We start from the raw sequence: 71036 nt of genomic DNA on the forward strand, positions 1-71036 counted from the left end.
TTCAACTTGGAGGGTCGCAGAGAGGTTTTTCACCAAGTTCTTCGATTTCCTCTTCAATAACACGTCTTGGTGTTATCTTGTGTTTACATCTTTCTTCCCTTACTCTTGTACTTTACTTTTATTGTTTGTTGTTCATGTTTATGCACTAGAGTTGTTATTGGTTCTTTACGCACATTTACTCTTGTTCCGCACTTTGATTAAGTAAGAGTAAAAGCAATTTAGCCGTAATTTAAAATTTTGGGTCTAAATAAGCTCTTGTGTATTTACACAAATCCAAACTTTCATTTTTAATATTTATATAGTAAGTAAATTTTATTTATTCAACTTTTTACTATATTAGTATCAATACAACAAAATTTAGGAAGTAAATTAACATACAATTTGTGAAGACCAATAGCAGTACACGTACATATGAAGAAATTCGCGGAACTTACCAACAACAGAATGTGTAAGAAGAAGCCAATTTTGCTTCAAAACACACTATGAAAGCTTCTAAGTTAGCCTTAATTTTTCTTCTTAACTTATAATACCTATAAGACTAAAGGGTCTTATTTTTTTTAAAAGAGACCATATTCCTTACTAATTCATTAAATTTTGATTATTTCATTGTGTCAAAATTGAAAAATAGTATCTAACATATAAGATAACAAACATAGAATGAAAAAGAGAAGCAAGTCTATAATTTTTTTTTTTTTTTTAAATGTGAGAAGCAAGTAGACATGGCATTTACTCTAGCTTACTTCTCTCTTTCCCTCTCCCTCTCTCCTTAATAAATTTTATGGCCAAAGGTGATAAATTATAGTGAATTTTTAATATTTAAATATTATTTATTCAATCTTTTGCTTTTATTTTTTTTCAAAGATTGTTCAATGGTTTTTTGAGATGTAAAATTGCAAATATAGTTTCCTTCCATATTTATCTTTTTGATTATGTCAATAAAGAAAAATATTCTTCAACACAAAAGAGAAAAAGAAAAAAGAGAAGCAAGGAATAAAGACATTTATGCTTGCTTACTTACTACATTTTTAATATCTTATTATTAAGTAAATATTTTTTTTTTAATTTTTACTACATTTAATATCAATATGACAAATTTTACTCAAGCAAGGCAATCTACGACTTATGAATTATAATAGAAAAACACATAATTATGAACAAATTTACAAAACTAACCATCAATACTAAAAGTAAGAAGAATCCAATGTTTATTTGAAAACACACCAAAGAAAGCTTCTAAGTTAGCTTTGGTTTGAATTTTGTTAAAGCTAAGTTCATATGGAACTCGTCTATAACATCTACTATCTAAATAGCTAAATGATCTTACATTTTAGGTTAAAACATATTCCTTGCTAGCTCATCAAATTATGATTATTACGTTGTGTCAATAAAGAAAAAAAATTTGTTCACAAAAGAGAAAAAAAAAAAACAAAGAAAAAAAGAAGAATGTCTATAAACAAATAAATAAAAAGAAACAAGTAAACAATGTACTTATTCTTGCTTACTTTCCTTCTCTCTCTCTCTCTCTCAAATTACAATGGATTTTTAATATTTAAATATTATTCATTCAACCTTTTTTTTTTTTTTTAAATTCGAAGACCGTTCTATGGTTTTTTGAGATGTAAATTTGTTAATATAGTTTTTGTATTTTTTTTTTTGATTATGTCAATAAAGAAAATATTCTCCAACATAAAAGAGAACAAAACAAAGAAAGAAAAAGAGAAGTAAGTAGTCAAGGCATTTATGCTTTGTGTGTGTGTGCATGCGCGCGCGCGCGCGTGCTGACTTAAAATATTTGAGGCCTATGACAATAATTTTTTGTAGATTTTTAATATTTAAATATTAATTAAGTATTATTTATTGAACTTCTTACTATATTAATATAAATATGACATGGTTTGGGCAAGAAAAGCAACCTATTATTTATGAATAACAATAGAAAATAACATACATATGAAAAAATTTGCATAACTAAACATCAATACTTATAGTAAGAGGAATCTAATTTTGGCTTCAAAACATACCTAGGAAAGCTTCTAAGTTAGCCTTGGTTTCAATTTTGTTAAAGATATGTCCATTTGGAACTTATCTATAATTTCTATTATCTGAGACTAAAGGGTCTTACTTTTTTCGGATAAAACATATACCTTACTATTCTTCAAATTATGATTATTCCGTTGTATCTTTAAAAAAAAATTATTATTCAACACAAAAGGGAAAAAAAAAAAGAAAAAAAAAGAAAGAGAGAAGCTAGTCTATCAAAAAAAAAAAAAAGTGAGAAGCAAGTAGACAAGATATTTATTTTTTCTTACTTTTCTTTCTCTTTCCTCTAATTTAGCTCTCTCTCTTGGGCTACTTAATACAATTATTGGTCTACTGTGATAAATTATTGTGTATTTTTAATATTTAAATATCAGTTAAATATTATTTATTGAACATTTTATTTATTATTTATTTTAAAGATTTTTTTTTTTGGTTTTTTGTGATGGAAAATTGCTAATATAGCTTTTATATTTAGAGTTATGATTATGTCATTGTGTCAACAAAGAAAAATATTCTATGACACATACAGAACAAAACAAATAAAGAAGAAGAGAAGCAAGTAAACAATTCATTTATACTTTCTTACTTTTCTTTCTCTTTCATCTAGTCTCTCTTTCAACCGACTTAAAACATTTTGAGCCCTTGACAAATCATTTTTGCTTGCTTAATTTTAGTAGATTTTTAATATTAAATATTAATTAAATATTTTTTTATTGAACTTTTTACTTCTTTAATGTCAGTATGACAAGGTTTCTGCAAGCAAAACAACCTTCTGCTTATGAATAACAATAGAAAAACACATATATATGAACAAATTTGTAGAAATAACCACCAGTATTTACAATAGGAAGAATCCAATCCTGGCTTCAAAACACACCCAAGAAAACTTATAAGTTAGTCTTGGTTTCAATTTTGTTATAGACAAGTTTATGTGGAACTCATTCATAACTTCTTCTATATATAAGACCAAGGGCTTTTGTTTTTTTAGGGTAAAACATATTCGTCACTATTTTATGATTATTCCAACGTGTTAATAAAGAAAAATATTCTTCAACACAAAAGAGAACAAATCAAATAAAGAAAAAGAGAAGCAAATTTATATAATAATAATAATAATAAAGTGAGAAACAAGTAGACAAAACATTTATTTTTGCTTACTTTTCTTTATATTTTCTCTAATCTCTCTCTTGGGTGACTTAAGTGTGACCTATGGTGATAAATTATAGTGGATTTTTCATATTTATATATCTGTTAAATATTATTTATTCAATTTTTTTTAAAGAACGTTCTTTGATTTTTTTTTTTTTTTTTTAAGATGGAAATTGAATGGGCAGCAAGCTGGAGAAAAAAATGAAGAAAATCAAGAGGTTCTGGTCTAAGTATTGATCAAAGCTTGGCTATGTGACCATCTATTCTTCTTCCAAAGACCTTTCAGATTCTTTCATTTTCGATTTCTCTCTTTCTAGTTTCAATTGTTATATGATTTTCTCTGAATTTCAACTATTTTTTTTTTTTTGAATTTATTAGTCCTTATTAGGCTCTATAAATCAATTCTGAAATTATCAAATTAATTAAAGAAATTATTTTACCAACTGATTTTTACCAATTTTGTTGGGAATCAATTAATGCTTTTATCTCCAAATTGAATAAGGTGCACGCAATCTTCACATAAATCATACCCTTAACCAATAACTTTATGGATAATTTAAATTGACTAAAATAGACCAATTATAATTAAGAGTTCATAATCACTTGTGATTAAGACTCAACTCATGCAAGTGCACATTATCGTTGAAACTCTTTTTTGTTATCTTTCAATTTGGTGATTCGATTAAGACTTGTGAATCATATTTTTGATCGTTATAACTTCAAAATTTGTATCATGCATGAAAATTAAATGATCAAAATTACAGTTTACTCCTGTAATGTGATGTGATGGTGATATGTAATGGGATGGTAATGAGATGCAAATGTAAAGCAAGTGAAGCTAAATGAGAGTTGCAAAATAAAGTGTTTGTAGCATGTTGGATGCTATGATCAAACCGCCCTATTCAAAAGATCAAGCCACGTCAAGATTTAACAAGTAATGTGTATTCTTGCAATATAAGATTTAAACCATGGGCTTATGATCAATTGATTTTGATTGGTCATTAAATGCATTAATCAAAATCAATTGTAAGTCAAAATCTCATTAGTTTATGTAAGGTTGAATTTATTCAATCATTTTGTTGGTTTTATTCCGTGCAATTTGCTTGTAATTCAACATTTAGAAACCCTGTATTTAGGTGGAAATCATGTAAGGGTAGTGTGTGAGAGAGTGTGAAGAAAAGCTCAAGAGTGTGCATTCAAGAAGAGCCTCACAACTGGCTCGCGACTAGCGAGTCGCCCAAGTTGGCACACGTGTGAAGCATGCAAAGGGAGCTGAAGGGTCACGCCGGCTATTGCACTACAGGACAAAACCTCCAGTTGGCCAGCCAGTTAGCTCACGACTCAAACTTGCGACTCGTTCCAGTCACAAGTTCGAGTCACCAGAATGCCTTATTTGGCTGTAACTGACTTTTCGCATTCCATACACACCCTACTATAAATACCCTTATATCTACGAAATGTTGAGAGCTTCCAGAGAGAATTTTGAGAGAGAAACCCTAGAGAAAAATAAGATTGACTCATCCACAATCTTCATCCTTTGATTCTCCAAATTCCTCTACTCTCACCATCTTCATTGTTACATCCTTGAGAGGGACATTAGCCAAATCCTTATCTCATCATACCCATATCTATGAGGAGGCAGTTTGGTACTTAGGAAGTAGTTCTGAAGGGACCAATTCATTTTGGTTGATGCAATGGGCTTATTGCGGGATCTAGTAAGCTAGAGAAGACAAGGTTCGGCGTAACCCTATTGGAGCAAGAAGCTTGGAGGACCTAGGTGCACTGGGTAGATTAGGTTTAGAGGGTCTTCTGTTATTCATGTATTCCAACTTTATTCTTTAATGGATTATTGACTACTTGGAGGGCGGTGGAGAGGTTTTTCGCCAAGCACTTTGGTTTCCTCTTCGATAACACATTGTTGTCTATAACACATTGTTGTGTTGTCTTTGTGTTTGCATCTCTCTTCCCTTAATCTTTACCTTTGAATTATAATTGTGGTTGTGATTAATTTCGGTTTAAATTGTTTTACTTGTTCTGTTTTAGCTTATTTTCATATTCCGTACATATATTGTTTGATAATAAGCCTGTGTTTGTAATTTGTATTTTAGGGGTCTAAACGTTCATATGTGTTTTACACACTATTTGAACATTCAGTTTAAATTTTAAGATAAGAAAGTAATCAAAGCATTAGGTAAATCCAAGAGGATAATTATGATTTTTGAATTTTATTAATCAACTTATAGGATAAATGAGTAATTTAAATTTAAAATCCACAAAATATACGGTGTACTTTGGTCAATTAACAGTTTAAAAAGTGACTTAAAACATGTAATTATAGTAAAAATAATTAGAAAATAGATTAAAAATCATTCAAAATTTGAAATTGGAACTCAACTTTAGATTTCACGAAAAACATATTTTGCAAGATAATTTCACAACATTACTATTTTAGAAAATAAATTTTAGAAATTTATTACCGTATTTAACATAAATGATCAGGCTAGAAGATATGATTATTACAGTATATCTTATGTGATTATTAATATATATAAATATATATATATATATATATATATATATAATTTGTTTTTTTTTAATACAAGGTATAAATTATATTTTAGCCCACTTTAATTATATATATGTGGTTATTAACATTATTTGTGAAGTTTGGGAATGACACAAAACGACCACGTTTTCTCATTACCCTGTGGGTCACCATGAGCATGCATGCATGAGTGGATGATGATGCATGATGATGTGTCCACCGCCTTCATCTGTTCTTCACCCTCGCATCCCAACAAATCTCTCTCTCTCTCTTTCACCTTCTAGGGTTTCTCTACCTTCACTCTCCAAAATCCAAAGATTGAATATCTTTCACCAAAAACCCCACAAAAACCCTTCAACTTCTACCACAGTCCCATCCATTTCCACCACATTCTTTGCGAACTAACTTTCACTTCCACAACTCCAAACCAACCCATCCCCCAACACACACAGTTTCCATTTTTAGCTAGCTAAAAGATAAGCCCTCAAACCCCGCCCATTCATGGCCAAGACCAAACCTGGCAAAAAGGACCTCGATTCTTACACTATCAAAGGCACCAACAAAAGCGTCAGACGTACTCTCTCTCTCTCTCTCTCTCTCTCTCTCTGGAAAAATAAAAATAAAAAATAAAAAACCCATTATTTATTTTCAAATTTTATTAAGCTAAAAATAAAATAAAAACCCTCCAAATTTTTGTTTCGGAACCCCCAAAACTCAATCCTAAGCTCAACTCGAGCTTCTGCTGTTATGTTTGTTGCTGTTTCTGAAAACCCAGAATTTGTTTTTTCATTTTAGACTCTAAAAACCCAAAATTAACCCTTCTTATAAGTTTAGATTTTTTGAAAACTCAAAATCTTATTGTTTTTAAGCTATGGTTTTGGAAACCCAATAAATTAATTAATTTTTGAGGGATTGCATTAAATTTGGGTAAATTTGTGGGTATTGCAGTTGGTGATTGTGTGTTGATGCGACCATCGGACTCCGATAAGCCTCCATATGTGGCGCGTGTGGAGAAGATCGAAGCAGATCACCGCAACAACGTGAAGGTTAAAGTCCGATGGTATTATCGGCCGGAGGAGTCGATCGGAGGGCGGAGACAGTTCCATGGGGCGAAGGAGCTGTTTCTATCAGACCACTATGATGTTCAGAGTGCACACACTATTGAGGGCAAGTGTATAGTACACTCCTTCAAGAACTACACTAAGCTTGAGAATGTTGGAGCTGAAGATTACTTTTGTAGGTTTGAGTACAAGGCTGCTACTGGAGGGTTCACCCCAGACCGTGTGGCTGTGTGAGTTTTCTGGGTTTTGTGTGGTTTTTATTAAATGACTTTCTTTGGGGATTGGCATTTCAAGTAATGCTTCTTGGGTTTTGTTTTTGTAGGTATTGCAAGTGTGAGATGCCATATAACCCGGACGACCTAATGGTGCAGTGTGAGGGATGCAAGGACTGGTAAATTAAATTAGTTGCATGTTATTCCTTTGTTTTGTACTGAATAATGGCTTCTAGTCCCTTGTCTAAATAAATTTGATTCACTTTTGTTCCTGAGTTTATCTCTATTGAAGGTACTTTTGTACAATAATAACTGAAGTGGTTGCATGTGATTGGTTGCATTTCTGTGGCTTTATCAATGCTTAAAACTGTGATGAGTATATATTTACCTTTGCTTGAAATGCTTCATCTTGTATTATTCTAGGATCCTGTGATGAGCGTATAACCTACACTATTTCTACTAATTTTCCGATTGACTGAGTAATCTTTTTTAATATGCTGGAAATGCTTATCGCTTCTATTTTTTAAGGCATTCTTGTTTAGGTGGATATATGAATATTGCAATTGAAGACTAAATTTCTAGTGCCATGTTTACCAGTTTGTGGAGAGGTGATGTTTTTTAAAATTTTCTTTTGCTCTTCATCTATTGCAGACAACATATTGGAAATTTGCCCAAAATCTGCATTTGTTTGATAGCGAACACTTTGAGCTCCACATTTATCTGGTAGGGTCAATAAAGCATGTGGAATGTTTCATAATGCAGTTTGAGGTTTATTTGATCGATTGCAAAGTGGTGCTTTTTCTTCTTGCTTTTGCTCTTAACGATGTACTCATGTTATCAGAGCAATTTGTTCAGTCTTCAGTGAAAGTCTAGGTGGATCTCAATTGCACATGCTTTTTACATAGAACTTTACTTCTATAGAAATTAAAAGGTATATAATTTAAAGCTGACCCGCAGATTCTATTAGCCATGTTTAGTCTTCAGAACATATGTGCTGACTCAACTTCAGAGTGCCAAAATTCTTCATCTTTCCCACCCCCCTCCCTACTTATTATTATCATTTTTTAAATTACCTTCCGATTGGTCTGTCTATATGTGGTGAGCTGTTATATGACTGGGATCTATCTGATTTTTCTTATTTAGTTTTTCTCCTTTACGTAGGTTTATACCGATTTCAATGTCTTAGGACTCCATGCAATCAATTCCTCTGGCACCTCCCCCCTCCCAGTTTACCTGTAACTAATGCCTGAATGGGTTCTTGTGGTTAATATAATATGCATCCTTCGCATAACTTAGATGTTGTCCTTAGAAGTTGGAAATATATTGCACAGTTTACCTTTCACTTCACTTGGTGAGGAATCTTTTTTGGCTAAGAAATTTGTGTTATAACTACCTTCGTTTTATCCTTTCTTCATGGTTTGACACTCAGATAATGAGCAACATTTGGGAAATATGCTAGGTTTGTTTTTGGGGGTACATTTAGTTTGTTGTTGATTACTTTAGACCTTCGTAATTTGATATGAGTGGTGAATCATAGGCAAGAGTCAATGGTTTGGTTATAGGAAACTGTTTAATCGAGAAGATACGTTGATTTGAAAGGTGAAGAGAAAGGCCAATCTGTACTAACACTTGAGTGTGTGAGGTATAAGTATTGTGGATTATTTTTCCTTTAATGAAAATAAGTGACATTACAAGGTTTGAGTGGAAATTAGAAATAAATTCATATAATATTGCAATAAGGATGAAAGCCTTGCAGTATTAATTTTACATTGTAACTTGTCACTCATAACATCTTTTGAGAAAATGACTTGTTTTCTTGTGTTCGTTTGCGATTTTGAAAATGATCCCAAGTGCATTTTTCCATGTTTGGCATGGACAGAATCAGTCAGATCATAAAAAGAAAATGAAAACCATAAAAAAGAATCTATAATCATAATAATAATAAAAGCAATCCAATCAAGAACTGCATATCCAGAAAATATTCATCATCCTATCACTGTCTCACTTTCAAAGCCTAATATATTTAAAAAGATTAAAAAAAAAAGGGAAAAAAGAAGAAGAGAGGAACTCCAGGGAATAAAAAAACTAATAGTAAAATCAAACCCTAACGAATCTAGGAGTGTGGGGGTGAGGGAGAGAGGGAGAGAGAAAGAGAGGCTTTGATGGGATCTACAACAACAAAGTTGTTGCCTAGATGAACGAGGCTATAGATCTGATGGTGGTGACTCTGTTCAGGGTTATGCCCTTGCCAGAACATTGGCTGCAGACCTGAAGGGCAACATGCAGATTGAGGTTGGAGAGAATGGGAACATTTGCACAAGGGAACAATGTGATAGGAGCTGGAGGCGAGCTGGTCAGAGCCATGGCGTGTAGAGAGAGAGGGAGAGAAGCTTATTGTTATTATTTGTTTTTTGTTTTTTGTTTTTTGGTGGAGAAGGGAAGCCACAAAAAATTATTCAAGCTTCTTACAAGCATAAAACATTTTAAGCCTCTTTTGGATTATTTTATGTTACTGCAAAAAAGGCTGCCATTGACCAAAATTTTCAGCTGCACCAAGCAATGGAAAATGTTTTATGCTGAAATAAACAGAATGGGTGTTATCTTTCAAACAACACTTTGGATGTTAACTTGAAATGCTAATAATAATGATATCTCATGTACTGTTATATTGCAGGTTTCATCCTTCTTGTATGGGTATGACCATCGAAGAAGCAAAAAAATTGGATCATTTTCTGTGTTCTGACTGTTCATCTGATGATGATGCCAAAAGATCCTTAAATGTGTTCCCTGTATCACCATCTGTTGAGGCTAAGGTGAGAACACTTGCACTTTATTTGTATTTGTGTGTTAATACGTGTGTATGCATGGTCATTTATTGTCATCCTGGTTATTAATCTTGACATTTAGATTCCGAGTTTTACCCCACTTAATGTTAATTCTGTTATATATTTAAGGAGGTTGGTGTTGTAAATGCATATGACTTAAGTAAATGCTTGGTTGTTGCATAATAATATTGTCAAGCTTGCTGGTTAGTAAATGCATATACCTAAGTAAATTCTGGACAGAGTTGAAAGATTTGGTTTGTCCACTTTATTGGGAAGTAATCTCAAGAAACTTCCATGATAGTTATTCATTGTTCCTAATTCTCAATGGAGCTCAATGTGAAGTTGAATTACGTTTTAGAAATTGCTACCTTTGAGGATGTTGAGGACATCATATGCCTAAGCATTAATGAAGTTTTGAAATCAAGCACTGCCACAAGGCATTGTTGAGGTTGTGAGGCTTTGGAGGTGTGCATTGTAATGATGGAAATTTGGAAAAAGTTTCAAGCCGAAAATTGAATATAATTCACCTGTAGATCTAAAGATAGACAGTGGGTTGAAAGTATATTGATATATGTAATATCTGTTCCTTCCATGTCATTGTCCATTTTAGCAGATATAGGGTGGCATGGAAAAGGATTTAATCAGAAATTCTCAATGTCCATTAGGTTTTAAGTTTTCTTAAGTTATGTTTTGACTGTTTTAAGTACTATGAAGCATTGAAGCACGGGTGCATTTTTAGATTTGGGTGCGGGTGCTGGACTTGGCAATTTCTGAAAAAGTAGGATGCAGCGGGGTGCGGTGATTAAAAAATTATTAAAAATATTTTTATTTATATTTTTAATATATTGCTAAGCATCTTTTTCACATTATATAAACATATACCAAATTTAAGAGCAATAGTAAATAATAAGTAAAACATGATGTTTATAAATTAAATACAATCCACTTAATACCCTTTTATAAGACAAAATTAAACTAAATTAAATTAAATCCTTAATACCCCCCACTTAATAAAGCCACCTTCGCTTGGGTTCTACCAAACTATAGACAAAAAAAAAAATCTCCAAAATTGTGTCACTTTATGCCTTATCCACAAACCTCTGGCCCTTCACGTGGGTTTGAAAATCGTTTTTTTTTTCCCTTTTTGCCCTCAGTTATTTTTGTTTTGATAAACTTTTTGCCTTCAGTTAGCACACAGAGAGACACACAGAGAGACTTTCTTTTCTTCTCCAAGTCTCCGACATTCTTTTCTTCTCCAAGTTTCTTTCTTCCTCTCCTAATAATTCTATCCTCTTTCCTCTCCATCTTCGCTGGCTCAAAAGACAGTCAGTCACGAGTTTTTATCTATTTTTTGTTCAGTTTTCATTTTCTTGTTCGGCGCCAGCATGGTGTTTTTCGGCGATTTCGGCCAATACAGACCGATTCGGCCCAAATCGGCGCGAGTCGGGCCGAGTCTGCTCCACGTCGGTGCGAGTCATGAAAAAAAAAAAAAAAAGAGCTGGACGCGGCATCGACGCTCAGGCCGCGGTGTCCCTCATGCGTCGCCGCGTGGGGCTGTGTCTGACGGGGGTGCAGCGGGCATTTTGCCGCTTCTGTGCATCCCAGTTTAAGTATCTGTGGTAATCAATGTAACTTCGAGTTGAAAATTAAGAAAGTAGGTTTTTAGATGCTCTTTGAAACACAACGAAATTGCTCTTTTCCTTGAGGCATTGTTGAGAACATCGGTAGAGAGAGCCAAGAGCCTTGTAGCTCAACTCATTGGCACCTAATGTTTCTAAAACATTTAGGGTTCAAATTCTCCCTTTCTCGTTGTAATTATCAAAAAAAGAAAATTGGTGGAGAGATGGGTGCCCCCCGCCCTTCCTTTGGCATTTAAAAATTTCCCTCCCTCTTATAATTTTGTTATTTATATATAATTTTACTAATGGTCCCTATGAGAAATTTTTTTGGCATCGCCATTGTTTGAGAACATTCATAACAAGATATTAATATAGTAGAGCTCATACCCTTTGGTAGCTCTATTAATTCAATGAAGGACCATTTCTTTTTAAATTATAATGAACCTTTTGTCAATGTTTATGCTAGGTGGAGCCAAAGCGCAGGAAGAGATGACTGACTGTGACACATAATGGGGAGGTACTCATTTCTTGCTCGACTCCAGTATTGTTGTTGTTGTTGTTGTTATTGTGTGATGTGGAATTGTACAGTGCAGAGAAGATACTGTGCTTGCACAAACCAAAGGCTTTTCTTGTTTTACCATGTTCAAATGTTTGTATGTGTGCTAGACTTAGGAGATGACTTTGTGATCTGTATTTTCCTTGAAGTGCACAATGTGCAAAAAGTGCACAAATCTTAATTAAGCGCAGAACACACGAGAACAAAAAAACCTTAAATTTAGGCAAAACTGTGGGCTCTGTTGTGATGTCCTTGTTGCTTGTGTTATTACTGTACGTGCCACCCCAATTTTACTAGCCTTTTTCTATTGTCCCTTTATATCCTTTTTTGAGGGGAAAGGTAGATAGAAGATGAATGGTGTTCAATGTGTTTACCCCAAGATCAATCAAATGTTGAATCTATTGATGGGAACTATATCAGTGGCTCAAGATAAGTGGACTTAGGTTATTCTTGAGTTAGAAGGTTATTGTTGATTCTCATTTGAGCCCACTACTGACATCACTTCATCATCTACCATTAGCAACTTGCCACCTCAACGATTGTGAAATATTTTGAGGTTTTTGGTGTCTCTAGAGTTTTTGATAATGAAGTGGGTTTGCTCTAGCTATCATCCACATCATGATGCCATTGGGTTGACCCGACTTACTGGTGGCACTCTTTCTTTACTCTGGTTGATTTTCAAAACTCCAAAGCCCTACTTCCAATGGTTTGAGTTATGAAGAATTGAAGATTCACTTAATTGCACCTACCTCCTTTTTCAGCTGGAAGATCATTCCAAGAAAACTAGACTATGATGAATTTTGTTCACTTCCATACAAGCAAACTTGTAGCATGCAATTGGCATTTTATATGATGTTATTTGTGTTGTATATTATGGACTTATCAAGGAGGCGGGGGATATCCTGGCATATCAGAACTGCTACTTATTTGTTTTGATAATTAGATAGATGGGGTTAGGGGTATTTGAACTTTGGAGAATGTTTTCATTAAAATCACCAAGATGTGTCAACAAATTAAGTTACAAGGTTCTTGGCATCCGAACTGCTTAAAGTTACTGATATAAAGTATGCGAATTTATGTAGTCAATCATCCTACAACGTGCCATGCTCGCCACGAGTCAACATGTCTATCTCCATTTTGTGGCTATTGTAAGGGCCTTAATTGCAATATTAAATATCGTTTAGGAAATGGCAAATGCCTTGCTATTAGGGGGTGTTTGGTTTGTATTTTTAAACAATTATTTTCAGTTTTTAAACAAACTAACGTATTTTCACAAATGTTTTCAAATAACAATTTTCAGTTTTTAAATATATGTACCAAACTGGCCTTTAACTCATTTTGCTTTTTCTCAAAAAAAAAAAAAAACTCATTTTGGCTCGCAAAACACAAACATCAGAGTTTGATAAATCCCTCCTCATAATATTATAGATGTCAAATATTCACCTGAATTTAAAGTCAAAGGCGGAAGGTCGAAATTTACGAGGTTGTGATTGATAGTAATTTTTATTTGGCCTTTTAAGTGACGTGAAAATTGTATTACAGACAACTGTATGCTTGAATTTTAAGATCAGTGTATAAAAAGGGTGGCAATGGTAAAAAAGGAAGGCTGAAGACAAAAAAATTCATTGAAAAGATTAAGAGCCAGCAAAATAGAAGTCCACATATATTTAGATATGTGTATGTATATACCTGTATACAGCATTTGTCAGCAAAATCGTTGAAATGATTAAGAGCCAGAAAAAGAAAAAGAAAAAGAAAAAGAAAAACAGTTGTAATATTAATGTGCCACTATCAATGGGATCATATTTGGCACGTGATTTACTGTCCGTACCATCATAAATCTTTCATTCTAGATTTCAAAATTTCAAGCTGTCATGAGAGTATTCTGGATCCCTTGACTTTATTTGGGCGCATGAACGTGCGCAGCTTACGGCCCTATGTCACTTCTAAAATTTATACAAATCAAGGCATGTGGATGGAAAAGTGAGGGATAGAAAAGGGAAAGGAAATGAAAATTTAAAGATTTAGAGTCTGATTGGTTGAAGGGTGGAGTAGATGGAAAAGTGGTTAATATAAGAGATTTTAGTTCTATTAAATTGTGTGAAATCCTATCAGAAAAAACTTATGTGCGTATTAGCACTTCATTTTAAAAAACAAAAGAGCGTTAAAGAACCCAAATTTTTTCTTTAAAAAAAAAAAAAAAAAGCCTAATGATAATATCAGTAAAAGAAAAAGGCAAAGAATAAAAAGACAGATGTTTGAAAAAAAATTATGAACATTGCGTTGGGGCTATTGGAAAATTTCATCCAAAACGTAGCTCCTTATTTTCACTCAGGTTTTCTCATCGATTTGGGGAGATTGAGTTTTGGTGAGTTTAGGGAGAAAACTATTAGGATCAATCATTTTCTTCTCATTTCCACTCCCAATCAAGATATCTTTCTACATTTTTCCTTCTTTGGCTTTTTATTGTTTTCAGCCTAACTAAATAGCCTTTTAGTTTTTTCTCATGTGTGTGGTTGGGATGATGTAAAAATTGAGGGATGAAAAACTCTTTTATTTGGTTAAGGACAATGAGATGATAGAAATTTAAGAAATAATTTCTTTGTAATCATTAAACAAAAAAAATACTATTATCAATTAAAATTAATAGAATAATATCTTATAAAAATTAAAACAACATTCATATATATATATATATATATATATATATATATATTTTTTTTTTTTGTCAAATGATTTTTTTAATCAAATGGTGGGGTTTTTTTTGTTTTTTTGTTTTAGTTTTCCTTGAATCAACAATGGCTTAATGGTGGGTTCTAATTAGCTTAATTGATAAAGTCTATAATGGTTGAATAAGAGATCAAAGGTTCAAACCCTACCTATACCAAAAATTGATTGGTGTTTTGGTCTAATGATAAAGAGCTATCATCAGGAGCGGATGTCATGGGTTAAAATTTTATATTAAAAAAAAGATGGAGGCTTAATGGTTAACCCAAACCCATTTGAGTGTATACTCCATCAATAATTTGTTATTATGTACTAATTTAATGTTCTTACCTTTATTGCATAAGTAAAATAATTTCTTTCTATTCTCGCTCACACGTTGATATTCTGATTATTCTCACTCTTTTTAGAGCTCCAACCATGAACTTGGATAAGATATAGGTTCTAATTTGGGAATCTTTCATTGTTTTATAGAGTCCTACAACTATTTTAAACAATTTATTATTTTCTCAGCTCAACAAAAATGGTAAGTTTCATTCACAACAAGTATCTTTAAAAAAATAACAATGAGTTAGGTTCAAGTTATACTCTTTGTAACTCTATAAAATGTTACACCATTTCATAGTTGCAAAATATCAAGATTAATAACTATCTCATCATTCAATATTTATATTTCAAGATTTTTTTATTTTATATTTTTTTAAAACTTTAAAATTGTACACAAAATATGAATTTGTGGATCATAATAAATAACATCCAATTAACACAAGAATTGGCATGCATATTAAGAACAACAAAAATATGTTATCCAATGATGAGATTTTAATATGTAATAGAGTGGTGTATCATTGCAAAAAGTTACACCAAACATAACTTGTTCCTAACCGTTTATATGTTATACATTAATTAGCCTTATTTCTATACATCCCATGCTAATTTGCCAACAAAGATAGATTGAACTCATTGACTCTTCTAAAACCTAAACACCCTTCAACTTTTGGATTACAAAGTGTCTTCCATGAGGTGAGGATCAGCAAGGCATGGCCAAATAAATTTTTTATATAAACAAATAGAAATAAAAACACCAAAACGAATCGTCTAGGTGGCATCAAGCATCTGGAGAACATCCAAACTTTTGTACTTTAGGTGACAAATGGTAAACAAGCAAAGCTAAACAGCATAATAACACATTGAGGTGAGTGATGTTAGACATATTACAAATTTTATAACATAAATCTTAACACTTGACGTGACTCCAATCGTAAGAAAATAATTTGTACTGTAATTTATTATGTTGTTGAAATTCACTAATTATATTCATTTCCATATCAGCTTTAAACCGTAGTTAAATCTGTAGAAACTTTAGCATTTTATTAGTTAAATGGAGCTTAAGTGAATTTTATATTTAAATCAAATTTCACAAATAGGGATGGAATACCATTAACATTCTATTTGTTTTGATGAAAAACATTTTCTAGAAAACAATTTTTTTTGGTAGGATAGAAATTGCAACTCAACAAAAAAGTTTATGCGGCCATTAGAAAATTAGCCCAATAGAGTAAAAAATACCTTTCATTTTTCTAATAATGGAAAACATTTTTTTTGGAACGTCACATACTTCACAAATCATTGTATATAAGTTCCACATAAAAATAAGTTGTTCCACTAATCATATTTATTTCCATATCAGTTTATAAATTGTAGTTAAATCTGTAGAAACTTTAGCATTTTATTTGTTAAATGGAGCTTAAGGGAATTTTATATTTAAATCAAATTTCACAAATAGGGATGGAATGCCATTAACGTTCTATTTGTTTTGATGAAAAACATTTTCTAGAAAACATTTTTTGTTTTGTTTTTTTTTTTTGGTAGGATAGAAATTGCAACTCAACAATAATGTTTATGCAGCCATTAGAAAATTAGCCCAATAGAGTAAAAAACGCTTTCCATTTTTCTAATACTGAAAAACATTTTTTGGAATGTCACATACTTCACAAATCATTGTATATAAGTTCCACATTACAATAAGTTGTTCCACTAATCATATTCATTTCCGTATCAATTTGTAAATTGTAGTTAAATCTGTAGAAACTTTAGCATTTTATTTGTTAAATGGAGCTCAAGGGAATTTTATATTTAAATCAGATTTCACAAACATGGATGGAATACCATTAACGTTCAATTTGTTTTGATGAAAATATTTTCTAGAAAACATTATATATATATTGGTAGGATAGAAAATGCAACCCCAACAAAATGTTTAAGCGGCCATTAGAAAATTAGCCCAATGAACTAAAATAAACTTTTTCCATTTTTTTAATGATGAAAAACATTTTTTGGAATGTCACGTACTTCACAAATCATTGTAAATAAGTTCCACATTACAATAAGTTGTTCCATTAATAACCAATGTTTTGAAACCTAGATAGAACTGGGCGTTCTAATTAGGTAAACTGAGAACCAATTTAGTTAACATTGGTCTATGTTCATTCGAGAATAGAAGCTTTGTGTCGATTAAATATGGAAAATTATTATATATAAAAACAATTAATGAATTATATTTATTAAAAAAATAAATGACACTTCACAATTTGATTGCAACTGACTCTTAGTTTGACCTTAAAAATCTTGAACTTTCCCATTTTTTTGGTTCTTTAAACCATCGGAGTTTCAAAATCATGCTAATAACCTGTGTTCCAAGTCAAGTAGTCAACCAAAACTAAATCCCAGTCCTTACTCCAAAGTCACTAGGAAATGGGACCCAAACCCACCTTCATAGTTGGGTCCAATTTTGCATCCATATAATATTGCCATCACTAGTATCACACATAGACATTTCAAAATTGGGGGCATAGAAGGAATTTTTGAGCTTAGGTCAATGGCCGGTGGACCTTTACTAAACATTTGAACCTCCACTCCAATTTCTGTGTTTACTTTTTATTTTTGAAATCGTGAAAGTGCAAAATAAGTGAGTGCGAAGGTAAGTTATACAGTCGATTCTAATTAGTTTAATTGATAAATTTTTTTGTTTCAAAAAAAGAGATGTGAAACTCGAATTTTGTCTATATAAAAACTAATTGGCATTTTAAATTCAATTATCTTAATATATTAAGAGGATTCAGAAAATTAGTTATGGTTTTAAAAAATGTTGAAAATACTCTTAATTTAATTATATAATTCTTATTCTTAAAAAAATAAAAGGGGTTAAAATTGCAATTCAACAAATTAAAAGAAAAAAACTACTAAAGAAATTTTTTTTCCTAAGAATTAGCATATTCTCTATCTAAATATATCTCCTGCACGTTTGATACATTTTTTTCCTAAAAATTAGCACACACTAAACCCAGTTGTATGGGATCAAAACAGATGATCCGACCCTTAATACAAGAGTGGGCTTGGATGGAAGCCTGTTACAATTAATTTGTAGAGGTGAATAGCTACAATCAACCTTTAACGCCTTTGCTAGTTTCGGGTTAGTAATTTGAAGTAAAGAAAGTTGACAGGAACAACAACATAGTTTTAATGTTAAGATAAAGAGAAAGGTGGGTTTCTTTTCTTTAAGTTTCTTCCTCAGTCAAGCCAAGGAGTATAATTCTATTGATTTATGCTTCTTGGTTCTACAGTGATTGCTTTTTCTTTTTCTTTTTTTTTTCTCTCTCTCTCTCTACTTTTTCCGATCCACGAGTTTGGATGAGCTTCCTTCCTTTATATCGTTGCTGGGATTGCATTTTAGCCTTCCACTTGAATTGCTATAGATCCTTGTTGGGATACTTGTCCCATCATTGTCTTGCTGGTCGTGGTAGAATAGGTTGCAAGTTGTAAGTACACTGTTCAGAGGTCATTCTGTCATTAAATGCGGCAGTCTGAGTTGGTGTTGTGCATTTAATATAGAGGTAATGGGTGCTTTATCAGGAAACTTCCTCCTTCCCCCACTTGCACGTCTCTACTTTCTTTCTTGGCCCTTCATCTTGTTGGTTCTAGGATGGGACGCTAGTCTCTCGAGGGAAGCTTGCTCCTCGAACCCCTAGGACTAAATACTTCCTAGGTTTTCGGTATTTAGTTGTTTGGTCTGGGTTGGACCCAATTCGATGGACAGTGTGACCTAATTGCCGCCTTAGGATGTTCTCATGCCACGTGCCCTTGCTTCTCGGGCTCCTCCCCCCCCACACCAGTAGTTTATTCCATTTTAAATTTTAAATTTTAAATTTTAGTTTCTTAAAAATTCATACATATATAATCTCATTAACAATAGATAAATTTAAATTGAAAAATTACATTAAATTCAAAATAAAAAAGCCTCTCCGCACGTGTGATGACTGATGAGGCTAGTAAAGAATAATTATCATAGAACGAACGTTATAAATTGAAATTCTATTGTAACTACAAAAAAATGTTAAGTTACATGTGCCACCCCACTAGCTGGGCGAGTTGGTATCCCTTAAATACTAGAGTTAGGATGGGTGTGTAAAACTTTATTATTTAAGTTTCCAAAAATTTAAAATAATATTCCTAACTAAAATTTTATTACAATCTTTTTAAATTTAAAATAAAGATTAATATTTATTTTTAATTGTTTTAGTCATTTACAATAATATTACCATAATTATAGTTTTCACTTCGAATAACTCACGGATAATTATGATAATTTAGTAATATTTAGAAAATATTATTTATATATACATGTATCCACAAGGTAGTGTGTTCAGTGTAAAAAAACACTAGACACAATCACACAAGCCTTACTGTCCATTAATTTGTACAACAAAACATACTACTAATAAAAAATTAGATTTCATTTTTTTTTCCTGAATAAAATTGTATTTAATTATTATTATTATTATTTATTTATAGAAAAAAAAAAAGATTTTACATTTTAGTCAAAAACGTTTGCCGCTCCTATAATTGTAAATCAAACTTAAAAAGTATTATCTATTTTATTTATTTATTTTTCTATTATTGATATTTACCTTTCTCTCTCTCTCATTCTCTCTCCCTCTCTCTCAATCCAACTGGCCAAAGCTACACAAAAGAGCTTGAATTAGGGTTTATGAACTGGAAAGATCGTACTTTTCAGTTCAAAATTTCTCGTGGTTTCTCTCGTTTTCTCAGATCCCTTCAACCATGTCATCAATGTAAGTAATTCCCTTTTTCTTCTCTCGCTCATCAATTCCTTCACAACCCTCTTTCTATTCCTCAATCCCTAATACCCTAACTTTGAATCTACTTTGCAAATTTAAATTCTGAGCCTTAAAATGCAAAGACCCATTTAGGTATTAGGGTTTTGCTTCTTATTTACTTTTTTGGGTGCCCATCTTCTAATCCCTATGTTATATATTCATGACTTTTGAGAATGCCTCTGTTTTGAGCTAATTCTAGGTGGACAGTTTGGTTAGGCAAATTAGAGTTAGGTTTAGGTTTTTGTAGATATGATCAAACAGATATTCGGAAAACTACCTCGAAAACCCTCAAAATCATCGCATTCGCATAATGAGTTGTACAATGATGGAGGGGTCAATGCCAATTCATCATTGAATTCGTTTAGTGGACCCAATTCCATTAATGGCTCAAAACCCACTTCAGCTTCTTCGAAATCCATGAATCATTCGGGCCGCACGAGCAATGGGACTCTTGCCTCTCACTCCTCGGGCACGAATAAATTGAATCAAGGGAAAAAATCTGTTAGTGTTGTGGCCCAAGTCAGCCCTGCCTTGTCATCAGCCGTATATGAGGCTTTGCCGAGTTTTCGGGATGTTTCAAGTTCGGAAAAGCAGTCCCTCTTCATTAGGAAACTGAATATGTGTTGTGTTGTGTTTGATTTCAATGATTCTGCAAAGAATCTTAAAGAGAAGGATGTTAAGCGGCAAACTTTGCTTGATCTTGTTGATTATATTACGTCAGTAACTTCGAAGTTCAATGAGGTGGCAATGCAGGCGATCACCAAGATGGTGGCGACTAATTTGTTTCGAACACTCCCATCTACAAATCATGATTGTAAGGTTCCAGAGATGTATGACCCAGAAGAGGAGGAACTGGCCATGGAACCTGCTTGGCCTCATCTTCAGATTGTGTATGAATTTCTATTGAGATTTGTGGCTTCGCCAGAGACAGATGCCAAGCTTGCTAAAAGATACATTGACCATTCTTTTGTGTTGAAATTGCTTGACTTGTTTGATTCTGAGGACCAGAGAGAGAGAGAATACTTAAAAACGATTCTCCACCGCATTTATGGGAAATTCATGGTGCATCGACCATTCATTAGGAAAGCTATCAACAATATCTTCTATCGTTTCATTTTTGAGACGGAGAAGCACAACGGGATTGCAGAATTACTTGAGATATTGGGCAGTATTATTAATGGGTTCGCTTTGCCTTTGAAGGAAGAGCACAAGCTGTTCCTTGTCCGAGCTTTGATTCCCCTTCATAAGCCAAAGTGTGTATCTATGTACCACCAGCAACTCTCATATTGCATTACACAGTTTGTGGAGAAAGATGCCAAGCTGGCTGATACTGTAATTCGAGGTCTTTTAAAGTATTGGCCCGTAACTAATAGTTCAAAAGAGGTTATGTTCCTTGGTGAATTGGAGGAAGTTCTAGAAGCCACCCAAGGGGCAGAGTTTCAGCGCTGCATGGTCCCTCTATTCCGTCAAATTGGGCGCTGCCTCAACAGTTCACATTTTCAGGTACTTGTTTTAAAATGTTCTTTTTATATTTCTTTGCCATTCTTTTCCTAATATGTACTATCACACGCACTTCCTTGGCATTTTTCTTCCTTCTCATTCATGCTTTCTGTCCTTTATTTTCTTTTACAATTTAAATTTCTCATATAACATTATTGGATCCTTATTTTCATGGAACTTTAATTGCTGTCATAACACTGAGATTCTAAATTGGGGTTTTGGCTTTTCACTCTTTCAATTGACACCCAATTCGTTGTCCCTTGAATGTGTTAAAGAGTGAGGTTTTGATGCTTCCTAACTTTTTTTAGTCTGAATCTTTGGATATTCAATGTCTTAGATGTGTGATAAATTTTTTGTGTACATTATTTTGAGATGATCATTGGCATTGTAATGATCTGATTGACATGCTAAAGCACTGAAATTGGGTTTAGAAGATGGATAATGAGATTCTTCTGGTGTATGGAGTATGTTTGAAACCACTGTGGATAAGAATGCTTCTGTCTAATCATTATTGGAGAGACATGAGGAGTGGTGTAGGAGTTGGTGTGTGGAATTTATGAGAAATTGATTGGGAGGTTGCTGCGGTGGCTTCATTTCTCCATATATTAGATTCTCATATTCCCATCAGGGAGGGGAGTGATAGGATGAGGTGGAAGTTAGAGAGTAATGGCGAGTTCACTGTACTGTCATTTTTTGAGTTTTTACAGGGCTCACCACCTATGTCTTTCCCTTGGAAAGCCATTTGGAGAGCCAAGGCTCCTACGAGGGTTTCTTTCTTTGTGTGGACAGTGGCTTGTAAGAAAATTCTTACCTGCAAGAACCTCATCAAGAGGGGTTACTCAATGGTGAGTTGGTGTTGTATGTGCCGATGTAGTGGAGAGACCATGGATCACTTCTTAATTCATTTTAATGTGGCCTTTGAGTTGTGGAGTTTGATATTCAGGATGCTTGGGTTTTAGGGGGTACTATTGGAGACGGTTTTTAATTTATTATGCGAGTGGCGGAGTAAGGGACCTAACTCCGATATTTGAACCTTACTCCCTTATGTTTGATGTGGACTATATGGAGGGAAAGAAATCGGCATACCTTTGAATATGTGGAGTGCACATCAACACAATTACAAGCATCCTTCATTAGTTCTCTTTATGAGTGGTCTTTTGTATCGGGTCTCATAGATAGTAGTTCTATTAATTCTTTCATAGATTCAATCCACATGTTGATCGTTTTCCTTTTGTATTTCTTTAGGCTACTTCATGATTATTTTCATGAGGTAGTCTCGTATTAATAAAATTATTTTAGACAAAGTTTGATTACAAAATTGGTTGTAGTATAGGGCTATAACTCCCACAAAAAAATTAATATGACTGCATATTTTGAAAATCTAACATTGAATTGTATGTTCTTTATGTTTTTAACATGTATGTCAAATTTTGTGCTAATTGGACGTTATTTACCATTTGATCCAGAAACTTGTTTTTTATGCATAATTTTAGACTGCAAAAATTTGAAATTTAAAATTTTGATTGGCGACGTAGCTATTGATCTTTGATATTTTGGAAATTTTGCGAGCATGAAGGTTATAAGAAGAAAATGTAATCTAATAGTGGATCAACCAAGTTTGTTGCTAAACTTTGTCCAATTATTTCTACTTATAAAAAAGTAAAAAAGAAGAAAAAAAGAAATAGTTAACTAAATATAATTTTAATCTATGCAAAGAATTAGAATGCAAATTCAATAAAATACGCTAAGAAATTAATGTCTTTATTTTATCTGTATAACCTGATCTCTATGAATATAGATAGGAATTTCATCACAGATTCCCAGTACATAACTTCAAATGCACATCTAAGTATTCTGTAATGGAGTCCAGCTTTCCCTCCAAGCCTTCAATGTTGTAGGGATTCTGCCCCAAATTCTTGAAGATATCCTTCTCTCTTTAACATATTTTCTTTGAGAAATATTTTCTATAGCTTCTTCATATTTCCCATAGGGTGCTTCACGGTCCTAATTTTACTTTTCTAAAGCCATGGTATTAGTTCTGCTAGGGAAAATGACATATCTGGTGTTCCCCTAACGAGGTACATCCAGATGAAATGTTTTGTTTAGAGAAGGCTTCTCTCCGCTATAGATGCATTGTTGATGCTTTTCTCTATTTTGAGGTGTTCTCTTATTATGATATAATTCAAAGTTATCTGATTGCAATTCTCCATTCTAGACCATCTTTCCAGGTAGTCTGAAAATAATAATGGAATTATAGCTATCCTGAGTTCTGATTTTCTTCCAAGATTGAGTGCTGTAGAACTGAGGAAATATTGCCAATGTGCTCTAGCTCAAATGACATTTCCTCCTACCGTAATAATGGGATGGAGGGTGAGGTTGTAGATTCAAGATCTATTGGGTGTGTGTATAACTTACCAATAATTATTATAAAAGAATTGAGAAAATATCACTTCAAAATTTAGATGAGGACATCAGCAGGGGTGCAATGAAAATTTTTGTTTGGGGGGCGGACCAATGGTATTGATGATAAACCTATTGAGAAAAATTAAAGCACATACATTCAAAAATACAATGGTAATTATACACTACACAAAGCTATCAATTTTGATATATATTTACTAAAAATAATCTTTCAAGAGGAGTTATCATATCTTGCTAAACTCTAATAAATATAAAAAAATTGTTTTTTTTTTTTGCTATAAACATGTTAAAAAAAAAAAAATCCTAAAAAGACTTCGGGTGTATTTGGATACAGCTTATTTTGCTTTAAACTGAAAACACTGTAGCAAAATAATTTTTAAATGTGTGAATAGTGCCGTGGATTCATTTTTAATGAAAGTTTTGCTAAAAAAAGAGGTTTGTGGGCCCCGTGAACAATGTACGGGATCCATTGAAAAAGCCAACAGCTACAGAAACGCATGGCTCAAAAAAAAAAAAAAAAAAAAAGGAAACGCAGACGCAATAAGCTGGCTTTTCATCAGTACCCAAACAGGTACTTAGTATCTCTTTCAAAGTTATGCACAACGGTAATTTTCCATAGAATAAAATCTATCTTTTATCATCTAGTGTAAGTCTTAGCAAGATCCTTTTTAACTGGTATGTTATTCACCCGGTGGGTCTTGATCTCACAACCTCACCTCTATCTCAATATTATGGGAAGATGAAGCATTACTTGAGCTGTAGCTCATTGGTAAGTCTTAGTGATTTCATTTTCAATATAAATATCAAATTGTCAGCCAGAAACTTATTTGCTATTTGGCTCTGCAAGCATTCAGTGATTTAATTAAATAAGACAATTGAGATTATTGCATTTCTTGTTCTCTGGAAACATTGCCTCATTCAAAATTTGAGAGTAAATCCCAAAATGCACGTTTTCACCGGTTTTTCTGGCAGGTAGCTGAACGTGCATTGTTCCTGTGGAATAACGATCACATAAGGAATTTAATTACACAGAACTGTACAGTTATTCTGCCGATAATATTTCCAGCTTTGGAGAGAAATACGCGGGGTCACTGGAACCAGGCTGTTCAGAGTTTGACATTGAATGTGAGGAAAATATTCTCGGATGCTGATCAAACACTTTTTGATGAGTGCTTGGTCAAATTCAAAGAAGATGAAGTCAAGGACAGGGAGACACAGGAGAAGCGGGAATCAACCTGGAAGCGCCTGGAAGATGTGGCAGCCTCTAAGGCTGTAAGCAATGAGGCTGTTCTTGTCTCTAGATTTGTCTCTTCTGTTGCCATTGCTACCAGCACAAAGCCTCTGGCTACTGGTAGTAATTAAGCCACAGGACACGCATGTTGCAAGAACAAAAGTGGTGGAACCCAATCAACACAATTTAGGGATTGTTTGTCCAAAGTTCTCTTGGGTTTCTTATTGTAGTAATATCTGCTGAAAAGGAAAAATTGATGAGGTGTTGAGGATATTGGTTTGTCCTTGTTTTTTCTTGGCTCATTCCTTTCCTCTTCAGCCATGGATTATGTATCATAAGGAATTTGGTTTATAGAGGTAGTTGTTCGGATTTCTACCTGATTAATATTTTATTGTGTAATGATGCAAAAAGATGGTTCCTTTTGTGCTATAGACTTTGTTTATTTTGTAGCCTTTCGGAGTCGTGTTTATGTCAAACGTGTATATGATTTTTTTTCAAAAAATTAAAAATAGTCCTACGGTTGGCAGACCAAATAGTTGGCTGATTGATTCAAAATTTTAAGGGCATGGCCTAGTTGTTGTTGCATTTGGGTAACTTGGATTTATATATTTTGTCCTGTGTTTTTCGGTTTGAAGAAGTTGCACCTGAATGGGCTCTCTGTAATATACGTGCCACATTCCAGAATTCGTGTGACGTCCTTACTGAATGATTAGTGGTACAACCTAGAAAGCTTGCGCTTGGTATGCTGCAATGCTAGAATAATCATAATTAGGCTGTACTATATAGTTATACGACCTCCTGTGCCGCCTTTACTTCTTTTGCAGAATTTTATACCTTTTTTGCCATGTAAAACCAAATAGAAGTTCACCAAAAGCTTGTATTATGGGTAATTTGAACTTGTGGCAGTGCACATCGCAATTTCTGTCATTAGCATTTGACTGATTTCTATTCACGTGGGCAATTGGTTGCCACAAGTCATTATGTTTTCTGACGGGGATACTTGACACATTCAGAACCACATAGTAGATTGATCTAAAACCAATCTTTTGATTCTGCCATTCTGGTATACATTAGTTCAACTACGTGCTGGGAATAGACAATAAAAAACATATGGAAGGAAAAACTATAACTCCATATGACTTGACATAATGAGTTCTCAATCATCACCGTATGCTCTAAACCTGTAACGTTCTTGGTATGGACCATTGAACCAGAGGTCTGCCTCAAACCACTTGGGATAACGAATAAGATCACCGGCAACAAATTGCATGAACCGCTGGCTGCCTTCAGGCACTACTCTCACCTCCCCTTCCTCGATGTAAACCAATTGGTCCACCTGCCAGTCCCAGGGCAGCTTGCACTTGCCAGTCTTCCATACTGACCATCTTGAAACCCCAAGCTCTGCCAGTCGCACTGGTGATACTTTCCGTTCCACGTGCACATTGTATAATTCCTCCAGAGGTTTCTCTATCCGCATTGCCTTTATAACATGACTTCGCCCAATATTAGTGTTTAACTTTCTGAAGTCTCTGCTTCTACTGTTGATGGAGAAGGAACTGAAGGTTGTGGCCATGATCAAGCTTGCCATGCCTATATACAAAATTTGCCTCTATTTTGCTCAACCTGGACATGAAGGCCAAATTGCATTCAAAATATTAGAGAAATTTCAGAGTGGTTAATAACATTGTGCTTTAATAAACTTCCCAAGATAGACACCATTGGCATGTGTATTTCCTGTTTGTGCCAAACCAAGGAAGTAAGAACGAAACATATGCTGTTCCTTCAGCACGATGCAACACTGCATCATAGCAAGTATATCCTTGCTTAGAATAGCTTTACTCGGCTGATGCAGGAAAGTATAGGAAAATAGGATAAACAAGGAACAAGCGTGATAAACTAGACAAACCTTAGGCTTCATTTAGAATATTCCTGGAGACCTTATGCATTACCACCTACAGGTTGTTTGGCATCACCACCAAACAAAAGAAAAACATATTCTCAACTCATAAAATAGAAGATAAACAGAACAAACCCTAGGCTTCTTCACTTACAATCTACCTAAACCCTTGGCATCACCACCTAAGGGTGTTTGACATCACTGCCAAACAAAAGAGGTGTACATATTCTCAATTCATTATATTCTTATTTCAAATCATATGTCTTTCACGATTACAAGAGCACTAGTTTAATAGAGTTTAGGGATTACACCAATATGAAAAATACCTAATTAATTCTCTTAAAATCTAGGAAGCACGAACACTTCATTTGGAGAGCCGTACTCATATCATAAACGGGACAAGTCTAGGACACTTCTACATGCATATCCTAGCCGTGGCTTTTTTTTTTTTTTTGATAAGTAATAAGATATATTGATACCAAAAAAGAAGCACCCTAGTATACAGGGAGTGAACAAGGGTACAGCAAATCAAATACAAAAATTGCAAGAATCAAAGAAATCAATAAAAGAAGGGAATGATTGGTTTTGCAAAGCAAACAACCAATCCAATAAAGTTCTAAAAAAGAAAAGCTTGAAGTCCAGAATAGATCTCTCAATATCTTGAAAATATGTGGTTGAGGGTGGATAATTTTGTCGATAAAGTGAAGACGTAGTGGGCTTCCTATTTGTTTCAAGGAACCCCTAGTTTTATTCTAGCTAAGAAGTTGGCTGCCTTGTAGTTGGATTTAAAAAAGTGGAACGAGATGGAGTTGGCAATGTAACATTTAAGAAGCAAGACCTTTGGAGCAAGTTGAATGTTTTAGATGCTAAAGAAGAGACCTATAGATTATCAACTGAGGAGAAGTTAGTACAAGTTAATCTTCGTACTGATGATGAAAAGTTGACTCTTTTAGAAGAGATTAGTTGGAGACAAAAGTCTAGGGTGTTGCATTTTAAGGAAGGGACGCCAATACCAGATTCTTTCATAGAATGGCTAATTTTAACAAGAAAAATAATGGTATTGAAAGCTTAATGGTTAATGGTACCTTGTCTTCTATTCAGGGCATGATTGCAAACTGCATTACTCATTTCTTCATGAATTTGTATTCTGAGCACCAGGTTGTTCGGCCTTTTCCAGATGTGTTAGTTTTTCCAATGATATCCGGTGATAATGCGGACTGGTTAGAGAGACCTTTTGAAGAGGCAGAAATCTTTGATGTTGTTCAGAGTTTTCCTGGTGATAAATCTCCTGGTCCAGATGGCTTCCCAATGGCATTTTTCCTAACTTGCTGGGGGATTGTCAAACCTGATCTTATGGCTGTATTTCACCACTTTTTTGCTAAAGGTCAATTTGAGAAAAGCTTAAACGCTACTTTTATTACTCTCATCCCTAAAAAACATGCAGTAAGTGAGATTAGGGACTTCCGGCCCATCAGTCTTGTTGGGGGGATCTATAAAATTATTGCTAAAGTTTTGGCTAACCGGCTTCGCGTGGTTATGGGGGATATAATCTCAGCATCTCAAAATGCTTTTGTGAGGGATAGACAGAGCCTTGACCCTGTTCTTATTGCTAACGAATGTCTTGATAGTAGATTGAAGTCTAGGATGGCGGGGCTGATTTATAAATTGGATGTTGAGAAGGCTTTTGACCATATAAATTGGAGTTTTCTTTTGCAAATGTTAGAAAGAAGTGGGTTCTCAGCCAAGTGGAGACAATGGATTTCCTTTTGCCTATCTACAGTCCGCTTCTCTATCTTGATTAATGGCTCGTACCTCCAGAGGTTTGAGACAAGGTGATCCGTTGTCTCCTTTGTTGTTGTTTGTGTTGGTGATGGAAGCTCTGGGAAGAATGTTGGATAAAGCAGTTCATGAAGGATGCTTGTCAGGATTTAGTGTGGGTAACTTGGAGGGAAGATCCTTGGCAGTGTCTCACCTCCTTTTTGCGGATGACCCTCTTATTATTTGTGATGCTGATCTGGGCTAGATTTTGATTCTCCGTATGATTCTTATTTGGTTTGAGGTGGTGTCGGGACTAAAGATTAATTTGGGCAAGTCTGAATTGGTTCCGGTTGGAGTAGTGCATAATTTTGACTTATTGCTTAATGTCCTTGGCTGCAAGCAGGGATCTTTGCCAATGAAATACCTGGGTCTTCCTTTGGGTGCTAATTTCAAGTATAAGACTATATGGAATCCGATCCTGGAGAAAATGGAAAGGAAATTGGCGGGTTGGAAATGCTTGTATTTATCAAAGGGAGGGAGAGTCACTCTAATCAAAAGCACCCTTTCTAATTTACCCACTTACTTTCTATCTCTATTTCCAATACCTGCTAGCGTGGCTAACTGAATTGAGAAGCTTCAACGGAATTTCTTATGGGGCGGTCTCGGTGTATGGAAATAGAGAGACACTAATCTTTTATTTCTTTTTAGTTTCAACCATGAACGCTCATCTAGTTATCTTTATTTACTCTTTTAGATCTTATTTGTAGTTTGTATTCTAATTCTAAACATCATTTATTAATCATGAGTTCACTCTATTATTCATCATTGTTGTTAAATAGATATATGTTTAACATTAGATGAAAAAAATAAATATTTAACAATATTTAAAAATATAAATAAAATTAGATTTAATATTAATTATCATCGGTATCCTTGTTGTGTCGTGTCCTAATTTTTAAAAAATTGTTGTGTTGTACCCGTACTTATGTCCATGCCCGTGTTTGTGCTTCTTAGATTAAAATCTCAACATTAAAAACTAATTCAAAAACAAAATCTTAAATGACTTTGGTGCTCCTTACATCATTGGCCAATAATAAAAGTTATGGCATTGATAGCAAAGCTCTCCTTTCTACTTCAGCATTTTCCCTATGCATCCCAACTCCCAACTACAAGGTGGAATTTTGTGTAATGGTTGTATATAACTAAGATGTGAGAGAGGGATGATGAATGCTACATCTGTTAAACAAAATAATAAAAGGCCAACTACAGATCTGTGCTATTCATTGTATCTTGAAATTTGTATAGCATAGACGGTGATTGAATAACTGATGGTGGAAAAGTTTCGATATCCTCAACCTCATTTCATTCATATCTTCAAAGAATATAGTATGGAACGGCCATAAAAATGCATATAAGATTATTATAGGTACACCTTAAACAACCAAGTTTTCCACAAAATACAGTGCATATACATATACACATATATATACCAAATTCTCTGGCTTATGCCTATAATTGAATCCAGAAATCAGTGTGACATTTATGAAAATTCAGAAAAATAATAGCATATCCAGGCACAGTTGTCGTCACAAGTGTTCTTAAAAAGTATATCGATTCATCATTAGTCAAGCATCATCTACACGATCTACTAGAGGATTCAAAGTTCAACAAGATTCTCACAGTACATTACTACCTACTTTTAATATCAGATTAGAAGAGGAAAATCATCAAGGGACAAGAAAAAAAAGGAAGACTTGAATCCCAACCACCCTTTGGTTGCTAAAACTCTGACCCAAGTGAGCTTAAAAGAACCATATTTTGGGATCAGATTTTCCAATTCTTAAAACCCAAATCAGAGATTTAAAATACAAATTTTGATTTCATTTCCATTTTCCCAGCAACCAACAAGAAGGTCAAAGAGAGCAGAAATGCTATAATTGTAGCAAGGGTTATCAATAAAACAAAACAAAACAAAGAAGAAGAAATTTGTGGATATTTTACCTGTTGAATATAATCTGCCTGCAGTGCAGAGTCCAAGACGAATGGGCAAGCCTTGAGTAGCAGTGGCTCTAAAATCTGAAAGTAAAACCCTATTGTTGAATTGAGACAAGGTTTAGCCTTATCCAAAAATATTCTCCTCGGGAGCTATTATTGTTATGTCACCTAGCAGTGACCTCTTACTTCTCACCCGCATGTAACTTTGGACCGGGAACCGGTCCTTTCAGTTTCAGTTGCCTTCTCACTCTATTGACTTAGAAAGATCCTTCTAGGAGTCATGGAAGGAAAAGACAAAACAGTTTTGGTCGTTAACGTGTCGAGTTGTTGTACGCATACAACTTTCAGCTTCAAATGATAAACTGAGCCTAGAGGAAAGTGTGGGAAACTCGATAAAAGAAAGAGTGGAATTGCTTTGGATAATAATTTTAGAACTCATGGTGTTGCTTCAGCTTGGATTCATTAATGGGGTCTCTCAGTGTCCATTAGTGACTCCATTGGTTCAAAGACGAAGCCACAAAGCTTCAAGACACCTGAGATTCATAGCACAATCTATTCCCTCCAGAACCCAGGTACCCATTCCCAGATTTCTTTGTTGCCACTTAAGTTTATCTTTTGTGTGTGTGTGTGTGTGTGTTTTGCCTTTTGCCACAGAGAATGGTCCAATTAGTGTTTGAATCTTAATTTATGTAGAGGATAATGGAGGGTATTTCAGTGAGTGGTGAAGTTGGTGGTGCTGGTGGGGCATACTCATATAATGCCTTAAAAAGGTTGGACCAGCTTTGGTCTGGTATTTGCTCTTCTCAAACAGGTGGACTTCGTTTCTTATCATAGATTTTCTCTCCTCTTGTTTACTGCGGATTCCTCTGAATGTTTTGCTGTCAATTCTTTGAATATTAGGAAATTTTTTCACGTGTTTTGCAGTTGTGCAAGAACCCCAGCAAATTGTTTCCAGTATTCGTGGTATATTTGATGCAGATGACAAAGCAGTAGATACATTTGATGTATTAGTTTGTGGAGGCACTTTGGGAATCTTCATTGCCACAGCCTTGAGTTCCAAAGGTCTTCGAGTAGGCATTGTGGAAAGAAATATTCTAAAAGGGGTATACTGTGTACTGTGGAGTTCATCATAAAAGATAATTCGTGATATTGAGAATTGCTTTTTTATGATCAGTTGTAGTAAATAATATTTTGATGTTCAATCAGAGGGAACAAGAATGGAATATCTCGAGGAAGGAGCTCTTTGAGCTTGTAGAAGTTGGAGTTCTTGTAGAGGATGATATTGAAGAAGCTACTGCCATGAAATTTAATCCTGTATGTTTCTAAGCTTCAGAAATTGATGAATTTGAAGACTTTTTCTAGTTTCTCCATATGAATTCTTCAATTGGCACCAACATTTAGTGTTTTCTTTGAATTCTTCACCTAATTATGAATTTTGTTAACAAGATGATCCTAGGGCCATGCTCATCTTAATTATACCTTAAAAGCAAAGAGGTTTTATGGAAGTAAAGGGATTTTGTAAATGAAAGACAGGTTAAAGAGAAATTTACTAGTATAGCTCACTGCACCAGCTGTGTATCCAACAGATATTATATACTGATGCTACAAAAAATGGATTTCCCTTATCTCATAATGGTGAAATCCAAAGTTCAGAGTTTAAAAATAATACATTCTATATGGATGTACATTCTACATGCAGTTTAACTGACTTTCCCACTTGGTTTTTGAATTAACTTTGTCATCCTCTGAATCAACCTTATCCTTGGGCTTATCTGGGATACTCTGTGGCTTATCCTTAATAGGAAGCAGCTTGCCTTCCTGCAGTTGGTATGTCTGACACTCCTCAACACAACAAATATATATATGCTTATAAAGATCCTTCATTTACTTTAGAAGGTCTTAAACAATGAACATAATTTGACATTTTTGCTATGCAGCCTATTAGAATAATGAATCTTATCATTATGATTCTATACTTTGTCATCATACAGAAACAAACTCAACCAAGGACAGCTAGTCCTGAAAAAACAGATGCAAATGCTTTTGGATGCTTAATTTAGGTGTTTGTAGCTTTCAAATAGGTACACTAGCACTAACTCATGAGTAATACACTTACAAACATCTATGTCCATATTTACTGGTCATGGTGCATAACTGGAAGTGTAAGCGAGATGATTTATCATTTAAGTGGCATTAAAATCTTGAATAATAAATATAAGTATTTTAAAAATTTAACTTCTAATGCCAGGACATGTTAATGTTCCTTAAATCATGATACAAGGAGGACCCTCACTTTTTCAACAGCCTGCTTGACTTGTGTTACACATTTTCATAAAGGATTTTCATATGTTTATAGCAATATGGATAGGCCAAATGCTATTCAACTGCTAACACTGTCTGGTGTCATCTCTTTGGTCATGATGCTATCCTAATTACTTACAACATTTCTTTTGGCATTCAATGAATGCACAGAACAGATGTGGATTTGAGGGAAAAGGTGAGATCTGGGTTGAAGACATTCTTAATCTTGGTGTCTCGTGAGTTACCTTATTTTTTTTCTACTTTGTCTTTAACTATTTATTGTTTTTTAAAAGCTAAGTGCAATATTTTGTCTATCTTTTGAATATATTTCCTAATGTTCGAATGCTCCAATCTGACACTCAGTTTGATTTATGTTATACACTTATCTCCATTTTAAGGGAATTGGCGGCTCAATGGAAATTGGTAGTGCTATAACATGAGGAATGAGCTTTCTCTCAGCAACTGATTTTCAGCTTTTACATCATTACAGACCTGCAAAGCTTATAGAGATTGTGAAGAAACGTTTTATTTCCCTTGGTGGAGTCATATTTGAAGGTTACAGTGTCTCCAGTATTTGCATATACGAGGATGCAGCAGTAAGTTTTCTGACACTTCAAAGTGATTTTTTTAAGTCACTTTTTTTTATTTGATGATGCCTCATTAACATTTCTTTGTGAAAAGAAGTTGCTACATGACATGTGGGTAAGCAGCAGCATTATTTTTTACCATGACATTTCACAACTTTAGTGTTGTGAAATGAGGAAGTTTACATAGAAGACTGGGAAGACTAGAGTCTAGAACTAATAAATTGGTCCAGGTTTGAGGATGATCAAAGAAGGCCAATTATGGTGATGTTTGAGTTTTGCTAGTTTAAAGTGTTTGAATTCCATGAATGTAAAGTTGTATGGGTTTTTATCTCATCCATCAACTGAGAAACATCATAAGGAAATGGAATTTAATATTCTCTGTCAATGAAGTATTACATAACATAATTTTTTCCACCGCTTTTCTCCGTAGGTTTTGCAACTTGCCGAAGGAGACATTTTGTCATCTCGTCTCATCATTGATGCAATGGGGAACTTTTCCCCTGTGGTAAAACAGGTCTGGTTTCCCTTCTCTTTCATGAATGATGTGCTTTTATAGGAGTATAATATTCTTCCACTTCCAAGTATATATTGGCCTAAATAAAGAATATTTTCACCTTTATGTGTCTATGAAACCATGCATACATTTGTTTGTTTGTGTTTGTGCATTTGTTGAATAAGTGGCTATTCCTTACAACTTAAAAGATCGTAAGAGGTCAACTATCCAACTGGCTCTGATTTATCCTGGTCAAACTAATCATAATTTTACCCTTTAGACCATAATTTCCCTTGATTTTTCAAATCATTGGTTATTGGTGAGAGGATTTCCAATACATTTTATATATGCTGTTGTTTAAATTATTACCAACTTAGGTTGTTCATGTATTATGCATGCCCACAATTTGACTGAAACTACCCCTCGGGGTTGTGTATTATGATTTATAGATAAGATGCGGAAGGAAGCCAGATGGTGTGTGCCTTGTTGTTGGATCTTGTGCTCGTGGTTTTAAGGATAACTCTACTAGTGATGTCATATATAGTAGTTCATCAGTGAAGAAGGTTGGAACCTCAGAAGCACAATACTTCTGGGAGGTAAGTTGACTTTCTGGTAAATCAGTAATGTCAGCTTTTTTTTTCCCCGAGGTTCAAGCTTTCTCTGAATGTTCCTCAGGCATTTCCTGCTGGCTCCGGTCCCTTGGATCGTACTACCTATATGTTCACATATGTTAATCCGCAACCACGATCCCCAAAATTGGAAGAACTATTAGAAGAATATTGGGATCTAATGCCACATTATCAGGTTAGATTTCTGATCTGTAGACAACAGTCTTGCATATTATGATTCCCCATGTTTATTTTGTATCCCAATAGGAGTTGGATTTTTTAGAACAAAAAATTATATTTTAAAGGGAGTTATGCCTTACAAAAATAAGACTTGTTCGACTTTCATTTCTTATTTAGTTTTTCCCAACTCTCCCACTGACCCTTACACTTTCAAGGCTATATCTCTGTTGGTTATTCTGATCAAGTTCCACTAGATTTACATTATAGCCCAAGGTCTTGCTATTTGCATGATGCAAGCTGATTGATGCATTATTAGCATAATCAGTTCTAAATTTTCATTCCATATGTGCAGCTTTATTCATAATCAGTCCTGAATATGTCTACATGCACTTGCATGCATGTGTGATGAGTGGTCTGCTATTCAGTTGGCGCACACTTGAGAATTTAGGAGTGATTTTTTTTAATATGTTTTCTAAATGCTGTACAAACATAACATGGAAGAGATAGCCATGGATTATATTTTATCTTTGTTAGCCAATTCTCGGGAATTCTTTCTGACTACAAGTTCATACTTTTCCACTCCTTTTCCCTAAAATTGCATCTTGATTATTTTAACAAGTTTGTAATTTCCACATAATCAATGCTTATATAAGTCAGCAGCTTGTATAATTTAATATGCCCTTCTTTTCTTTCTTTGATGCCCTCTCGTCTGTTAACAATACAATTGGAATGTGTACTTATAGGGAGTCTCTCTTGAGAATCTGGAGATATTGAGAGTTATATATGGCATTTTCCCCACGTATCGTGACAGGTAATGAAGCAAGTATTGCATGAGTTGCAATAAGGTTTACTTCACTTCTGGGATATCAATTCTTTGGAAATAAAAAATATTATTAGATCTTTTATATTAATAAGTTCAAAATGAATTTCTGTTTGTATTCTTTTGGATGGGAGGCTAAAGTGATTATAGATTATATTATATATCAATTGAAACGAGTGTGTTCCTTGTTTTAGTAAAATCCAATGTTTAGACTCATAATGCATGTAATTTGCAACTTAGAACTTTTCCCTCTGATAGTCTGGTATCATAGTAATTTTGGGGCACACTTAATTGTGTACATTATGCAGCAATGTTGAACTTTGATTTGTTGGATTTTTCATATGGTGTATAATAGGTTTGTCTTGCAATGCTTTTGTACTAACCTGTTAACTTTTCAAGTTTTGAATCAAAATCATTGGATGGAAATAGATGTAAGGCTTCTCTCTTTCTGAACTAGAATCATGATATGTTTTGCTGCTCATACAGTTATATCGTGTAACTTGAGGATATTATTTTTCACTTCTGTTGTTGAATGAGTGGAAAACTATGCCTTAGATTAAATACACCACTTCATAATTTTTGTTTATGCCTGTGTCTTTTGCCTGTATTAATGAACGCAAAATTCTTTTAATGTTTCTCTTAACTTTCCCATGGTTTCTTAAAATCTGATGCCTTTTAATTCTTGATGGTGGTGGTTCGACTTGACAGCCCATTGCCAGCAGCTTTTAATCGTGTTTTACAGGTGGTGTACGCTATAAACTTCTAAAGCCTCCAATATATTATGGTCTCGTACCAAATGGAATGCAAGTGTCACAAAATCATTCTCTGCAGTTTGGTGATGCTAGTGGCATACAATCACCGGTTTCATTTGGTGGCTTTGGGAGCTTGACTAGGCACCTTCAGAGGCTGGTTACAGGTATATAGTTTATGTGCAATTCTTCAGTATATTATTTTGCCTAACTACAAGGTTCTTGGATCAATGGGGAGTTCACACACTAAAGTTGAATCTCTTCAGTGGGTTTTAAATAGTATCTAAATAAGTTTTATTACATTGCACAGAAGTTCAATACATATGATTACAATGGGTAATTGTAATGATTGGAACTGGATCTCCTTTTTCTGACACTCAGGTGGAAAAATGAAATGGAATTATTTTTCAAGGTGTCCAGACATTGATCAAACATTAATGACATGCAGAAATGTTTTTATAAGGATGAGGTTTACTAATATTCTTTTTCCTTCCTGTGAACAAAGGAATATACGAAGCAATCAATGAAGATTTTCTGGACTCTTACAACTTATCCCTGCTGAATCCATACATGGTTGGTGACTTGCTGTTTTCTTGCTTTGTGGTTACCAGCTGTCATGGTTGTTTCAAAGAGCAATGTCAGCTAGACAACAGTCTAATGTCTCGCCAGATTTTATTACTGAGCTCCTTCATGTTAATTTTCAGAGTATGCAGGTAGCATTGTGTTTCCATATAACAAAGCCAGAGTTTTGTTTCTCTCTCAGGACCCTTCTGTATTCTATGATATATTTGTTTCTCTCTTCTTCAGAGGCTAGGTGATCCAGTTCTAAGACCATTTCTTCAGGTTCTTTTCTTGTTTATCTTTTTGGCATATTTCTGATTTCCATATGAGTAATAATATTAATTTTTTGATCAAATTAAAATTATTAAGTCTTTTTTTCTTTTCTATTTTTTCCCGAAACACTACTTTGACAGGATGTTGTACAGTTTGTGCCTCTTGCCAAGACATTAGGCCTAGTCATGTTAACTAAACCTCAACTTCTCCCATCAATATTCAAGCAGGTAATTAATAAGTAGATATCCCTTTTTTTCTTTGAATTTTTCTCTTCCACATTTTCTGTCCAATTTGAGTGAGTCTATGACTAACTGCAAGGTAGCGTTCCAATATGTTTTGAGATCTGTGTACTAGTTTTATAGCCAGGTCTCCCATTTACTTTCATCTTCTAACAGCTGATATTTTTATTTCATAATTTGAATTGATGAAATAAATAAGAGCTTTAGTTGATTGAAATATATTCTCAGATAACATATCCTTAAGCAAACACATGCCCTCTTTTAATTGGTATTGACAATGAAGAAATAGAGAGATATAAAAGTAGAATTTAGCAAAGTTCTTTTCCATAGTTGGCCTGATATATAACCGACCCTCATCCAATCCAGGCTTAGGATCGCAGTGTAGCAGTAGTGAAACAGTTCCCGAAATGAATAATGTTTGCCACAGTAGTGTTCAGGTATTGGATTCTTTGAAAAATAGTGCCTAAACAGACAGAATTTTAGTCAGTAAATCTTTGTATTGCGTACAAGTGTTATATTTCCTTGATGAATATGTTTAAAATAGCTATCCATTTTCAGTTCTCGTCAAATTAATTTAGTTGTGTTTCAGGTTGGTATTCCTGTGCTTCTTGACTGGTCTGGACATTTTTTTATGCTGGGCTACTATACGTTTCTGTCAACCTTTGCTGACCCTGTCATAAGGTAATTGTTCTTCCATCCTCTTGTTTCTCTCTCAGTTTAATCAAAGCACAACAATTAAGGATTACTGTGGTATTCCTAACCATATTGTTAGTTAAAGACACTATCTTAAGTTTGCATTCTTCCTTTAAGTTCTAGAGAATAGACTCTCATTAGTTTCATGTCTTGCAAGGCCATTGCTAAGCTCTTTTCCATCCAAGATGAATTATGAGTGGAAGCGGCGCCTCGAGGCTTGGAAATATGGAGCTGGTTTAGATTACAAGCGGTAAGGAGTCACCTAAAGATGACCGGGACAGGGGTAGGGTAATGAAGACAGAGGACTGGTCTACGTGGTTTACAAGTTCTTGGATGGCAAATTCTTTGATTTTTACCAAGCTTGTCCTAATTTGATCTTGAGGGGTGGTTAGGCCTTGAAGATTAGTTAGATTTCGTAGTACTTCACGCAGACATGCTTACAAATTTTGGCATTATTGTCTGATGAGAATTCATATGCCTCTTAGTTGTGCAACAAATTTCACTGATAATTTGTTAGTGGTATAAATTTAAGGCAATTTGTACCCACAAACTCAATTAGGGGCTTAATGGGTAAGACTTCATACCCTTGTATTAAACATCTAGATATCATTATAAAAGGTTTTAAGAATGCAGATTGTGGATGGTCAATCTAAATCACCTTTCAGAGTCCAAAGAGTAAAGGATCGCCTAACAGCCAATTTCCCTAGTCACTCTTAACGTGGTGAATGTACTCAAATTTATAGACGTCTGCTATGGTGAATTGGCAATTATGTTTCGGAGAAACGAAGCCAATAGAAGTGCGTTATTGTCATTTAACTCTATTTTGCACGTAAGCATAGGCAATCATTTCAAGTAGGCTAATCTTTTGAAAGGCACACAAACACACTACTTACTCATATTCCTTCTGCATGACTCAGCAGGTCATCTTTTCATACAACATAAATTTTTTTTATTAGTTACCCCTTTCTCCCCTCTACAAGCAATTTTTATTATGTCTACGGATATATCACATGAGGGATGTGGTGCATCCGGGTGATACCAAATACCATCTCCTCTACAAGGCACTCGGACAACTTTGTACGTACAATACCCTTTTCTCTCTCTCTTTCCCATAGAAAATAAATAAATAGATAAATAAAATATCAGTTGGATGTCTTCGCACCCCATATTTTGGAAAGCTCTTTCACCATAGGCCTCTCTTTAACTTCCACCTGCCTCTCCAAATGCCATTTCTTTGACATATTACCAGCCTACAAACCAAAATTTCTAGAGTTAGTTTGTGACAAAGGTAAACTAAGTGTAAAAATACAGAACTTCTAACTAGACATACCCAGGTTTTTAAGGGAACTAGTTGTTCTTTAATCATCTCAAATTTTGGCTCTACCAGGTCTCTTCCTTTAGTCCGAAAGTCATGAGTCTGTAAAAATTAAATAATAACTTCATGTAATCTTGTCACCTAGTTTCAAAGACAACCTTAATTTTAATGCAATATAATGGCTGGCAACTGAAAGGTAACATCTTTTAGAAGGGATGAAGCATGGACAAACAAAATACCACATATTGCAAGCACCTGAGAATTAAATCTCTGATTGCTACAGCAGGATGACATTGAAAAACTTAACAGTACAAACCCAAAAACAAAAGATAAAAGTAATAAGTCATTAAAAAATAAAAAAAGGCAATAAGTCATTAAAAAAAAAACGTAATAAGTTTCTATGATAAAAAAATGCAAAGATAAATAATCGAACATGGTACGTGGAGATGATCTAAAAAAATTTATAGAATCTCAGTAATAGGTCAGAACATATATAATTGTGTTTGTCTGTGTATATATGATAAACATTTCACTTATAGTCACAGCCAAAAAGAGGCAAACACAGCAGGGTTCCCTGGCTGAATGAATAAAAAAAAAAAGGATAAAATTTGTCGATTTCATTTCAGAAGCATTTAATTGCTAAAGCCTAATTTGGAACTTATATAGACAGATCTAGAGTCTGTTATGGAAAATGCCGTTCATAGATACCTCTAAAAGACTAAAACTTTCAACTTTCTCTACGACCTAATTAAATACAGAGATTGTCTTTCATACTAAACCAATGCACAAGACAGAGAACACTAGAACAAATACATGGCAATAAATATATAAATTTAGGTTCAGCTCCTCTCCCATTTAAAACCCCCTCCAATTCTCTTCCCTTTTTAGCCAGCTGTAAGACACTTGGTGAGGTTGGAGTGTGGTTAGGAGGTTCTTGATGTTAGGTGGCAGGAATGGTGAGGTTGGCCATGGGTGGTGACTGGCCCATTTGTGATGATGGGGCCGTTGAGGGAGTGGCCAACAAAGTTTTTCCTTTTTATTTTTTAGGAGTTTTAGGGTGATCATTGATGGGATTGAGGGTGATCTTGGGCTCAGGCTGCTGAGGGATTGAGGGTGATCTTGGGCTCAGGCTGCTGAGTGTGGTTATTTTTTTTGGTGGCTGTGATTTGGGGTTGGATGGAGGCAGGTAAATCATCACTTTTATCCCTATATTTTTAACATCAGGCTGATAAGGTGGTTTAGTTAACAGAATAAACCATGGAAGGGAAAAGTGCTACTTTTAAAACCATGGGTTGGCAAAGTGAACCCACCCAAAACCACAAGTGGATAGACTATAATTAACCCCACAGTTAAAATTTAATAAAAAAGGATATATATATATATATATATATCCCAGTTTTCAGTAATTCATTATGAGGAAACCCACTCAATTAATTTTAGGATTTAAGTCATGGCAAATATATACTTACATTCTGCATCTCTAGCTTTGAGACTGCCAGTCCAAATATCAAGGTGGCACCTCCAAATATAATTGCAGTAGCAACAGCAAATGCCTTCCCAACTGTAATGGAAAAAAAAAAAAAACCAGGCTTATTGATGTTGAGTTGGATAGATACAAAAAACAACCAAAGCTCTTCTTTTTTTTTTTCCCCATAAATTATAAAAAGTTTAAAATTGTCATCAAGAAAAAACATTTAAAGCTCATAAGAGTTTTACTGCAGGACAAATATATGCCAAGGGCATGCAAACAACACCAATACTGATCTATACTGATAGATTTCTGAGCAACAACTGATCAGGCAAGAAAGTGACTGCCCTAAATCAACGGTAAAGTCCTTGTGAAAAATTGGGGGTTCCACCAACCCAAATATCTGAATGCTGCCAAGTTTCAATATGATTTCTGATGATACATAATATTGACACCTCTTTTTTGCCCTCTCTACTTCGTGTTTAACTTTTAATCTCTATGCTATGATTAGAAGTTGATCCCTACTTTGTTAATGCCCCGGTACCATGGGATCTCCGGTTCAAACATGAAATATAGAATAGGAATAAGACCACAGATAAATCCAGTGAGAACTATTTTTGCACTAAACAACCATGTGCTGTTAAATTTGTTGTGAAATTTAGATCCCGGTTGATAGAATTAACAAGTTTTAAACCCAAGTTGTTAATTAGATTTATTATGAATAAAACTTGTTAAACAAGCTAGTTTCACCGTAAAAAACCTGGGGGGAAACCTTCCCGAAAAGCAATTCACTATAGTAAAGAGAAGTTTCACATTTAGTACAAAACCTTTGTCCCTAGACTCTACAATCCCCGTATATGAACTTACAGCAGAAACCTTCTACTGCTTTAGAACCTCTGAACTCTTCAATATATGAACGCCACCCTTTTGATGCACGGATTGTAGTACGTGATTAACCAATGATGCACAGATCCCAATACGTGACTAACTCACCAACTTGAAGAAGATGTTGGTTGCAAAGTTCTTCACTTCATCAACAATGAAGATCAAAAAGTACTTGGTTACAAAACCCTAAGGCGCAAAGACGCAGTAGCTTTTTTCAGAGAGAATAAGGCATCGATCACCTTTTGCATGTGTTCTCCCTGTATTCTCTTATGTAATGGCTTTTAAAATAAGTCTTATATATGTCTAGGGTTGTGAGAAAAGAAATCCAACACAAATACATAAGCATGGGCCGAAAATCAGATCTGAAAAACTGATTTTTGTAATTCTTGATAAATACAGCTGTCAAGACCTCGATAGATAGAATCTGTCGAGACCTGTCGAGACTCATTAAACCTCGATAGATAGCTATCTGTCGAGAGCTATCGAGAATCTGTCTAGCTTTAATGAACAACCATTCTTCACTTGTTTCTTGGTCCAATATTCATGGCTTTAATACTTGGCTTGAACAACATGTTCCTTGAAACATTAAACACATCCTAGATCTACCCAATTACAAATAAAATGCGTTTTGTCAAAGAATTAGCCAATTACATAAAATATGTCCTTAACAGAATCGTATATCACATATCTGACAGATTGGTTTTAAATAGTTTAAGTGACATTCATAACATCTCTAAGCTAGTTTTTGTGTGAAAGCAGTATTCTTTCTTAGTTGTATTAAGATCTCAATGATCAAAAAACCTCATCTGCAGCATATTAGACTCCATTTTGCTGATTTTCTTTTTTCTCCATTGAAAGTACCAAACTTTTGTTAATTCTGTTTTCTGTTTTGAGAAGAGCTACTTTGACCAATGTTAATAAAGGGATATAGCAACCGTATCTGGTAAATGAAAAGAATTTTCTAACAGCGAGAGAGTCAGAGAGAGTAGAACCTACTTTGAGCAAACCCTTCAGCTGCAGCCTTCAACTTCTCAGGATTAATGTGGACATGCCTATCTTGACGCAATTCATTTGCTGTGGAGGCTGAAACCGAGTGTCCTAGTTGGGGAAGTTCCCACCTGCAGTTAATAAGATAGGAGATAGAATAACTAGCAGCATAAAGAAAAAGCATCTTCTTAATTTTAAACAAGTAGCTTAGTTTCTTCTGTAAATTACATTTTCCAAACCTCTCTATTTGTCATATAAGAATTGAACAAAGAAAAACTCAAAGCATATTTGATATAACATGATATCGGTATATAACAGGTGGAGAAATAAAAATTCAACAACTGCTTCCTGTTTCCCCAAAATCAAGATAAACATACCAAAGATTTGAATTCTCATGTACCGATTCAGTGGATTGTCATACAATTCAAAGCAATTTCTTTACATACCAAAGAAATAAAAGAAGTTTTGTGTCTTCTGAACGATAGTTAGGACTCAGAATTCAAATTCTACCATCTCTATGAGGTACCGACAGTTAGATGTTTCATTTCTAAACATTTCTCACATTTTCTCTGCAACCAAAGAAAAGCAAAAGAATTCCTTTTATAAGGTACCAACATCAATAAACTTTGAATTGCACAGCCTAACAATTAGAAACCCAGATAAATGGACCTCTTAATATATCTGTGAAAGCCTCAAAAGTTAAATTTCCCTTTGTTTCCTATTTTCTCAGCAACAAAAGAACCTAAAAACCAACAATTAATAAGCAGACAAACAACACCTTCTGAGGCCAAAGGTGACCTCCATGCAGGGTTTTGCTTTCGAGGTACCAGAAATTAAGCTTCAAAATCCGAATAATCCGGATTCCAAAACATTTAACAACAAAAGAAAAGAACCCAGTTGTAGAAAGTCCTCAATCATAGTTCTTAAGCCTCAAAATTTCAACTATTTTCTCTTGCACGCATATTCTCAACTACCAAACTAAACCAAAACAGAGAGAGAGAGAGAGAGAGAGAGGACCTTTTGGGGCCAAAGGTGACCTGGGGCATAGAAAGATAATCCCTGAGAGGATTGAGAGCCTTGGCAGACAAAGAAGAGGCATTGTTGGGATCAGATTGGAGAACCCATTTGGAGGTGGATATGGACGAAGAAGAAGAATTCAAGGGTTGGTAATAAATCTTGGCGGGCAGAGAGTGCCTCAACACCTCAGGAAGGACGTCCGCTTTTGCTTCTTCCTGAGAAGAAGAAGAAGAAGAAGAAGGACCAGACAGAGAAGAAGGCTTCTGGGTTGAGTTTTTCTGGGCAAGTCTGCCTACGGCTTGTTTGGTTTCCTGGAAAAAATAGGCACCTTCTTTTCCTGCTAATCTTCCCGCAAGAAAACTCATCTCTCTTTCTAGAATTCAATTTAGCTTTGTATGAATGAGAGGGGTGACCCAGCAGATTTCAAACGAGACATATATATAGTTCTTATGGGTGGACGTTCGGATTTGGCTGATTAGTTATTAAACATTTCATAATGATTAAAATCTTTTCATTTCCATTTTTAATATTTAGTGTGGTTGTCATCCCTACACTTTTTAGTACTACTCATGAATCTTACTGTATTATTTTAATTATTTTTTAGTTCAATTTATAGTACTTTTAGCAAAATGTTTAGTTCCAACTATATAAGTTATTCTTAAACAGACAACTAATTTGACTTTTTTTTTTAAACTTGGAGAAAGCTTTTCCAACAAGAAACAAGGGGCAAAGGTTTTTTTTTTTTGGGTTGATAATTGGGGAGGAGGGTTTAATTCTTGAATCCAATCAGCTTCATTGGAAGCATCATAACTTTTTAATTGAGTTAGAAGATTCTTATTTAATTGAGACATGGTGTGATAAATATTCAATTGGGTAAAAACACTTTTTTTGGTTTCTATATTTGATTATGTTTTCAATTTGATTACCAACTTTTCATAGTTTTTATTTTGGTCTATGTTTTTGAATTTACAAATATTTTAGTTCATGCTGGCATCATACTTTCGAAAAACCACCCCTAAATAATGGATTACAATACTAGTTTAAAAGTAGCATGTTATGCAAGTGAGATAACGACAAGACCAAAACGATAGTAAGATTAAAAAAACAAAGACCAAAGTAAAAGTAAAAGTAAAAGTAGTGAAAATTTGAGAACCAAATTAAATAGGGCCAAAATATGGGTTTAGAATGATTAAAAGGGGGTGGGGGGTTTCTTCATAATTTTGAATAATTAGATGTTTAGACTTTGGATTATGAATGTAGCTTCTTACTCACATTCTAATGATAAAAATTCTTTCAGTAGACTTCATGCTTGCTTGCAACGATTGAATTATATATATATATATATTTATATATATATATATATATATAAGAAATTTATTTGGCTCGGAGACTTTTATTTTTTATTTAATTTTTTGTTTTGCACACAAAACAGATCAAGGGAAAAAGAGCGAGTCAGTTTTGGTCTGGTTGGATTCCATGGATTTTGATATGGATTTGGATTTAAGGGGGCCCAAATCCAACAAGAATTTGGTAGGCACAAACCCATGGATTTCAAATTCCCTTTCACACGGTGGAATTTGGAAATCTCAAATGACGAATTTAAGTATCCAAACAATGGAATTTCAAATCCTTCTTTGTTTAAAAAGACCCAAACAAGGAATTTTAAAATCAAGGGATTTCAAATTAAGGCATTTTAAATCAATGGATTTCAAATCTAAATCCAAATCCAAATGTTGCCATCCAAACATAATTTAAGGGAATTGTGGTTATTATTTAATTTAATTTAAAGAGAATACATTGAGGGTGCATTTGGTGTAATTAATTAAGCTTTCAACCATATTATGAGACCCACGTGCTTCTGAGAGGCTTGTTATGAAGCAAATGTACAAGATACAATCTTGATTGGAAAGATGAGATTTTTCTAGCTACCTTTTGTTTGTTAGGCTTAAAAAACAACAATAAATTTAGAGGTATATCATTTTCACAACTGTTGTATTGGAAAATTTTTATTCAAGAACAACTAAAATGATGTTAGTGGTAGTTATACTGAAAGTAATGTTATAGTAATCATAATTAGTTACCTCAACAATTTATTAAAAATATTGTGGAATTTTTTGTATTTGTAGTATTGTTAAACAACTAATTGTAACTATATTTGGATTACATATTTTTGTTACTTTTAAATATAGATACGAAATTTTGAATTAACAAGTGTTATTTATTATATGACTTGTGTAGAGTAAAAAGACCCTGATGGGGATGTGGGCCTTTGAGCCATGCTAAGGAAGGCCGACCTACTCTTGGGTTTGGAACTTGTTAGTACTACGGGTCGGCCCATACGCCGAGGATCCGAGAATCCAGCCGAGGATGAATTTCCCTTCGGACGGACACCGGAGAACCCGGGACTTTATGGTAAAGGTTAGGGAATGACATGGTCAAGACCAATGGTTAAAGGGGGTAAACTCTTGAATGTCCTAGAAGCACCGATGTTAGAGAAATACCAAAGATAAAGGCTGCCACCTCCACATTAAAGACCCTGCACCTACCACCCTGGCCGCATTAATGGGGAAGTGACACCTGAACAGTGGAAGGGAAACTTCTGGTTACTATTCAAAGGCACTGAGAAAAGAAATATCTAGGCTAAGGGGGAGTTGGGGCAACACGTGTACAAAGTATCAAAAAGAGGAGTATTTAAGGAGCAACTTAGAACAGAAATGGGGATCCCTTCTTTGTAATCTAAAGAGAAAGAGAGAATATAAGAACATCTCTCGGCTTACGTCCGAGCAGGTTGATTTACAATATTCCTTATTGTTTTCAAGTGTTTGCAATCTTTGACTTGTCATTTAATCCTCAAACACTTCTAACCTGGGTTTCAAGCCCACACTCTACAAATTCATATTGTTTAAGGCTCATTGGGCCTGAGCCCGTAACTGTTCTTGGGGCCAGGTGCAATTGTGCATTTACAATTGGCGCCGTCTGTGGGAAATCTAGTCTAGAAGAGGCAGGGATACTATGGCAGGCTTAGGTGCTCACCATGCAGAGTCACAGGGATCACAGCTGGAAGATCATTTCGAACGTCTTGAACATCGAAGGGATCGTGAGGGGAGTGTCCATACAGAATACCCAGGTGCTAGCCATATTCATGAGGGGAGTAGCACCACCCACGATGAGGGTTCTAAATCCATGCAGAAGGAAATCAACCGTTTAAAGAGAAAGCTACGCCGCGCCAAGCGTAGGCTTTCACCGTCCTCATCTAATTCTTCCTCAGAGGAGGATAGGGGAGCTGGCTACAGCCCAAGGTCGTGCTCTCCCACCAGTGCAACATCCTCCGGTGAGGAGGACGACCAGCCAACTCGCAGACGTAAGAAGTCTCATTCTAGGGGCTTAGGCAACGATGCTATGAGTAGGGCGTTGCACCAGCTCTCCAAATCTCCATTTGCATGGAGGATTGAGAAAGGAAGGCTTCCCAGAAGGTTTACCCAGCCCACTTTCACCATCTATAATGGCCGGACTGATCCGGTGGAGCATGTGAGTCACTTTAACCAGAGGATGGCGGTGCACTCTCACAATGAGACCCTGATTTGTAAAGTTTTCCCCTCTAGCCTGGGGCCTGTTGCTATGAGGTGGTTCAACGGCCTTAAGTCGGGGTCTATAAGTTCGTTTGGGGAGCTTACTAGGGCATTCGCTTCACGGTTCATCACGTGTAGCAGAGTACCTCGGCCATTGGACTCGCTGTTATCCATGACCATGAGGGAAGGGGAGACGTTGAAAGCATACTTCAATGGTTACTGGGTGATGTTTAATGAAATAGATGGCGACTTTGACGAGGTGGCACTTAATACCTTTAAGGTAGGCCTTCCTACTGATCACGACCTGAGAAAGTCTTTGACTAAAAAGCCTGTTCGCAGTGTACGTCGCCTCATGGACCGTATTGACGAGTATAAGAGAGTGGAGGAAGACCAACAGCAAGGAAAGGGAAAGGAGAATGTTATCCCGCAGGAGAGAAGGGATTTCAGGTTGGACAGATACCACAATAACAGGCCGAGGAGAGATTACGTCGGACAGTCCGCCTCGGCAGCACCTCAGGCCGTGAACACTGTATTCCGGGAACCAGTACATCAGCTGCTGGAGAAAGTTCGTAAGGAACCCTTCTTTAAATGGCCTGATAAGATGGCAGGAGACCCTGCGAAGAGGAATCAGAACCTCTTTTGCCAGTACCACCGGGATGTGGGCCACACTACCGAGAACTGTCGGACCCTGTGGAACCATCTAGAGCAGCTCGTCAGTGAGGGAAAGTTAAAGCACCACTTGTGTCAGCCCACTGGGCAGGTCAGTCAAGTTGGCTCAAACAACCAGAGGAACAATACATCTCGGCCAGCATTGGGAACAATTAATGTTATCTTCGCTGCCCCTGGCAGGACCCGCTCAGGTCCCACTAGGGTGATGGCGGTTTCCCATCCTCAGACCGAGGATGTGGGTCACAGGCCGAAGAGGTTGAAGGGCACTTTGCCCGTCTTAGATTTCTCCGAGGAGGATAAGGTAGGGACTATCCAGCCCCATGACGATGCTCTTGTGGTCACCCTCAGGATAGGGAACTATGATGTGAGAAGGGTGATGATAGATCAGGGCAGCGGTGCAGATATCATGTACCCTGATCTATTTAAGGGGTTAAGGTTGAAGTTGGAAGACCTTACTCCTTATGATTCGCCGCTTATAAGCTTTGAAGGGAGAGCCGTTGTGCCGAAGGGACAGATCCGTTTGCCCGTTCAATCCGGCCCAGAAACGGTTGAGGTGGACTTCATCGTGGTTGATGCATACTCTCCATACACGGCCATCCTCGCCAGGCCTTGGCTGCACACGCTTAGAGCCGTCTCCTCTACCTTACATGTTAAAGTTAAATTCCCCTCGGGGGAATGTGTTGAGGAAATCCTCGGCATCCAATCGGTAGCCAGACAGTGCATATCGGTTGCAGTATTGCATCAGATAGAAGCCGAGACTTCGGCTTTAATCACCAAAGACTTATAGCAGTTAACAGCTCCTGGTTCATCTGGGATGGTGACAGGAGAGGAGACACATTGTGAGGAGTTAGAGAAGTTCCCAGTAGCTGATAATCCAGAGAGGTTCTTCCAGGTCGGCATACTTCTGCCATACTAAGAGAAGATCGAATTGTTAGAATTTTTGAAGAAAAATATCGATGTTTTTGCGTGGGATCCTTATGAAGCTCTAGGCGTCGATCCGAGCTTCATTTGTCATCATTTAAATGTCAACCCAGCCGTTGTTCCGAGAAGGCAGCCACCTCGGCGCTCCTCCAGAGAACATTCCGAGGCTGTGAAGGAAGAGGTGCTTAAACTCAAGAGGGCTGGGGCTATCAAAGAAGTTTTCTACCCCGAGTGGTTGGCCCATACAGTTGTCGTTAAAAAGAAAAATGGAACGTGGAGGGTATGTGTGGACTTTACTGATCTGAACAAGGCCTGTCCTAAAGATTCGTTCCCAATGCCACGTATTGATCAGCTGGTGGATGCCACTGTCGGACATCCTCGGATGAGTTTTTTGGACGCCTTCTAGGGTTATCACCAGATTCCCTTGGCATTAGAGGATCAGGAGAAGACTGCCTTCATTACACCGACGGAGAATTATCATTATAAGGTCATGCCATTCGGCTTGAAGAATGCTGGGGCTACCTATCAAAGGATGATGACCAGAATGTTCGAACAGCAAATGGGGAAAACCATTGAAGTATATGTTGACGATATGGTGGTGAAAAGAAAAACAATACCCTCACACGTGAAAGATTTGGCCGACACTTTTCAGATACTGAGAAAGTACAAGTTGCGCCTCAACGCCTCAAAATGTTCTTTCGGCGTGGGGTCTGGAAAGTTCTTGGGATACATGATTATTCATAGAGGCATAGAGGTAAACCCGGTGCAGGTCAAGGCTATTCAGGACTTGCAGCCTCCTCGGAACCCAAAAGAAATTCAAAAGTTAACGGGAATGATTGCCGCCTTGAACAGGTTCATATCTCGGTCAGCTGACCGGTGTTGTCCTTTCTTCCAACTGTTGAATAAGTGGAAAGGGTTTCGATGGACCGAGGACTGCGAGTTAGCTTTTCAACGGCTCAAGCAATATCTTTCTCGGCCACCCATTTTGTCTCGTCCGGAGGCACATGAGATTTTGTTTGATTATCTGGCAGTGGCCGTCCACGCAGTCAGCCTGGTCCTAATAAGATATGATAACGGGGTGCAAAGATCGGTATATTACGTTAGTAAGTCTTTGGGTGATGCCGAGGTGCGTTATCAACTCTTAGAGAAAGCGCTCCTGGTCGTGGTCCATGCCACGCGAAAGCTTCCCCATTATTTTCAGTCCCACACAGTGGTTGTTCTGACCCAATTGCCCCTCAAGGCAGTGCTGCGTAGCGCCGACTACTTAGGAAGGATAGCAAAGTGGGGGACCATCCTGGGGGCTTTTGATGTTAAATACAAGCCTCGCACCTCGGTGAAGGGCCAGGTCCTCCCTGACTTGGTGGCGGAATTTGCCGAGCCATTGCTGGAAGAAACTCTAAAAGAAGCACACATGGATGAAAAATCAGTTGGTGTGATTACAACTGCCATGCCTCCGATTTGGAAAGTGTATGTGGATGGGGCGGCTAATCAGAGAGGATCTGGTGTTGGACTTGTTCTAACGTCCCCTGAGGGAATTGTCTTCGAAAAATCTTTGAGATTGGCGTTCTCAGCTACTAACAATGAGGCCGAATACGAAGCGGTCTTGGTAGGCATAAAAATGGTGCATAGAATGGGTGGAAAGGAAATCCATGTCTTCTCGGACTCTCAACTGGTGGTCGGCCAGGTCACGGGGACCATGGAGGCTAGAGATCCAAGGATGCAGGAATATCTGGCCCAGATCAAGCGCCAGCAAACTGAATTTGACTCCTTCGCCTTAACTTATATCTCTCGGAGCGGAAACACCCATGCAGACTCCTTAGCCACGCTGGCAACGTCCTCGGCTCAAGGTTTACCTAGGGTTATCCTCGTTGAGGATTTACTAGAACCCTCTCTTGTCATTACCAACGCACCTCGCATCCATCTAATAAGGCCTGGACCTAGTTGGATCGACCCGGTCATATCTTTTCTTAGGAATGATGTCCTTCCTGAGGAAAAATCTGAAGCAGATAAGATACGCCGAAAGGCGCCACGTTTCTGGTTGTCCGAGGACTAGAAACTGTACAAACGATCCTTTTCAGGACCGTACTTGTTGTGTGTATACCCTGATTCAACAGAAGGGCTTCTAGAAGAATTGCATGAAGGGATTTGTGGCAGCCACACTGGGGGAAGATCCTTAGCCCACAGAGCCCTGACTCAGGGTTATTGGTGGCCCAATATGCAAAGGGAGGCCCAAGACTACGCCAGGAAATGTGATCAGTGTCAGAGATTTGCTCCTAATATTCATCAACCTGGAGGAGTTCTTAACCCCCTTTCCAGTCCTTGGCCCTTCGCACAGTGGGGACTAGACATAGTTGGGCCATTTCCGAGGGCAACAGGTAATAAAAGATGGCTTCTCGTGGGATCAGACTATTTCACTAAATGGGTTGAGGCTGAGCCCTTAGCAAATATAAGAGATGTTGACTCCAAGAAGTTTGTCTGGAAAAACATCGTTACTAGATTCGGTATACCACACACACTCATCTCAGACAATGGTGTTCAGTTCGACAGTAAGGCTTTTAGGAAGTATTGTGGTGACATGGGTATCATAAATAGATATTCCACCCCAGCTTATCCTCGAGGAAATGGGCAAGCCGAGGCCGTTAACAAAGTCATTGTCAGTGGGCTGAAGAAAATGTTGGATGATGCGAAAGGCAGATGGGTAGAAGAGCTCCCTCATGTTCTGTGGACGTATCGGACCACACCGCGCAGGTCCACTGGAGAAACGCCATTCTCTATGACTTATGGAGCCGAGGCGGTGATACCTCTGGAATCTGGTTTTCCCACCCTAAAGGCGAGCTTTCTTAATCCAGAGAATAACGCGGGACTCCTGGAGAAAGGCCTAGATTTGCTTGAGGAACGGCGCGAGGTAGCTATGGTCCAAATGGCTTATTATCAACAGAAGCAAAAACGGGGATATGATGCCCATGTGAGGCTAAGGCCACTTGCACCTGGTGATCTCGTACTAAGAAAAGTTGTGGGCACCTCTAAGAACCCAGCTTGGGGTAAATTAGGACCCAACTGGGAAGGCCCCTATCGCATTGTTTCAGTAACAGGCATAGGGTCATATCGGCTAGCTGACCTAGATGAAAGAATTGTACCACGCCCATGGAATGTAAATAATCTTAGAAGATATTATTATTAATAAAATGTGCTTTTGTCAGTGAACATTTCAAAGTTATGAGTACCTCTGACGCATGCAGCTACTATTCTTAAGAATCAAACAGAAACTTGGTTAAGTGCAGTCCTCGGACCACAAACCTTGTGGAAATTGATGTCTTGTCATTTGTTAAACAGAACCTTAGTTATGCCGGGTCTTCGGACCTCCTACTTTGGGGAAATTAACATTTGAAGTTACTGTTCTTAAGAATCAAACAGAAACTTGGTTAAGTGCAGTCCTCGGACCACAAACCTTGTGGAAATTGATGTCTTGTCATTTGTTAAACATAACCTTAGTTATGCCGGGTCTTCGGACCTCCTACTTTGGGGAAATTAACATTAGAAGTTACTGATCTAAGTAATTAAAACAGCAACTTTGTTAAGTCTTGTTCTCGGATTGCAAACTTGATTAAAGTTAATTTCTTATTGCGTCTGGAAATTAGCGCCTTACCGTTTGTTAGATCGGATCTTAAGTTCTATATCTTTAAACGTTAAGCAAATTTATATAAGGAATGGTCCTCAGATCTTACATCCTACTAAGAACAATGCTACACATTATAAGGTTTTAATCGTTATATGAGGTCTCTTTTTTTTTTAACCAAGGCATTGTTTAAACATATTAGCCATATCACTTTTTATTAAGTTTTTAATAACACGTGAACGACTGCTCGGAGGTTATAATTGTGCAAAACTTGAAGTTAGATTTGTTTGCTCTGCCCCTTTTTGACCATGTACTAATGGCAATCTTTATGACCAATATAACAAGAATAAAGTAAAATGGATGCAGCATAAATCAGGATCAAACGAAATAGTTCTTCATTAATCACTTAAATGTACATTACATATTTAATCCAGGTTTAGAAAAAGAAAAGTCCTAAAGCTAGGTTCTAAGCTTTTGGAGGGGGGTCTTGCTGAGAGGTACTGGTGGCCTCGGTCTTTCTCAACTCCAGCTCAAAGGGAGTCAGGACTTGCTTTCCTTTGTCTGCTGTCTTCGTTGGAAGGACGTCGGGTTCCACTTTCTGGCTCAAGTCCTTCTCTGCATCCCCGCCTCCTTCCTTCTCTTTGTTGGAACCTGAAGGTTCTGTAGGATCTGGAATTGGCTGTGGGACCATCGGAGGCAGAGCAGGGAGAGTTGACTCAGGGGTAGGAGTAGCAGCAGGAGCCTCTTCAATCTCCTGTATCTCCAGGGGAAGCCAAACGTTCTCGGACTTCCTCAGATCTGAGGATAGAGGAACTCCATCTACGTTTAGGGCTTCCCCCCAGACTTTCTGATAGTACTCCCGGCACAGAGCCGCGAAGGCCTCTGTCAGCTGCTCCTCGGTGGTTGCTACCCCTTCCTCGTAGCTCGTCTGCTTGGCAGCCTGTAAAGAGCGTTGGAATGAGCTGGCTTCTTCCTTCATCAGCGCAAGTTCCCTTTCCAAATCCGAGCGTTCCCTTTGGGCTCGGGAGAGCTCATCATCTTTTTCGCGAAGGAGCTTGCGCTGCCCTTCTATCTGGGTCTTCATGGTCTTCAGATTCGCCTCGGCTCCATTCTTCTCTGTCTTTAGAGCAGCCACCTCCGAGATAAGCTTATCGTTCTCAGCAAGGGCTGTGCCCAAGGACTTCTCAGTCTCCATCCTAATCTCCAGCTCAGTTCTGGCCTTCTTCCGAGTGTCTTCTATGAACTTCTCGGCTACAAAAACCTCCTGAATGGCCTGTAACAAAGTATGATGGAATCAGGAATACTAAAAAACTTATGAGTATTCTTAAAAGTGGAATCTTCCTAAAAGGATTAAACTTACCAGCGCTAGATCCCTTTTTAAAGAAATGAATAGTTGTGGCTGGCTCATTTTCTCCAAGGTCTCCATATCCTTGGGCAGCAGAAGAGGGCGCTCCAACACTTCGGCCAAGTGGTGGGCATGGCCTTGTTGAACCGCCCTTATACTGGATTGGCAGGAGATGGGAGCACCATCCAATCTTAAGTCAGGGGACCAGGTGACCGGTGCTCGGCGCACTTCGGCCTCATCCCTGATCTCCCCGCTTTCAACTGAGCGGGCCCTACCCTTGCCTTTATCCAGCTTCTGCTGCTGAACCGGTGGGGGTTGTTGTCGTGGTTTCTTGGGGTCCTTGCTGATCGTCCCCTCGGCCTCCCCCTTTTTCTTCTTTTTGGGATCCTCGGCTGGAAGTTTTGGCTCGGCTGGAGGAGGAGGAGGTGGCAAAATTGGAAGAACTTGGGACGCCCCCGTCTTTTTCCCGGCGACCTTTGCACCTCTCTTGGTTAGGAGATCCTGCATCCTATCCATGTCTTCCTCAGATTCATCTTCCGGTCGGGCAACTACGAACCCTGCAATTCTAGAGGCCTCGGTGGCTTCTTCCTCCTCGTCAGAAAGTACGACGAACTGAGTCCCTCGAGGTCTTTCGGTGTCTTCAAGTTGGAATTGATCTATCTCTTCGTCTAGTGTATGCGAAGAAGACACCTGCTCTTCTGGAACAATAGTTGCCTGAGAGTGCACGGCGAGGGGGATTGCCGCAATGGGCTGTCCGTATAAAACGGTGTCAGGGGCGTCAGGGAGATCGTGGTCGTCCAAAAAGTGGGGCCGGGCTACGTTTATCTTCCTTCGCCTTCGGTCACCGGCTACTATGGCGTTTTCTATCTCTTGGAAGTTCGAGGAGATGGGAGTGTATCCTAGAATCAGATGAGCCGCTCTGAGTTGTAGGTCCTCGCTGACAAACACCTCGGAGCGCAGTACTCGGTTAAGATCTGCAACGTTGCAGTGGCTTAAGTGTGGGCGCGCGTGTCGCTTATCTGCGAAGGAAGACACCAAATCAAACGAACATGGTCAGATTCACACAACATATGATAAACCTAAATAAACGTGAATGCATGTGAGTGCGCATTTTTGTGAGTATTAGAGGAGTTTATGCGGGGGGGGGGGGGAGGCTAATCCTAAGGTGTCGCACCTGGATCTCCCCACTCAACTGGGCAGTGGAGGCCGTCGTGCCAGTTTCCAGAGACGATCAGGTAGTCATCCTTCATGCCTTTGTTGGATTTGGGCAGACAGGAGATTAGCCTAACGACGCTGGAGCGGGATTTAATGTAGTAACCTACTTTGGAGAGTTTATGGGACTCGTACAGAAAGACGACATCGTGCCAGGTGAGGTTTAGACCCATTTGCTCGTTTAGAGCATCGATGCTACCCAAAACTCTAAAAACGTTTGGGAGGCACTGATCGGGACACAACCGGTGGTTGCGAAGGTACTCCCTAGTTATAGGCCTCATTGGGAGGGTCATCCCACCCTCTATAAAGGCTATCATTGGGATGATAACCTCTCCCTCCTTTCTAGAACCGGCCATGGCTTCTGCCGGGCAATATTTTAAACCTACATCGCCGGGAATGTGATACTTGGCTCTGAAGCCTTCCATTCCAGCGGCGGTATCAACTAGACACTTAAACCTACCCATCAGAAAAGACCGAAAGGCTAAACTCTAAAGGGGAGAATATCTACGAGGACAGCCGAGGACTATATCCGAGGAGAAAAGGTTAAAGATAGAGAGAGCAAGAACTTACAAAGTTAAAGGTGTGCAAATTTCCACGGTTTCTGCAGGTAAAGTATGATTGCTGATGTTTTGATGGGATTAGCCCCTGGGGAATTAAATGAAGGCGCAGGTTCCCGAAGCGTCACGACGTGCGGAAAAGCGGCCTCGAAATTATATTTGTCCCGCCCAAATTTTCGTGGAGTAACGAGGACCGTTGGATACCCATTTCGCCGTTGAACGTGGAAGACAAAGTGTGGCTTACAGTCATAAATGCGCGCGTTTTTGAAAATAAAACCGCCAAGTGGCATCTTCTGGGACGCGAAACGATTTCCGCACGTGTAATCACTCACAAAGTGTGTAGAGTAGGTTCTCGTCAGATCAAAACCCTATTTTTCTCCTCGGACGTTGAAAATTAGTGTTTTGAGGGGCTATTGTGGGGAGTAAAAAGACCCTGATGGGGATGTGGGCCTTTGGGCCATGCTAAGGAAGGCCGACCTGCTCTTGGGTTTGGAACTTGTTAGTACTACGGGTCGGCCCATACGCCGAGGATCCGAGAATCCAGCCGAGGATGAATTTCCCTTCGGACGGACACCGGAGAACCCGAGACTTTATGGTAAAGGTTAGGGAATGACATGGTCAAGACCAATGGTTAAAGGGGGTAAACTCGTGAATGTCCTAGAAGCACCGATGTTAGAGAAATACCAAAGATAAAGGCTGCCACCTTCACATTAAAGACCCTGCACCTACCACCCTGGCCGCATTAATGGGGAAGTGACACCTGAACAGTGGAAGGGAAACTTCTGGTTACTATTCAAAGGCAGTGAGAAAAGAAATATCTAGGCTAAGGGGGAGTTGGGGCAACACGTGTACAAAGTATCAAAAAGAGGAGTATTTAAGGAGCAACTTAGAACAGAAATGGGGATCCCTTCTTTGTAATCTAAAGAGAAAGAGAGAATATAAGAACATCTCTCGGCTTACATCCGAGCAGGTTGATTTACAATATTCCTTGTTGTTTTCAAGTGTTTGCAATCTTTGACTTGTCATTTAATCCTCAAACACTTCTAACCTGGGTTTCAAGCCCACACTCTACAAATTCATATTGTTTAAGGCTCATTGGGCCTGAGCCCATAACTGTTCTTGGGGCCAGGTGCAATTGTGCACTTACATGACTCTCAAACTCATGTTCCGTGTATAATTTTAAAATGAAATAAACTTGACATTTAATCATTTAGGATACAAAAAACTTATTGATATCATATTATTTTGATTTTGTAAGTACGAAGGATATATAATATAATTATATAATCTAATAATTAATTTTTCGAAATATAGTTCCAATAAAAAGTTTTGGAGTGGTGTACCAAAAACAATTCATTCAATAAAAACAAAATATTAAGTACAAAAAACAATTCATTCAATGAAATTAAGAGTCAAGCATCGCGGCTATTTTTAATTAATGTCTGCAGTCCAGCAATCTTTTTCTTGGGGACCAAGCAGTGAGGCACAATGTCTATTTTATATTGTATGCCCAGACCAGAGCAATCTTTCTCTTGGGGACCAAAGCAGTGAGGCACACAATAATGTCTATTCTATTTTGAACGGAAGAAAAGACTCTGAAGCATGTCCAAAGATAATAGTCCAAAAAAAGAAAAGAAAATCAGCAATGACAATCGACAAAGTTTAGCTACAAAATTAGTTGTAGTTTTAGGCTACACAACTTTACTCAATATCTTTTTACTAGAAGTGAATTTTGACAAATCCACTATTGGATTACATCTTCTTTTTATATTCTCCATACTTGCGGATTTCTAAAAATTAAAGATCAATAGCTATGTCATCAATAAATTATTTAAATTGCAAGTTTTTATAGTTTAACATTATGCATAAAATATAAGATTATAGATCATATAATAAATAATATCCGACACAAAATTTGACATGTGTATTAAGAGCGAAAAGAACATGCAATTCAACAGTTAAATTTTCAAAATATGTAGTATTGTTTATTTTATTGGAGTAAAATTATAGCCTTAGACTACAATAAATTTTGTAACTAAACTTTGTATGATGACCATATTCTTTTTGGCTTTAAAATGCAACTTACATAAATGATATGTTCACAACATTTTCACAATATTTTTACAACAAATCCTAGGTAGTAGGTTGCTATTGACTATTACTAGTGGGTAAAAAAAATAATTTTAACGGAGAGTTCAAATTAGAATTAGTAACAATTGACCACTTAAGCTTTGTTGTAAAAGTGTGGACACATTATTTTTCATTTTTTTAATTTATGCAAGTAAAAAGATATTTATAAGAGATCAGTATAACAATTTTGAGAATATTAGCCAAGGAAGCAGCTATATAAGTCTCCTATCAAACGGTGGAAGAGTGCTTATTGTAGAGGTTAATCCAGACCTCTATCTCTCTCTCCTAAATGGTGGGCTTGTGGACCCTAGCCCAAGCTTCCTCAAATGTGACCTAATTGGAGGCTTGCCTATGACTGATTTTTAGAAGATGAAAATTTTTAAAATTTGGTAGTTCAATTCTACTCGATAGTTCCAAAAAAAAAAAAAAAGTCATGATACTTTTTTTTTGAGAGGGAAATATCGTGATACTTAATATACTTAAATTTATAACATTAACTACGAAATAAATCGATTTGGACCGGTGAAGATTCTTTTCTAGTTGGATTGTCTGTAAGCATTTTCAAATCGTAGTATATTGAGAACTTTTCTTGCCTTTGTCCACGTGAGACTACAAGATTTGCTCACTAATGCTAACTTGGTGTCCGTTTGGTTTGCGCGTTCATGTCCCATGTTTCGCGTTTTTGGCTTTCTTTTTATTATTATTTTTATTTAAGTCCAGCACCTCTTGCACTGCTCATGGAATATGAACAGTGCAAACAAGCAAATGAACAGTGATTTCATTAATGAACAGTAACCAAAATTTTTATTGTTTTCAGTTTTCAGCAAAATAAGCGATATCTAAACGCACAGTTGGTGTCACATTAGCATAGCACAAAGAGTCACATTAGCACAATATTAAAATTGGGGTATAATGGCAAGATCTTAAATCTAAAGCCCAATTATGGTTTTCAGATCCGGATCGTTCAATGAACCGTAAAAGGGAGAGATTCAAGATTTTTGAAGTTGGACCGAGGTTAAACCGAAGTCGAATCATAATGACGTCATAATTAATTTAATAATGATTTAAAATATGAATAAATATATTAAATTATTTCAAATAGCAAAAAAATAACTAAAATAGTCCAATTAAATATAAAAATCTATTTTTTCAAAAGTATTTTTCATATTAGAACTTTTACAAACAAAAATATAGTGTTTATTTATTTATTTATATGTTGATTAGTTAAACTTGTGATAATAGTATAATAATAATTCTTTATTTATTTATATGTTGATCAGTTAAACTTGTGATAACAGTATAATGATAATTATTAAAATATAACAATTAGAAGGGCAACCACCCACCTTAAATAAAATTTTAAAAAAGGACATATATTATTTAAAAACAAAAAGATATACAAGCTAGTATCAATATTGGTGGAAAGGTTGGTAAAATCGGACCGGACCGTACGGTCAGACCGAATTAACTGAAAATCGATCATCATTTCAGGTTTTTATAGTATAATAATAATTATTAAAATATAACAATTAGAAGGGCAACCACCCACCTTAAATAAAATTTTTAAAAAGGACATATTATTTAAAAACAAAAAAGGATACAAGCTGGTATCAATATTGGCGGCAAGGTTGGTAAAATCGGACCGAACCGTATGGTCCGACCGGATTAATCGGAAACTAGTGGTCATTGCAGTAAACCGTTTGATCCCCAATCCAATTGTACGGTTTGTTGAACCGTGCATGGTTTTTTCGGTTTTCTTCCCACAAAATTTTGTTAAAAATTTTTAGTCTTGATCTCGTTCGTCCACCATCAAAAGCTCCACCATCACTGAATTTGATTGTTTGAAGGATTGATTTGCTTGTTTGGAGATGAAAGACCCAAGAGAGAGAGAGAGGCGAGAGTGATAGAGAGAACGAAGTAACAGAGAAATAGAGAAGGAAACTGATAAAGAATCGGCGGAGTAAACAAAATAGCAGAAAGAAAGGAGAACTAGGATTTGATATTGGGAATAGGAAAATGGTTTTTATTTTAATATTTTTACCTAAAAAGTCATGCCTCTCCCTCTTTTTTAATAATCATCCAACAGTTTCTTCAGCTCTCTATTATCACCTTCCCTATCACTTAACGAGTAGACCTTTTTTTTTTTTAAGAAATATTTTATAATCTATGTAATAAATAACAAAAAGATCATCTATATTTTATCCTCTTTAAATATTTTTTTGGTTAAGATTGTTGAATTTTGTTAATGTATTTTATGTATTTTTGTATTAATAAATTAATAAAATAATTATTATGTTATCATGGTCGAACCTCGAAAACCTTAAACCTTTTCTTTCTACGATTCATTGAACAGTTTAGATCTGAAAACCATGACAAATTTTCAAGTAAAGTTTAAAAATATTTGAATAGTCAAATCACTCTAATTACTTCTTTGGGCTTCACGAGGTCACAAGGCTAGTGGTGTTGTCAGCGGAACAGTGTGACACACTTAACAAAAACATGAATACAAGTGATTACATATAAGTGCACTCAAGAGACAAGGAACAAAGAAAAAAAATTTGAGGAGTTATTCAAGCTTCTGGGCGAAGTGTTGCTGAGAAGAAGGAGAAGAGGAAAATGGAATGTGGGGATGATCGGCAAACATATACTACTGGAATGTAATAGTGATGGTGGTAACGTACTAACGTGGCTCTCTATATTCTTTTTCTCTCTCACGATTTTTTATTATTTTTTATATTTAAATTCTTTACCAGTTGATTTATCTTTTTTGATCAAAATACGGTAAAAAAAGGAATTGCGCGAGCCACTAAAATTGGCCATGGTTCTCAGAATTGTATGGTCTGACCGCGGTTCGAGCGGTTCTATGCTTTTTCACATAAAGAGATTTTTAAAGTTAAAAGAACCGTAATAATGACTGGTTCATGGTTAATCGGGTCAGATCGTACGGTCCGATTTGGATCTAAAAACCATGAGCCCTATAACTAATTTACACAACTTGGGTTTATGCCCACATCTTCATTGTACAATTTGGGCCCATTTGAATGTTTATTCAACAAATGGACAAAGGTCATATAGGATAAGGTGAGGTGATAATCCTATATTTTGACAAAAGTAAGCTTGTTGCATGTTTTTGTTATTCTTATTGTTATTATTACTAGTGTGTAGCCCTGTGCGTATGCACGGATACAATTAAAAACAATCATAATTATACTGTTTAAATTTACATTTTTATGAGAAGAAGTTCTAATTATACATGGTATTTGCTTCCATTTTTTTAAATCATACATTTCTAATATATCTAATGGTTTCTCATTATATATATATATATATATATATATATATATATATATATATATATATGATTTAGAATTTAATTAGTTTTAGACTCTTTGGTTTTTTCACCCGATAATTTACTTGCCACAAAAATAAAAAAATTTAGATGGACACGTGGTGGAAAATTGGACTCCAATTGAAATCCTAATTAGAATCTAATTGGATTTGGAATCTTCGATTTTTACACTCAATAATTCACTTGGCACAAAATTAAAAATTAAATGGGACACGTAGCGCAAAATTGAAAACACTTAAAATCTAATTAGATTTTCTTTGAACTTTGACTATTAATATGTGTGTGTATGTGTGCATGTGTGTGTTTATCTAGCAAGAATGCAAAGGGGCTTTCTAGATTTTGCATCTAATTGAATAGTGAGAATATGATAATATCTTTTATGAATTATTAGAACCCAATAGGTTAGACTCACACTTTACTAGATCTTCCGTTTCTAGTCTGAAGCCAGTAATGGAAAAAAACCCTATACTATAAGAGAGTAATTTTCTATTGAATGGCACATGGTTCTACATTGACAAGCAACAAGAAAGGAAGAAAGAAATATTATATCACTTCTTTTTCTATATTGATTGAAATTATGTTGCTGTGTCAGAAGAAGGTTAGCTATATGGATTCGGTATACTCTAAAGACGCCCTCCATACCACTATTGAAGATCTCACAAAGATGAAATCTCAGTGAATTTCCATTTACAGATCCTATCTTTCACAGAATTGATCCCCCATTTTACTGTACATAAATATGTGGAGCTTGGCATGTCTGGAAGCACGAGAGAATGTTCTTTTGCTGATATTATTATCAATATTCGATGCTGGGTCATTCATAGAAAACCTATGCCTTCCCTATTTACTTGACGAATTAAGGGGGTTGGTTTACAGGTAAAACCTTTGTAACTCCATGGTATACACACGGATTGGCGAGTTCCTATTTGGAAGGCTGCAACTTCTTTCTTAATCATGGTAGTTTCTACTCCTGCTAATAGTTTAGCACATCCAATTGCTATTTTTATTTTTGTATTCCAGATTTATCCACTAGGTTAGTTTGGTTGGTTCTTTGTGCTTAGTTTTGGTGTCACAGCTATATTTCGATTCATTCTTTTTTCAAGACTTTCATAATTGGATATTGAACCCATTTCATATGATGGGGGTTGCCGGTGTATTGGGCGCTACTCTTCTATACGCTATTCACGGTGCTACCATAGAAAATACTTTATTTGAAGATGGTGATGGCGCAAATATATTCCGTGCTTTTAACCCAACTCAAGTAGAAGAAACTTATTCAATGGTCACCACTAACCGCTTGTGATCCCAAATCTTTGGGGTTGATTTTTCCAATAAACGTTGGTTAAGTTTCTTTATGCTATATGTACAAGTAACTAGTTTATGGATGAGTGCTCTTGGAGTAATCGGCTTGGCTCTGAACCTACGTGCCTTTGACTTCGTTTCTCTAGAAATCTATGCAGCGGAAGATCCTGAATTTGAGACATTCTACACCAAAAATATTCTTTTAAATGAAGGCATTTGTGCTTGGATGGCAACTCAAGATCAGCCTCATGAAAACCTTATATTCCCTAGGGAGGTTCTACCTCATGAAAACGCTCTTTAATGGAACTTTAGCCTTAGCTGGTCATGACCAAGAAACCACAGGTTTTGCTTGGTGGGCTGGGAGTGTTTGACCTATCAATTTATCTGGTAAATTACTGGGATCTCATGTATCCCATGCCAGATTAATCATATTATCGGCCAGAGCAATGAACCTATTTGAAGTGGCTTATTTTGTACCAGAAAAGCCCATGTATGAACAAGGATTCATTTTACTTTTCCATCTAGCTACTCTAGGTTAGGGGGTAGGTCCTGGTGGGGAAGTTATAAATACCTTTCCATATTTTGTGTTTGGAGTACTTCACTTAATTTCCTCTACAGTATTGGGCTTTGGCGGTATTTATCACGCACTTTTAGGACTCGAGACTCTTGAAGAGTCTTTTCCATTCTTCAGTTATGCATGGAAAGATAGAAATAAAATGACTACAATTTTGGGTATTCACTTCATTTTGGTAGGTACAAGTGCTTTTCTTCTAGTATTCAAAGCTATTTATTTTGGAGGCGTATATGATACTTGGGACATAGGAAGGGGAGATGTAAGAAAAATTACCAACTTGACCTTTAGCCCAAGTGTCATATTTGGTTATTTACTAAATTCCCCTTTTGGAGGAAAGGGATGGATTGTTAGTGTGGACGATTTGGAAGATATAATTAGAGGGAATTTATGGTTGGGTTCCATTTGTATTCTTGGTGGAATCTAGCATATCTTAACCAAACCTTTTGCATGGGCGTGCCGTGTGCTTGTATGGTCTGGGAAGGTTTACTTGCCTTATAGTTTAGGTGCTTTAGCAGTTTTTGGTTTTATTGCTTGTTGCTTTGTTTGGTTCAATAATATCGATTATTCTAGTGAGTTTTACTGTCTCACTAGACTTGAAGCTTCTTAAGCTCAAGCATTTACTTTTCTGGTTTATATTTTGGATTAGGTTTCTCCCTATAGTAATTGGATGAACTGGGTTGTACCTATTCTGATTAAAAAAAACAAAAGAACCTGGTAGTAGTAGAAGCCCTAAAGAGGAAAGGGGCATAAGCACTCAACCCTTGAGAAATGAACAAATTCTTTTATCTTATTTTTATAAAAACCCTAGGAAGAAGTTTTGAATAGGGGCTAAAATTAAGAGTGCAGATGTTAGCATTGAAAGTACGGATGTTGATTGGACTTGGCTATGGGTACAGGTACTCATCTTCCAATGGATGAACACTTTTGAGCTTTAAAATTTTTGATATAAGGCAACAAAAGGGAAGACAGTTCCTTGAGCCTGTTCTCTCAGCAGTTTTGCTCAAGATGTGGAAGATGTGAGAGCAAATATCAACCTCTTCATCATTGATCAGGTCATGAAGGAATAAGGCCCAATTGAGATTCATGTACCCGGTGCTTGAGAGAGGATAGAGGTTGTCGAACATGATTGTTGTGAGCAGCCTAAATTCGGGCGATAGTGATGCAACACTTATTAATTTCCCATTGGAAGAGAACTCCAAGTTTTCTCCTAGAGTTTCCCAAAGTAAATCCTCCTCGGGATCCAAGTCATCATACACCGGTGGCTTTGGAAACATGGGCCGGTTGATGCGTAAAATGTTGGCAAGATAGGAAGGTGTCACTGTGAAGTTCTTTCCTCTTACCCAACATTTCAGTTCATCTCCCTCGAAGATGGCATTTGCATAGAATTCCTTCACCATTTTCTCGTACGGTTCATCAAAGCTTGATAGAAGAAAATTCCAATCCTTGGAGGCAAACCATTTTGGAATGTTTGTCTCAAGGAGAGACGCTTGCTCAACTGCCCTTTCAACCAACAAAGGGGCATCTTTGAAATAACTCTCATAGGCTTGAAATGTAGCTTATGATCTGAACATTTCAGTATCATAGAACCTTGTCGATGAACGAGTCTTCTTTGACTTTGGAGTGAGACTATCAAGATCAATCACGGGTTCTTTCCCTTTGCTACTACCCCCTTTCACAGCTGATTTCTTGAAGGGAGATATCTGCAAAAATAGTCACAAAACACAAAAACAAGTGCAAAAACACAAAAACAAGAACACAAACTTGTTTAGTACCAAGTTAGTCCAAAAAACAACTACAAAGTCCTAAAAAGAACATAAACAAAGTCACAAGATCATGTTATGTGTGCTAAACATGTAATAACAATTATCTAGCATGAGTGATATGCAAAACATGACAAGTGAACAAGTGTGTGCATCAAGTGTGCATGTGGTGTGCATATGTGATGCATGATCAAGGCATGACAAAACACATTTGTGTCAAAGTGTGTAAAACACACATCCAATGATAAAAACATGATAAACATGTATAATCATGGTAATCCCCAAAGTTTTGTACTCATTGGAGTCCAAAACTACACTAAAATGCCTTTTGGGCATATTAAACACTTGGAATGCACCAACACAACTAACATGTAAGTAATGCATGAACATGTGTGAATTTAGCCTAAATACATGTTAAAATGCCACAAGGGGCCAACACAAATACAAACAAAGCAAATGGGACAGAGACCAATCAAGAAATTGAAAAAACTTCCACAAGAAAGAAGTTTTCTAACCCTTTTTCAAAAAATTGCCCAACTCATGCATAACCTATAATCTAAGGCATAATTTTATGAAATAAAGAGAAAAGATTTAATAAACATACCTTAGAGATGATTTTGAGAAGATTTCTCTTGAGATTTAGTTAGGTTTTTAAGATAATATAGGTTTAGGGTTGAGAGAGGCTCGACGGAGGCAAAAGCCTTATGTTTGAAAAACTTTCAAGATCAGCTCCTTAAAAACTGTTGAGACCTTGTATAATTTTGCATAGGCTATGTGGATGTCATCTTGTTCACCCATCTTTTCAAACTTAAACCCCACCAAGTTCTCTTGTTCATCCACTTCTTCAACAATCCCCTCAGTAGGATTTATAGTGGCAGTGAAGGCATTCAGGATTCCATCATCCTCATTATCCGAATCATCCTCAAGCTTGGTGTCACTTAAGGTAGCAATAAGGGCCTTACTTTTCCCAATGGTCTTGAGATATGTTGGACACTCTTGTTTTATGTATCCAAAGCCTTGACATCCAAAACACTTAGGTCCTGAGGGAACAGTGTACTGATTGCCATCCCTTGCATCCTTCTTCCCTTTGTCTTGGCTCTTGAACTAAGACGAATTGGACTGCTTGCGGTCTTTGTCAAATCCTTTAGTATTGGCATTCTTCATAAAATTTTTGAATAGCCTTGTAATTTGGGATTTCATTTTAGAATCTTCATTATCTGAAGACTTATATGTGTCACTGCTTTTGGCCGTTAGTGCCATGCTCTTACCTTTACTCAATTTCCCAATCCTTCTCAAGCCCAACTTATATGTCTGCAGATTGCCAACCAGCTCTGCCAAATAAATTTTGTCAATGTCCTTTGATTCCTCAATTACGGTGATCTTGGCATGAAATCTCTCGGGTAGAGATCTGAGTACCTTTTTGACAATCTTGGGTTCGGGAATGGTTTCCCCAAGATTAAAGGTTGAGTTCACTATGTCCTTGAACTTGGCATAGAACTCATCGAACGACTCATCCTCCTCCATCTTGATCTCTTCAAAGCTTGTAGTAAGCCTCTGAAGCTTTGAATCCTTGACAGCCTTAGTTCCTTCATGGGTTGTCTAGAGGATAGTCCATGCTTCTTTTACAGTTTCAGTAAAGGACAGCTTCTTAAACTCCTCATTCGTGACCACACTGAATAAAGCATTCAATGCCTTACTGTTGAAGTTAGCTGCTTTGATCTTTGCATCATCTTAATCTGCCAGCGCTTCCTTAGGCTTGGTCCAGCCTATCTCCATAGCTTGCTACACTTTTCATCTAATGACTACAAGAAAGCTCTCATGTGTACTTTCCAATATGCATAGTTAGTGCCATCAAATAAATGAGGTATAATTAACGATTGTCCTCTATCCATGACAATAGGGGTCAATGGATCACACAACAAAGATTAACCCTAGTCAGAGTGTGTCTGCTCTGATACCACTTGATAGGCCAAGAATGTATTGACCCCTTATGATAAATTAACCAGTTAATTAGTCAAGTGAATTAATTAAGTTAATTAACATGCAATACGTGTGGTAGCACAAACAAATCATCGACTAAGTTAGATGTAGCGGAAAATAAAGTTGACACGGTGATTTATTTACGAATGGGGAAAACCACTGAGGCAAAACCTCACCGGGTGAATTTAAGGTCACCACTCCCAAGAATCCACTATTATCAAAACAAGTGGTTACAAGTAAAGGAATCCCAGTAACTTATACCAACCTACAGTTGAACCCTTATCCCAATACACAATTGGACTTGTTTTGTAGTGACAATTTCTCTTTTTCAATGCATGACTCCCAGTACGTGACTAACCAATCGATGCACAGATCCCAGTACGTGACTAACACACCAACTTGATTCACGAAGCTCCTTGGTTACAAAACCCTACAGCGTACAAATGCAGCAGCTTCTTCAAGAGAAGGATGAACTAAGGTATATGTCTCTGGTCACAATATGCTTGCAACAACAAGTGCAACCACCTTATGGCGGCCCTTAAAATAATTCTTATATATGTTTAGGGTTGTGAGAAAAGAAAGCCTAAACAAGTATACACGGATATGTGTGAAATCAGATTTGAAAAACTGATTTTCATAAATCTCGATAGATATGTTATCTATCGAGAAGCTGTCGAGCATCAGGCTAAAACTGCATTTTAAACCTCGATAGATGCTATCTGTCGAGCTAGCTGTCGAGAGAATACAACACTTCTTCATTTATTTCTTGAACAAATTTGCATGGCTTTAACTCTTGACTTGAACAACATGTTTCTTGAAGACTTAAACCATCCTAGATCTATTCAATTACAAGTAATGTGCATTTTGTCAAAGGATTAAGCCAATTCTAAATGGTATATGTTCTTAACATGATTAACAAATGTCCTAACAATATGTATCAAGGAAAGCTATCAAAGGGAGTATTGTATTAGATTTTTGTGCCAAGAACCCCATGGAGGGAGAGGATGGTAGTAAAGATTTTCCAGATGATGATATTTTGTATATTAAGCTAGGGGCATGGAAGATGTATTTCGATGGAGCCGTGAACCAATATGGAAATGGCATAGGAGTACTCTTGATCACTCTTGAAGGATTTCACATACCCTTGGCTATTAAGTTGAACTTTGAGGCAACCAATAACTTGGTAGAATGTGAGGCTTGTATTGCTAGAATGGAAGCTCTCCAAGAGTTGGGGACAAAAGAGGCTGAGGTCTTTAGAGGCTCTACTTTGGTTATAGCTCAAGCACAAAGGTTGTGGAAAGTGAAGGAAGAGCACTTAAAGCCCTATCAAAAATATTTAGAGGATTTGACCAAGACTTTTGACAAGATTGAAAATACAATCATCCCTAAAGCTCAAAATCAGTATGAAGATGCCTTGGATACTTTAGCTTCCATAGTTGAAATACTCGAAGGATATGGACATGACCTTTATATATTGAACAAAGTTATGGGATGGTACACAAAGAGAGGGTTGAAGCTTCAGTCTCTGTTATAGAGGAGGAACGGGTTCCTTGGTATTATGACATCATGAAATTCTTGAAATTGGGGGTATATTTGGATGGTGCCAACAAAAGAAAGTGTCGTTCGATTATGATGATGGCAATGCAATACATCTTATATGGAAGTCAGCTCTATAGGAGATCCTATGATTGTATACATCTTCATTTTCTTAAGAGAGAAAAAGCTAAGAAAGTTATGGAAGAAATTCATCAAGGGATTTGTGGTCCTCATATGAATGAGAGAATGTTAGCCAAGAAGATCTTAAGGATAAGGTACTATTGGAACATGATAGAGACCGATGGTGTGTACTTTGTGAAGAGTTTCCATGATTGCCAAACACATGCAAATTTGAATCACGTGCTACCTAGTGAGCTATACAGCATGACCTCTTTATGGCCTTTCTCAATTTGGGGCATAGATGTGATTGGAAGGATAGCCCCTAAGGCCTTGAATGGACAAAATACATCCTAGTGGCAATTGACTACTTCACCAATTGGGACGAGACAACCTTCTACTCTGTGTTAAAAGCCAAGCATATGGCTCGATTTATAGAGAATAACATCATTTGTCGGTATGGGGTACCCCAAGAGATTATTTTTGATAATGGTTCTCACTTTGAGGGAGAGGTTAGAAAAATTATGGAACTATACAACATTGAGCATCACAAGTCTTCACCATATCGACCACAGACCAATGGGGCTGTAGAGGCAGCCAATAAAAACATCAAGAACATCCTAGCCAAGATGGTAGCAACATACAAAGATTGGGTCGAGAAGCTCCCATTTGCCTTATGGGGTAACAAAACTTCTATCCGTGCATCAACTGGGGTACCCCCATACTCTTTGGTCTACGGTAGTGAAGCGGTACTTCCCATTGAGGTGGAGATACGATCTTTGAGAGTACTAGCAAAAACCAAGGTCCTAGAGGAAGATTGGGTGAAACAAAGATATGAGCTATTGGCTTTGATAGATGAGAAAAGATCTAGGACACGATACCATGCACAAGGATACCAAAAAAGGATCGCTAGGGCATTTAACAAAAAGGTGAGACCTAGAAGCCTTAAGGAAGGGGACTTGGTTTGAAAGAGCTTAGAAATGAAACTTTTGATCCAAGAGGAAAGATGAAGCCAAGATGGTCCAGTCCTTTTATTATCAAGTAGATCATGTCAGGAGGTGCTACAAGAATTATAGATTTGGATGGGGAAGAGATGCTTTGCCAAATCAACATGGATAGTCTCCAAAGATACAATGTTTGAAAAATAAAAAGCCTACTAGCTTGAAAACACGAAAGGGTGACCAAGGCAAAATTTAAGGCAAAAGGACCTCGCTAGGTTGAAAACCTGAAAGGACAATCTAGGCAAAATATAGGGGCAAATACCATGGGCATGGAAAAAATTCCTCAAAGGATGTCATGGGAAAAAGTTACATAGCATGGGAAAAAGAAAAAAAAATGATGACAATAAGCAAAGATAATAAATGGGTGGTTCTCTCATTGCTCAAATTAAAAGATGATAAATTGTTTCTATAGGGGATGTGGAACATTCCGATCCTCTATTAAATTCATAAGAAAGGACATGAGAATCATAAAGTGCAGAAAAGTAAAATTTGGGGCAATTCAAGGTGGTCGATTAGTCTTTCTTTCTTTTGATTGGACTTTTTGTAAGCTTTCTCAACTATGTGAACCCACTTCATGACAACCTTTAATCATTTCTAATAACCTAAAGTTGGGTGAAACGATTGGAGCCTCTCATATGACCATATCCAAAAGAGGTAAAATTGAAGGAGAGAAGGAATGGGTGAAAGGAAAAGAAAGAGAGAAGTATAAAAAATAAGTTCAAAGACGATACAAAGAGCCTCAATGGGTTGAAAACCAAAAGACAATCCATGCAAAAGTTAGAGGAATCCCGCTAGGTCGAGGACCTAGGCAAAAATTAGGGATTGAAAAAGAGGGAGGATCATCCATTTTAACTTGATGGTATAGGAAGGTGCAAGGGAGAGACTAAAGGGAATACTCAAGGCAAAATTCAAGCACAAAGTTTCCAAGAACAATAGAATGGCATAAAATTTTCACAAGTTTGTAATTTAAGTACATATCCCAAATAAAAGCATAAATGTAAAAGATGTTCTTAAGATACAACCCAATGTCTTAAACCAAAAAGTGCAAGCATGTAAAAAGAAAAATATTAAAAGCAACAAAAAGAAAGTATACTATGCTATGCTGTGTCAGTATCTATCTGTCTATCTGCAGGATCATTGAAAGCGTCTCTTGCTTTGTTGATGGCTTTGAACCTCTAGCACCATCACCGTCATCATCACCATCATCATTATCATCAGCACCAGCATCGTTGCCACCATACAGCTGTTGAGAGTACTTAGTTAACTTTAGCTTGAGGTTCCTTGCAAGCCCAACGAGCTCCTCATGCTCTTAAATAGTGGGTTGAATTTTGAAGGAAAGGTTGTTAGAACAAGTGTTGGGATACAAGAGTAGAAAGGAAAGAGAACTCACCACCCAGGTACCTTCAGGAAAGGGGTAGCCTGTGACTTTTGTATTGTGGCCAACAGGGCGCTCCCGAGTAAAGCCATCAGAGTCGTAGGCATAGACTAACCAAGGCAAGTAGGGAGGATCCA

At 36.5% G+C, this 71036-nt stretch overlaps 5 protein-coding genes across 9 annotated transcripts; 3 read left to right on the forward strand and 2 right to left on the reverse strand.

The window, feature by feature from the left end:
- The first annotated feature begins 5953 nt into the window (after positions 1 to 5953).
- On the forward strand, positions 5954 to 13088 carry LOC142640604 (chromatin remodeling protein EBS-like). Of its 3 annotated transcripts, none has more exons than XM_075814778.1 (6): positions 6003 to 6308; positions 6683 to 7025; positions 7118 to 7186; positions 9682 to 9820; positions 11918 to 11968; positions 12769 to 12906. In XM_075814778.1, exons 1-5 carry the CDS (start codon positions 6236 to 6238, stop codon positions 11942 to 11944), a joined length of 651 nt encoding a protein of 216 aa, XP_075670893.1. In that variant the 5' UTR covers positions 6003 to 6235; the 3' UTR covers positions 11945 to 11968; positions 12769 to 12906. The 3 variants fall into 3 exon arrangements, with proteins under 3 accessions (XP_075670891.1, XP_075670893.1, XP_075670892.1); XM_075814777.1 differs by lacking the exon at positions 12769 to 12906 and adding an exon at positions 12581 to 12714; XM_075814776.1 differs by having other exon boundaries at positions 5954 to 6308; positions 11918 to 13088.
- Positions 13089 to 19676: 6588 nt separating this feature from the next.
- On the forward strand, positions 19677 to 25512 carry LOC142640600 (serine/threonine protein phosphatase 2A 59 kDa regulatory subunit B' gamma isoform-like). Its single transcript, XM_075814771.1, has 2 exons — positions 19677 to 21411; positions 24802 to 25512. The coding sequence occupies exons 1-2, from the start codon at positions 20158 to 20160 to the stop codon at positions 25189 to 25191; spliced, it is 1644 nt and encodes a 547-aa protein (XP_075670886.1). The 5' UTR covers positions 19677 to 20157; the 3' UTR covers positions 25192 to 25512.
- Positions 25513 to 25909: 397 nt separating this feature from the next.
- Positions 25910 to 30876, reverse strand: LOC142638542 (uncharacterized). Of its 2 annotated transcripts, XM_075812568.1 has the most exons (3): positions 30717 to 30818; positions 26967 to 27012; positions 25910 to 26683 (listed from the first exon to the last, which is right to left on the reverse strand). In XM_075812568.1, exon 3 carries the CDS (start codon positions 26646 to 26648, stop codon positions 26217 to 26219), a length of 432 nt encoding a protein of 143 aa, XP_075668683.1. In that variant the 5' UTR covers positions 26649 to 26683; positions 26967 to 27012; positions 30717 to 30818; the 3' UTR covers positions 25910 to 26216. The 2 variants fall into 2 exon arrangements, with proteins under 2 accessions (XP_075668683.1, XP_075668682.1); XM_075812567.1 differs by lacking the exon at positions 26967 to 27012 and having other exon boundaries at positions 30717 to 30876.
- A 133-nt stretch (positions 30877 to 31009) lies between these two features.
- On the forward strand, positions 31010 to 38862 carry LOC142638540 (uncharacterized). Of its 2 annotated transcripts, XM_075812565.1 has the most exons (18): positions 31014 to 31282; positions 31404 to 31521; positions 31635 to 31813; positions 31917 to 32024; positions 33183 to 33247; positions 33502 to 33607; positions 34029 to 34112; positions 34541 to 34687; positions 34767 to 34895; positions 35623 to 35690; positions 36408 to 36441; positions 36531 to 36615; positions 36954 to 37021; positions 37060 to 37161; positions 37256 to 37291; positions 37423 to 37509; positions 38111 to 38202; positions 38372 to 38862. In XM_075812565.1, the coding sequence occupies exons 1-18, from the start codon at positions 31148 to 31150 to the stop codon at positions 38466 to 38468; spliced, it is 1740 nt and encodes a 579-aa protein (XP_075668680.1). In that variant the 5' UTR covers positions 31014 to 31147; the 3' UTR covers positions 38469 to 38862. The 2 variants fall into 2 exon arrangements, 1 of the variants encoding a protein (XP_075668680.1); XR_012845027.1 differs by lacking the exon at positions 37060 to 37161 and having other exon boundaries at positions 31010 to 31282; positions 37212 to 37291; positions 38111 to 38862.
- Positions 38863 to 39077: 215 nt separating this feature from the next.
- Positions 39078 to 44322, reverse strand: LOC142638541 (uncharacterized). The gene is made up of 5 exons (XM_075812566.1): positions 43887 to 44322; positions 42879 to 43000; positions 40999 to 41090; positions 39545 to 39631; positions 39078 to 39464 (listed from the first exon to the last, which is right to left on the reverse strand). Exons 1-5 carry the CDS (start codon positions 44249 to 44251, stop codon positions 39357 to 39359), a joined length of 774 nt encoding a protein of 257 aa, XP_075668681.1. The 5' UTR covers positions 44252 to 44322; the 3' UTR covers positions 39078 to 39356.
- Between the last annotated feature and the right edge of the window lie 26714 nt (positions 44323 to 71036).

The sequence above is a fragment of the Castanea sativa genome, chromosome 6 (genome assembly GCF_040712315.1).
Source record: "Castanea sativa cultivar Marrone di Chiusa Pesio chromosome 6, ASM4071231v1".
Lineage (NCBI taxonomy): Eukaryota > Viridiplantae > Streptophyta > Magnoliopsida > Fagales > Fagaceae > Castanea > Castanea sativa.

Coding starts and splice junctions, on each gene's coding strand:
- LOC142640604 (XM_075814776.1), top strand. CDS start 6,236: ATGGCCAAGACCAAACCTGGCAAAAAGGACCTCGATTCTTACACTATC. Junction 7,026..7,117: donor ACCCCAGACCGTGTGGCTGT/GTGAGTTTTCTG, acceptor TTGTTTTTGTAG/GTATTGCAAGTGTGAGATGC. Junction 9,821..11,917: donor CACCATCTGTTGAGGCTAAG/GTGAGAACACTT, acceptor TGTTTATGCTAG/GTGGAGCCAAAGCGCAGGAA.
- LOC142640600 (XM_075814771.1), top strand. CDS start 20,158: ATGATCAAACAGATATTCGGAAAACTACCTCGAAAACCCTCAAAATCA. Junction 21,412..24,801: donor TCAACAGTTCACATTTTCAG/GTACTTGTTTTA, acceptor TTTTTCTGGCAG/GTAGCTGAACGTGCATTGTT.
- LOC142638542 (XM_075812567.1), bottom strand. CDS start 26,648: ATGGCAAGCTTGATCATGGCCACAACCTTCAGTTCCTTCTCCATCAAC.
- LOC142638540 (XM_075812565.1), top strand. CDS start 31,148: ATGGTGTTGCTTCAGCTTGGATTCATTAATGGGGTCTCTCAGTGTCCA. Junction 33,608..34,028: donor GCATATACGAGGATGCAGCA/GTAAGTTTTCTG, acceptor TTTTCTCCGTAG/GTTTTGCAACTTGCCGAAGG. Junction 37,022..37,059: donor CCCTGCTGAATCCATACATG/GTTGGTGACTTG, acceptor TGTGGTTACCAG/CTGTCATGGTTGTTTCAAAG.
- LOC142638541 (XM_075812566.1), bottom strand. CDS start 44,251: ATGAGTTTTCTTGCGGGAAGATTAGCAGGAAAAGAAGGTGCCTATTTT. Junction 41,091..42,878: donor AGCTGAAGGGTTTGCTCAAA/GTAGGTTCTACT, acceptor TTTCCATTACAG/TTGGGAAGGCATTTGCTGTT. Junction 39,465..39,544: donor TAGTTCCCTTAAAAACCTGG/GTATGTCTAGTT, acceptor TTTGGTTTGTAG/GCTGGTAATATGTCAAAGAA.